Consider the following 72,089-nt stretch of genomic DNA (forward strand, 5'->3'; position numbering starts at 1 on the left):
GCGATCAGCGAAGAAAACATATGTTAATAAAGAATTACCTGTAGATTTCTTACTGCTAGGAGTAAGACTCCCAAAACTTGGTTTAGCCAATTCCTCAAGTTTAGGATAATGAACTAAGGAGACTCGCCATGAAATCTTCCCCACTGTATTCCATTTGTTTGTCAGTGTGAAAAATATTTGCATAAAAAAGAGCATACAACATGAATAACAGGTTAGAAAAGCCAAAATAGTGCCTCTAACACAAGAAGGTGATGGGTATTTTCCTCTAGTATTGCTAAAACCATTATAAGCAGAGTATGTTTATCTTTAGCTCTGTTTTCTTTATGGGCTTCATTAGAAAAAATATTAAACATAATAATTATATTTACTACAGATGTCACACACCAACTTAAGAAAGAGAATATTGATTTAGACTAATTTCCATGTTTTACATGATCAAATGATAGCAGTGGCACATCCAGAATTCAAAAACAGTGGGCCCAAGTTAGTTGATTTTAAGTCAAATAATGCAAGAATTACACAATTAACATATATATAAATTGCAGGTTTTATGAAGGAGGTTAAATGTATTTTGGCAAAACATGTGGGGCCAGGTGGCCCCACAGGTTATACATAGATCTGCCACTGCATAGCTTCCATGCCAGTTGTTTTCATGATCGAAATCATGTCCTGCTTCTCCTCTTCCTATTCCAATATGTTCCTTAAAGATCAAAACCACCCAAACTAGTGCACTACCATGGTAACACAGCGGGAAAAAAAATATTTCCAAAACTCAATATGACTTTACATATAATATTTTTTTATTGTAGCAGAAGGGCCATTATATTAACAATATACAAGAAACAGTAATTGATGCTTCAGCCAATGGCAAGAAACAAACATCGAGAGCAAGCCATCAAATGCAATGCCCATATGGCCTGTAAAACTAACCCAAGAAACAAAAAATGAAGACATGCAGCACTATTTTAATAACATTTTTATCTAATGGAAGAGGCAAAAGCATCTGTGAAAATATCACATAATTAAAGGAATTAGTTGGTATTTCATCATACCAGGTTTTGTTTCTGACCCTGAAGGCAGGAAGACAGTTGCATCTGGTTTCTAAGCTGCAAAGCTCACAAGCTTATAAGATTTCCCTGGCAAAATAAGTGCATTAGCAGCAGCTGATACTTCTCTGTGAAAAAATTCAATAGTTATTTGACACAACAATTGAACAATGATGTTTTCCACATGACAACTGACTGCAGTAACACTACTTACTAATGGGGTGCTATGAGACATAAGTCCATGATAAAGATGACAAGGAAATTTCATTTCACTGATCAAACTTTTAAATTTCGATGATGAGCACTGCTTTATTTACATAAAAGACTGTAAGTCGTACCCTCTTGATTTCAATTTAATAGTTCATCACGTAATGACATAAGGATTATACAAGGAAATTGGTAGAAGAATAGTTTAACTACAAACTAAAACTCCAGCTCCAGCTGTTTAGGACTTTAGGTTTAGGTTATGAAACACTAATGAATATACAAAAAAGAGATCGAGACACAATCTTTGCCATGGAAATGCAATCAGTTGCATTGATGTCTCTAGTATAGGATATAGATGATGTTTGGGGAAACCAATCTTGCCAAAGTTGTAGTGAACCAATCCTGCTGCACATTACTAGATGAGGTCCACTCCAGGCAATAAGTTCATACTAAGCCAATGTGAAGAATGATCATGAGTTCCACCACAATACCATCCTAGATGCCATTTACACTCTTTTAAAAGTCAGATTGATGGATCAGAGTTAATGGTTGAACAGGATCAAAGATAGGAATAACGAGTAGTGGCTTGTTTTATTACCCATGATGCTGCATACCCTCCTAGCTAAGGCTAAGCTGTCAGGACCGTCCCATCAGAGCACACAGATGCATCATAGCAAATGAATATATAAATTGGTAAGCATAGATGGCCCAATATAAAAGATTTCTTTAGGGTGAACACAATTTGATATTTGTGTATGATATCAAATTTCGGCATTCCATTTTCATAGATTCGTTATTGTTAGGCATATCATGCAAATATCATGTTGGTATATACTAAATATTACTTGTCCAGAATATTGTGAAATCCAAAGCTAAGCAAAGTTGTACCTGGAGTACACGGAGTATAGAAGCTGAAGTAAGGAACGACAAAGCAGATACGTCTTCTTGATTGGCATCTGAGCAGTGTTTTCCTAAACGCTAAACGGTAAACAGTCGGTCACCTACCGTTTAGCCATTATTCGGGCAAAACGTCCCATTAAACGGGCTAAACGGTCAATTAAACGGGGTAAACGGGTGATTAAACGGAAACGGTGCACCACCGTGTAGCGTTTACACGGTGTTTAAATGGGCTAAACAACCGTTTAGGCGAACAATGCATCTGAGTGAATGAACAATCACTGCAAAGGATTAAATTGAAACCTTAGATCAACTATAACTAATGTAAACAATCACCTCCCTCCCTCCAGTTTCACATGAATCAAATCAATTTCATTTTCTAAGCCCCATTTCTTCAACAAAATCCCAAAATCCGAACCCTAAATCATAATTCCCCAAATCCCATACCAAATCCCCAACCCCAAGATTAAGAAATGGGCCTAGTGCTCACCTAAGACGGCGTCGATGGGCTCGTCCGAGAGCTCGCCGGCGGCGCATCAGGAACCGCCACCGCCGCCGTGAGGCTTCTCGTGTGCGTGCGCGCATCCAGCAAAGGGCGCCATGGTGGTGCCGCTCGATGATGCTACGTGCAGCTTCGGCTACGCGCGTGTGCCGGCGAGGGGTGCCATGGTGGCGTCACTATCTCCTACTGTCGCTTGCTCGGGCCGTTGTCGCTCCGGTCTTTTAGCTGTGCGGCGGCTGGCGTGAGCATGGAAGGGGAGAGAGAAGGGCACGCTGCGGATCCAGTTGGGGAGAGAGAAGGGCAGCCCCCACTGCGTGGATCCGGCCGAGGAAAATGAAGGGAGGCCGCCCTAGCATAGATCAGGCCACGGGAGTTGAAAGGAGGTCGCCCCGGCATGGATCCGGCCTTAGAAGAGAAGGGCGGCGTGCGTGGGGGAAGAGAGGGAGAGGGCGGCGTGCATGGGGGAAGAGGGAGAGGGCGGCGTGCGTGAGGGCGGCGTGCGTGGGGGAAGAGAGGAAGAGAGGCAGAGGGCGGCTGGCGGTGGATTTGGGAGCTAGGGTTTTCGCTGTACACCGGGGCCGGCTAAAATATGCCCGCGAGGTCGATGTTAGCGGGGCGCGGGAGCTCAATGTAAGTGGCGCGCTCGAGCTAGGTGGGGCCCATTTTTTTTAGCGTCAGACAGATCAACGTTATATCTGGTTTTAGCGACAGACGGGCTAACGCTAAACATGAACATCTATAGCGATAGACAACAAATCGCTAAATGAGGATTTAGCGTCAGATGGTCTCTGAGTTATCTTTAGCGTTAGATCATCCATCGCCAAATATAATTTTTAGCGTCAGATGTCTGACGGTGAAGCGGTGTTGTGGTGTAGTGATAATAGGGATTTTGTTTTTGCCAATTAAGACACCATAGGGGGTGTGATTGGGTTTAGGATAGATAGCCATACTATTAAGAGGGGTGATCTCGAAGTCAATACGGTTATCTAAGTGCCGCTAGGTGAATTAACTCCATGCATTTGCTTTAGGAACTAATGAGTGCTAACATTCCTTGGAAAACATGTTTGTGAAATGCTAACTCACGTACACAAGTGTTGGAAACTTAGTAGAGTTAACACATTTGCACAAGGGATGAAAATGAGAAGAGATGGGGGTCACTATTGTGACCAGACGCTGGCTCTGGAATGATTGGACTCGTCCGGTAGCTAACCCTAGGCACGGCCAGCTCGGCTGGTTGGACCGGACGCTGGCGCTACAAGCGACCGAACGCGCTTGTGGAACTGTTCACCAGCTGGCAATGCGATCAGAGGTGGACCAGACGCTGAGGTGAGCCGGTTAGGGGTGACCAGACGCGTCTAGTAAGGATTTTGCCGCTCTAGAACCTCTCTATGTTGGACCGAACGCTGAGGCGTTGCGAGTCTGGTCAATCGACCGGACGCTGAGTATGAGTGCGCGTTAGGAGCCGTTGGGCACCAACGCCTACATTCAAATGATCAGGCCACGTGGCGTGTAGAGGTGGACCAGACGCATCGACCAGACATGCCTGGTCAGTGCCTACGAGTCCGATCAATGCACAGGCAGTCCGATAAGGGGGCCAACGGGTATCTGAGCTTTGGTAACTCTATAAATAGAACTTGGCTGGCTTGGGCTCACTCTCTTGAACATTTTGATCATTGATATATCCTTATGAGCTAAGCCAAACATCTTCCACTCATTTCCTTCATAGGTTCATCATCCAAGTGAGATTGGGGGTGATTCTAGTGCATTTGCTTAGAGTTTGAGCATCTAGTGGCACTAGTGATCGTGTGAGCTGCGGGATTGCTTATTACTCTTGGTGGTTGCCGCCACCTAGACGGCTTCGAGCAGCTTGAGGAGTCTTGGCATGAGTTGGTGATTGTTCGTGGTCAGTCCCGGTGATTTGTGAGGGGTTCTTGGGCTTATTCCCTGGCGGAGCGCCAAAAGCCACCTAGGTGTGGTGCATATTAGCTCACGAACCACAAAGTCAATTGGCCATCACAACGAGGACGTAACTTGCCGGCAAGCAAGTGAAGCTCAGGATAAATTGTGTGTCAATTGGCTCATTGGTTTTCACTTGGTATTCTTCTATTGTCAATTGTCACATTCGGCATAACATCTCTATCACTCTTTGCATTTACTTTCATCTATATTTGTGTAGTTGTAGTTGTAGTAGCTAGTGTCGTTCTCTTGTGTAGTGTAGAAATTGGTAGCTAGCTAATCAACTTGTTAGAAGTAATTAGTTCTTGCTAGCACACTAGTTTAGAGAGTAGTGACATAGGTTGTGTGTGCCTAGAGATCATACTTGACTAGAATTGTGGGCAAAAAATACCGAGAACCGAGCCGAAAATACCGAGAACCAAACCGAAAATATCGAAACCGAATTTTTTGGTACCCTATTCGGTTCCTAATTCCTAGGAACCGAAATTACCAAGGTAAATTCGGTTCTTTACCTCGGGGAACCGAATTTCCGAATTACCTGAAATGTGCTGAGTTTAAGTGTTGTTATATTATTGATTGTACTATTGTAGACTATTATATTATGTATTCGTGGTACTCACTCTTATAGTCTTGTGGACTTTTATATGTATATTTATTTTGCACTATTATTCTCTATGAAATCATGTCAAAATTAGCTTTTGAACCTACTATTACATGTCTCTGTGATTAGTTCGGTACTGTTCAGTAAATACCGAAACCGAACCGAAAGTACCGAAACCGAATTTGCTCGGTACCGATTTTTGGAAGAAACCGATCGGTACCTATTTTCCAAGGAACCGAATTTCTGTGGGAACCGAAGTACCGAACCGATCGGTTCGGTATTACCGAATGTTCAGGCTGACTTGCAACCCTATTAGAGCTAGAGCAAAAAGCATTTAGTTATCTAACCAAATTGCTCTAGTGTTTTGTAGAAATTTTTATAGGCTATTCACCCCCTTTAGCCATTTAGGACCTTTCAAGGTGGCGGTGACGGCCACGCCACCGAGAAGATTAACGTCAGGTCTGCGCTTGAGGCCGGCTACCGTGCTCGACGCCACCATGCTCGAAGCCGGTGTGCTTGACCCCGCCACGCTGGATGCCGATAGGTGGACCCAGAGGAGGCATGGAGGCGGTGGCCAGTAGGCCAGGGGCCGGAGGGCACGGAGGAGATGGCCAGTGGTGCGAGGCCGTGAGGAGGAGGCGACCGGAGGTGTGGGAATCGCGAGACTCGCGAGCGCGAGAGCCGAGAGGGAGTGCGGCAGGGAGAGGAGAAAATGAATTTAGGGTTAGGGAGTAAGGGGCGCTGTGGGCTCTTAGCAGGTTGTGGAGGTCACCGGGCCGCCATCGGGCCTGTCTTTAAATGTCGTGCCAGGCCGGGCCGCCCGGCATGCCTGAGCGGCAGCCCCAGCACGGCCCTGTGCATCGAGCCGGGCAAAAAAATCGTGCTTCGGGCCGAGCCACCAGGCTACGGTCTGCATGCTCATCTAAACATTTGGCACAGCTTCTCCCACAACTTTAGGAGCCATTTTCTACTAAATGGAATAAAGTGAAACAACTCGTCAAGTGAAGCTCTTAAAAATCCCGTATTAGATAGAGCTAAAAATACTAGCTTCTCTCAACTCCCTCCTCCAAATCTACTATGAGAAGTTGTTTTATTATTTTTAGAAAAAAATAGCTTTAACTCCAATGGAGTTGCTCGTGGAGTTGAAGCTAAAAAAAAAATGCTGCACCAGTGAAACGAAGCTTAACCAAACCGTGGAGTACATGCGTGCAACTTTTTCTTGTCTTGAACATATACCTGGAGTACCTGTACCACATTATTTTGGTGGGTGGACCATCTTTGACCTGAATAAATGTATAAGATAATATCTTTCTCAAAGCAACACCAGAAAGACAACCAACAGCACACTGCTGGCTGCAGAAATCCTAGCAAAGCTTGAACAACATGATTACTATAACCAGTCAACCTCTACCTAAGTAGCCAACGCATATGCGCACACTGAAGAAAAAGGGAACACCAAGTACGTGAATTAGCTAGCTTGGATCATTAGCTCATATAAAAAAATCAAAGTACATTAAGAGATTCTTTTTACTATTATATATACAAGTCGTAGGCGATATTGGAAATGGTATGACATACCTATATATATATTCTTTTAAATGTAGCCAATTCGTACGAAAAGAATCCCCGCATAACAACAAAATGTCCTATATATATTTCCATAGATGGTAAGCTAGAATATTCGTCGCGTTTTGGGGGTGATTAAATTAAACCGTGAGCACCAAATGATTGAGGTTTGCTAGCGCAACAAATTCACCACTTTGTTTATATTATTTGACAGAGTATATTATATATATATATATATATATATATATATATATATATATATATATATATATATATATATATATATATATATATATATATATATATATATCCCTCTTTGTACGGTCAGGAAAGATAATCTATTGAAACCCGTTATAAGGCCTAGATGCACCTGCAAGTTGTACAATGTGCTAATAATCATCACAACAAGTGAAAAGGGAAGGGGCCGGGGATGGTTATCATGATCGGTAATGATCGTCGGCCATGGATCATCACGTTGTTGATAAGAACATTAGGATTTTCAAATGACGCGCTGTGAGGTTTGATAAAGGCTCCGAGCAAGGTGAAACATTTCCTATGGCGTGTGTGTCATAACAGCCATCCTTGGAGAAGCAATCTCGTTCAGCGAGGAATGAAGATAGTTGACAGATGTCCGATCTGTGAAACAGCCGGGGAAGATGGGGGACACCTGTTTTCCAAATGCAGATTGGCAACGGAGGTATGGAGTTACCTGAACTTGGACAGGGAACGGATATCTCTAGCAGCTACTACCCTTGCCCGGGATGCTGTGGAATTGATCCTGAAATCAAAAGAAGATCGCAGGCTGCTAATGATCATCGCTATGTGGTTTATTTGGCATGAACGCAATTTAATCAGGGAGGAAGGACGCAGCAGGGGTGCACAGCTTATAGCTCGGTGCATCAAGTCCCATGCAGATGAGAGCGTCTCAGCCTTGGAGGGGAATTCAGGTGCAGCGAGCAGACTTCCTAATCGCAGGGAGAAATGGAGTAAACCACCGCCGGGTTTTCTGAAACTAAACTGCGATGCATCCTTCATGCCTTCTTCTTTGTCAGGCAGCTGGGGATTTTTATTGGGGACTGCGATGGTGATGTGGTCATGGCAGGGAAAGCCAAGATAGATCATTTGCTCAATGCCTTTCATGCCGAGCTCATTGCCTGTCTTCAAGGCATACAGACGGCAGCAGACTTGGGCATCGGAAGGTTGATCGTCGAGACTGACGCGAAGATGGTTGTCCAGGCAATTACCTCGGAAACTTTTGATGATACGGCAGTGGAAGTGCTGATTGCTGAAATTAAAGCATTAGCTGCTGATTGTTTCATTAATTTTGAGTGCGTGTTTAAAGTTCGAGAATGTAATAGAGCCGCTCACGAGCTGGCCAAGCTGGGTCATTTGTGTATTCAGGGAGAGGAGCAAGTCACCAGTTCCATCCCTGAAGTTATCATGTAATTGTTGCTAACGATTTGTTAGCCGAGTAATGAAGCTACACCCAGTTTCAAAAAAAAAAAGGTTTGGTTGAGGGTTGATTGCACTGTGATTCAATTATATTAAAATTTTACTAACCAGTTCTGTTTCTTCAAGAAAAAAGTTACTACATTCGTCCGAAATAAGTGTGGTTGTGACTAGATAAATTTTACATACAATGCTTGGAAATAATAATAGCCGATTATTGATCTAGATCTAATGGTTAAAAGTAGGAAGGTACTAAGGAGGAATCAAGGTAGTGGACCAGAACTAATTCCCAAATTAAGAGAAAAGTAAGATCGGTACTTTCACCTTCACCTGTTGAACTATTCTAACAGAGTACGAGTAGTTAGCACATAAGGAGTATACGTTGCTCATCATATGAAACCCATCCATCTCATCTTAGGATACGTGATATTTCCTCCGTCCACCAAAGAATATAATTCTCACTTTCTGAAAAATCAATTAATTTAAACTTTGACCAATATTATATAAAAAAATACTAATATTCTTAATGCAAAATTAGTATCATTAGATTAGTCATAGAATATATTTTTATAATAAATTTATTTAAAAACATAAATATTAATACTATTTACCGTAAATTTGGTCTTTCCAAGCGTCACGGTCACGGAAAGGGACGCGACTCTGCTTGCATCGTGTAGCCCCACGCCCACGGCCCCCCACGCCTGCCGAGTCATCATCCACAGCCGTGTGTCGGGCCATCACGACGCATGCCCCGCGCTTGCTCCAGGTGTCCTGGGAGGATGTCCGGCCGCGTCAGGATGTGCACGCACACGGACACGGACACGGACACGGACACGCCCGTCCGGTGGCCGGTGGGTGCCGCGAATGAACGCGCCTGGCGTTGTCCCTGTCCGCACGGGCACGGCCAGGTCCAGCGGCGGCTCTCCGTTCGCGAGGGCGGGCGAGGCCGCGACCGCGAGGGTCTCCGCGCCGCGCCCGAGGAGTTTCTGCAAGGTTTTCATCCTCTCGGAGGGCAAATCTCCTGCAGCTGCAGCGGCGTCTGGCTTGGGTGGCAGGTGTGGCGAAATGGGCAGTGGCGGCGTTCGGCGTACGTCGCCGGTAGCAAGCAGCCAAGCACATGTTGTTTGGACCGTTCCCCCGCGCGTGCGAGCAGGTGGTCTACGCACCTGCGCGGCTGCTCCATCTCGCGCCTGTGCATGCGTAGCCCGCACCCGCACCGCAGCGCGTTCCGGTCTGGTCCTGTCGCGTCGTCGTGTCCGGACCTGACCGGTGGCCGCACCTGCGCCGGGCACAGTATCATGAATGCTCGGCGGTCGGCAGGGGCGATACGCCGATACGAGCCACGGCCAGCTGTGGCGCGACCTGCTAGTGCGAGCATGCCACTGCTCCCCCATTAAAGAGAACACTAGTGATGATTAAAGAGAAATTTATTTAATGTTCTGCAAATACTTAAAGAGAACATTAGTGTTGATTACAGTTCATATTATGCTGATGTGAAAACTAAAATGTACAGATTGTTTAACATATATGAGAGAAAGTTTGGTGCAGCTAGGTCTTAGAGGCCTGCACAGCCTGCAAGCCATCATCTGGTGTTGTTGGTCCTTCCCCTGCCTCTGCCCGTACTTCATCTCAATCTGCTTCTGCTGCTGGTTGTGAGCTCACAGCTTATCCGGACAGTGACAATGTCACTGCATGTGAGGATGACTTCGACTTACTTTTCTGATGGCGTGACCACAAACTAACATCCAATCATATCTATACTGGCTAGAGATATTATGTCTGTTCCTGTTTCTACTGTCTCTTCAGAATTATGTTTCAGCTTGACAGGAAGGATAATTGAAGAGTGGTGACGACGCTTGTTGCCTGAAACTGTGGAGATGATGGCTTGCATAAAGGATTAGGAGTTAAGAGAAAGAAGGTTACAGCATGCTGTTGACAACCAAAAGTTGGAAGACTCCTTCAAGAATCTTTATCTTGATAAAGATGCATCTGGGGCTGCTGCTGCTAGTACATCTGGGGCTGGCACATCTGGATCTGCATCTGTAGCTTCTGCTGGTACTTAGTGTGTGACTTGAGAGTTATGGGACTTGAGAGTGATATGTTATCTTTGTATCTGTGATGTGTGACCGATACTCGCGAACAATGGTTTAAGATTTAATTAAGAGTTGTGCTGCACTTTTTTTTCTTTCTATGTTTTCTCATAAGGCTGAATTGTACCTAAAAAGGTTTCTAACGAGACATCATTGCACAAACAACTCAGTTATCTTAATCCCCTTGTCTCCTTGGTGGTTTTTGTTAGAATTTAGAATATGTGGTCAGTTTTATTACTTGTGAATGTGAAATACTGAAATATGAATGAATTATGAAATGTGATTGTGAAAATGAAAAAGTGTTGGATGAGAAAAGTAGTTTTGAGTTGTTTTAAGGGCACAGGGCTGTGGGCTGGCACGACCCGTGGATTTGGCCGTGCTCAGGGGGCGACACGGCACAGATTTCAGCCCGCAGGACCGTGCTCGGGCCGAAGGCCAGGCACGAGACCCGGAGGACATGGCGTGCCGTGCCGGCCTGACTCCCTGCGGGCCGTGTCTGACCCGGGCCCGGGCCGACTGGTTGACCAACTATACCGCCATATGAAAGCTTGTACATACGACTTGATAGGATAGGACCACTGTTTGGTGGTGGCTTTTGATGATTGTTGGTTAAGGGTGTTTAGTTGGTGAGTTAAAAATTTTTGGGTGTCACATCGGATGTGTCGGAAGAATGTCGGGAGGGTTTTTGGATACTAATAAAAAAACAAATTACAGAACTCATCAGGAAATTTCGAGACGAATCTAATGATACTAATTAATCGGTCATTAGCATATGTGGGTTATTGTAGCACTTAAGGCTTTTCATGGACTAATTAGGCTTAAAAGATTTGTATAGCGATTTTGCCAAGAACTGTGCAATTAGTTTTTTTTCATCTACATTTAGTACTCCATTATGTGTCCAAACATGCTCTTTTACTGTAGAAGGCAAATTTTTTTTTTTTGGAAAACTAAACATGGCCTAAGTTCTTCTGCAATAGGAGTATGTAGCGGCCAGTGGACATGCCGGTGCGGCGAGCCTGCTTCCGGGTGCACGGGAGACCCCGACGGTTGGCGCTCTCCGGTACAGCTATTTAAGCAGGGATCAGACGTTGTTTTCGATCGAGCGGTAATCAGGGGATATACGAGAGGAAAGCATAGTACAACCTCACAACGGATACTCCAGAGGTGGAGCAAGAACCACCAGCGCGGAGAGATCTTCCAGAGGGAAGATACCTCGTTGGACGGCGTTGCCAACTTGCCATCAAGAACTGCAGTTTTTTTTTTAGAACTGCAGGTTTTCCAAGCCAAGAATGTTTTTTGTTTATGGACAAGCCAAGAATGTTCGCAGCCCAGAACGAAAGCCTGGCTCACGATGGATGCCGCCCAAAAGTCCATATTAGGCCCAGCCGACTGGACAGCTTGATTCACGTGCCATGGACCAACCGTTCTCCACGGCCTGTCCCGTGATTGTTTGGGTCGGGCTCTAGCCCCGTTTGGGCCGCGAGTTCTGAACACCCCGACCCCGAACCTTCGGCGATCATTCACCGAGAGAAAACGCCACGAGCGGCGAGACGGTCGGCGGCCGCATATTTTCCTTCCGCATTGACGGTGGGGCCCGCCGCCGGCCAAACGTTTGGACAGGGCAAAGAAGAGAAAGGAAGAGAGAGAGAGAGAGCTCGGACTAGCCAGGCAGCCCCCAACGGCTGCTGGCTCGCGAGAATCGAGTCGAGTCTATTTCTGCACGCGCTTCCAGGATTTTTAGCTGCAGCGGCATCAGGGCAGGGAGAGAGTGATAGTTTTCTGTTCTAGCCCTTGTTTAGATTACCCCAAAATTCTAAGTTTTTTCACTCTCTCTCCATCATATCAATTTTTAGCCACTTGCATGGAACATTAAATGTAGGTAAAAAAAAAACTAATTGCACAGTTTAGTTGGAAATCACGAGATGAATCTTTTGAACTTAGTTGGTCCACGATTGGACAATATTTACCAAATAAGACGAAAGTGCTACTATTCATCGGGTTGAAATTTTTCTCAATCTAAACAAGGCCCTAGTGGAGGAAGAGCAGGGAGCAAGATGGGGTCCGGATCTTTCCTCAAGGTGCTGGCCAACAACTTCGATGTCCTTGCCGGGTATGGTTTTTTTTCTCATCCTGTTGTTTTCGACCCCCAGGCGATTCGTTGATTCTTGCAAGATGCAGCGTTTTCTCGCGGTGGCTTTTCTGTACGAGCGAGCGAGGTTGATCCCGATTGTTGCTATACCGAGCGGCATGGGGGAAAGTGTGCGCGACGGGAATCTTCCGTTGCGGGTGGTTGGGTTGCTGTGGATGAACGCGTTTGGGTTCCCTCTTCCCGGGGATCTCGGTGCTGCGATGAAACTGTGCGATGGGTAGTTGTGGGCTTGTGGCTAAATACTTGATTTTGCGATGGGATTTGAGTGCTTAGGTCAATTGATTGGTAGGATTAAGGTTGGGTTTACTACAAAATCTTACCAACAACTGTGGAAGGAAACTCACTGCTCTCTTGTAATCCGTCTTTTTCAGCTGTTTTTTCCGACCGGAAATGTGTTTTTCTCTCGCAACCAATAAGCCGGAACAGTGTTTAGGTTTGTTTTTTTGCGCGAAACGAACGGGGCCTAAAGGTTTTGTTTTTCATTGGTAGATGATAGTAATCAATCAGGGCATTTTGGAACTGTTTGTATAGTGGTATTGGAATCCAAATCCTTCAAATTTAGTTCAAAAATTCAACCCCAATACACCAGATATTTCAAGGTTTCCATGCTGGGTCTTCAACTTCGACCGTCTGTGTTATTGATCAGTATCCTGATTTCAATGTTTAGTGACTTTGCCTGTGATATAATATCTTGCATTGTTTGTGCGCCATTTTGTTCTGTTCAAAGCCACCATGTTGTACTTCTGTAGCTTGGCCCTAGTTTTGTTGCTGGCTACATTCCCTGGATCCACTACATAAGATTGCGCCGCTACCAAACTTGTTATTTATGGGGAGCATTTGTACACCCAATGTGAAAGTTGTCATGCTGCAGACAGAAAGCTGCAGAAATAAGTGGTTTATTAGCATTAGGTTAGAAAGCATGGGTTCAAAATGTTCTGAAAAGAGCCAATGCATTAAAGAACTGTAGGCCCTGATGTCATGTGAACTAGTACAGCGGCATCATAGTTATCTGCATTTTCATCTTCATGGACTAGAGAGAATGGAGCTGACTTCCACCGAATGAATTTTATTTATTTTAATAGATGACAATGTCACATACCATATTATTTGGGGTACAGAGCTTACTCTAGGAAGTAAATATGGCAGCTGTTAGCTATATGACTGAGATAGATTACCAAATGCTGTCAATGTAAATTCTAAGTTTCTGGTGGCCCTTTGTCTGACGGTGCTTTCTTCTGGTGATACTGAGTTTCTCTTTTCCCTTTTTTTTTCAGGCCACTCATATCACTTGCTTATCCTCTGTAAGTATCACCTTTGTCGTTAATTGACTGTCTCTTGTTTTTTCCTCTTGATACTATGTGAGCATGTTATATTGCTAATCACATTCTGTTTTGGCACCTTTGCAGATATGCTTCTGTTAGAGCAATAGAGACAAAAAATCCTGTAGATGATCAGCAGTGGCTCACTTACTGGGTGTTGTACTCATTTATCACTTTGTTTGAGTTAACTTTTGCTCCAATTATCGAGTGGTAAATAGTCATGTCCCAATGTGTTCATTTTTATGGTTTTTTGGTGGCCTTTGTTATTATTTGCAAACATCAGTGGTGGTACATGGATATAGCTGTGTTTGGTGCATCAAGTTGGTGAATAGAAAACTAGATATGCTCACTTTAGATCTTTATTTGCAGGCTTCCATTTTGGTCATATGCAAAGCTGTTCTTTAACTGCTGGTTGGTCTTACCTTGGTTCAATGGTGCTGCTTATGTTTACGACCATTTTGTGCGGCCAATGTTTGTGAACCGCCAAATAGTGAACATATGGTATGTTCCAAGGAATGAGAAGCTAGGTAAATCTGATGATGTTCTGTCAGCTGCAGAGAGATATATTGAGAAAAATGGACCGGAAGCATTTGAAAAGCTCATCAGCAAGGTACTCATGTTCTGAGCTGTATTTTTTTTTTTTGAACCGAGGAACACCCCATTTCCATTACGACATAACTGAAGTAAAGCAGTTTGAAAGCATCACAAGAAAGAAGAAACAAGAAGAGAACTGTGACTCCATCCAGATTAGTTAAGCATGATTCTCTGATTCAGAGCATCAATGCCGACTAAAGGAAACACCTGAATCTACCAGTTTAAACTACAAAAGTATCAGGCATTACAGCCAATTGGACAACATAATGCAGAGAGCCAAAACACAATTCGGCTGTGCTATTTCTGCAGCAGCTGCAGCTGCTGGCTGCCTACTTCCTTCTTTCCAAATACTGTAGACGTGAAGTCCTTGCTGCAGCAGCAGCTGCAGCGCTTGTTGCAGCAAGCACTTCCGATCAGGCTGAATTCATCCTCAGTGCAACAACACAGTGCTTGACTCGGGCCACCCATCTTCACATCACATCAGCACCATCCTCACTACCCTGGGAGTCTTGCAGCTGGAGTTGCTTGTTCTTCTTGGAGTCAGCCAAAAGACACGTCGCCACCTGTAGCATTATGTTGATGCTTTCCTCAAGCTCCTCCTGAGTCTCTTTTGGATAAAGGCTTGTCTAGTAATTCATTAGACCACATGCATAACATATAATTTCCACAGGACTTCTAATCGTTTTCTTTCCAAAACAAACTTTGTTCCTGGTTTTCCAAATAGCCCAACAGTTCACAGCTATGCCAAAATTATATAACTTCTCACCATTTGGTAGCCACTTTTTGAACAAAACCCAAAATTGACGGTGAAACTGCCATTTTTGTTAGATTTCCTGGAGATAACATCATTGTCCTCCTGAAACACAACCCCTCTCGCTAGAGATTGGATGTACCAAATAGACCGAAGGTCCCAAGGAAGCCAATGCCTAAAGCGTAACTGGAAATCTTCCTCTTTGGCTTTTTAAACAGAGATATCTTGCTGCTCACATAAACAGAACAAAATATATGATATTTGTGAAGCAAGTAATCTCCAAAACAAAGTGTTTTCACCATTTCTCAAAAAAAAAACCCTTCCCTGAAGATAGATTGACTTGATTTTTAGCAGATCTGCCCAAACTGGAGAGTCATCCTGCTTTTTAGTTATCAGACAAATTGATTGCCCTTCATTATATTTAGCATTGACAATTTCTTGCCAGATCCCCTTTTCATGTTTAAGTTTCCACCACAACTTGACTAAGAGGCTGATATTAAGCTTCCTGAGGTCTTCTTTTATGCCTAAAGCCTAAACCACCTTTCTTTTTGCTAGCACAGACCCTTGTCTATTTCACTAACTGGTATTTTGTTTCTTGACACTACCCCCTTGCCAGAAGAAAGCCTTCTTACTTTGTCCATGTCATTAATTACAGTTTTCTGAAGAAGATACATGGACATGTGGTAAATCGGGGTATTAGACAAGCTAGTGTAATCATAGTAGACAAGCTACTGTTCTGAACTGAAATTATTGCAAATAAACTAATGGAGTATTTTCCTTCAGTAACGCCATTCCTCTTATCTAATACAAGGCTGATACATTGCTGCTAATGATGCCACTTACTTTCTTGCAAATCTGCTTTTACGAATATGAAGCATATTTTGTTGGACTCCAGTCATCCACCTGCAAATCGTGTATTAGTATTATCCAAGGTGGTATATTTATGCGGTTTTGCCTGTTACAGTACTGCATGCCATTGCCGGAAAATGTGAATGGAACTTCTCCACATGCATTTGCATGCTATATTATCAATTATTTGTGCTCCATCTCTTGGTTTAATCATCACCACAGCCACTTGATAATTACTTAATTGCAGTCTACAAAGTCTTCGAAATCAAGGAACACAAAGCGGTCGATCCTGGAGGAGGCAGAGCCTGAAAACAGAGCTAAGGCTGAAAGAGAATCGTGGGGTGAAAATCCCTTCTACGACAAAAATTACAGATACTAAACCACGCCAAAATCCATTCGGCAGGTTAGTGGAATCATAATGTGAAGGCAATTTTTCCAGTAATTTGTTTTCTGTCGTGTTTTTTCAGTTTCAAGCTTCTCCTTGACAGCTTGAAGACGACCTTGCTCACGAGCCTCATGCAAAGCTTTGGTTGGCCACGTCACAGACTGAAGACGACTTTCCCATATTTCTGACTCTGAGTACTAGATCAGTTGTGGACTGTAAATGGAGGTTGATGCTAGCGATGATCATTTATGTGAGCTTTTGTATATTATATACAGTGGACTGTGTTATCTCCTGCGTTTCTCCCTTCTGGCCGTGTGCTCTGCTGGAATTTCGAGCGAACAGATTTCAGCACCTCGTTATTTTTTTATAGAAATTTGCTATTTCAGTCACCAGATTTCTTTCAAGAAATATGTCAAGTTTTTTTCCTCACGATTCAGCAAAGAGATTCGTGCTGCACTTCTTCTCTTTCATCTCCGATGATCATCACCTCCGGTGAGGTGAAGGTTTATTATGGGTTCAGGGTTGTCGAGATTTTGTGTGGTTTCTCAGCTGTAGAGGGATGCCCCGGGAAGCCATCGGTCCAGCGGGGGTGGTGGGCGCGCGAGATATCTGTCCATGCAATGCAAGATCCAACGGCGGATGCGGTGTTAATAAGAGGAGTGAGTATTGTTTAATTTGGTTTTACTTTTACCATGCTTGGTAACCATAGTTGGCCATGTAGCTCGAGTCCGTCGGCCCGGCCCAAGCACGGCCCCAGGCTGGCACGGCCTGGAGGAGCAGGCCGTGCCTGGGCCTTACTCCAGGCACGTGGGTCGGCACGGCACGGCCTGCTCTGAAACCGGAGGCCCGCTGGCGGCCTGGCCTGCCGCCTCCCCGCGCCCCGCATATATAAGCGGGGACTCCCTGCTCGCCCAGTCGCCTCGCCTCGCTCTCTCCGCTCCCAACCCTAACCCTAATCCCCACTCGCTCGTCGCGGCGCAGTCGATCCTCGCTCGCTCAGTCGCCTCGCCGGTGGCCGGGCTCCGTAGTCCGCTCCCAACCCTAACCCTAATCCCCACTCGCTCGCCGGCTCGCCGCGGCGCAATCTCTGCTCTCTCTCGCCCGCATCGGCCGCATCCATGATCTGGCGAATCTGAGCTCTCTCTCGTGATCTACTGATCTCGTCCGTCGTCCCCGACTCCGGTGACCTCAATCCGCCTATCTGACCCTGTCTCCACTCTCCTCCCTTCTCCCTCTCTCCTCTCTCGCTCTCGGTGAACTATGTGAGTTCGTGACCGTGTTCCCGTCCGTCTCTCCTCCGCCGTTCGCCGTCGTTTCTAATCGGTGTCTCTCCTCTGGGTGGCCCTCGTCGTCTCCGGCACTAGGCTCCGGTTGCGCAGGTACTCCACTAACCCTAACCCTAACCCTAACCCTAGATCTGTCTTCTTCACTTCTTGTGTCTCTTTCGTTGAACGACTGACTCTGGATCTGTATCTCTATCTCTCTGACTCTCTGTTTTTCTCCTCCGTGCAGGTCGGTTGCCGATGTCTCGTCGTCCTCTTCCTGTGGCATAGACCGGGCACGGCGGACGCGCGCACCGTTGAGGAACGGTGCTGGAGATCAGCCGTCCGCGGTCAAGGTCGCCATGGCGGATGACGACGATGTCGTCTATCCACTCACCGGCAACGATGACCTGATCGCGGCAGGGCTGGTCCTCGAGGACGACGACGACATCCGTGACGACACTGCTGCATTGTTGGGTATCGATGTCGGTAGCGGCTCTGCTCCGATCGATCTGGATGGTGGCGACGGTGGTGGAGGGGCGGAGCCGGCGCCGTCGACGACGGCGATAGGGACGCCGGTCGGCTCCAACAGCACAGATGGTACCTCATGCCTTGGTAAGCGTAAATCTGGTGTCTGGGTTGATTTTGATGAGATCTATGAGACTGTGAATGGTCAAAAGGTTCGAATTGCTGTTATATGTAAAATGTGTAAGAGTAAATTATCTGCTAGATCTTCTGCTGGCACTGGCCATTTGATTAGGCACTAGAAATCTTGTAGGAAAAAGGCTAATCATGCTGCTAGGGTTTAGTCTAGGCTTTCTTTCAATCCTGATGGATCTGTGCATAACTAGGACTACAATCTTGCTGTTGCTCGATCTGAGTTATGTCGGTTGATTTCTAGGCTTGACCTTCCATTAGGTATATGTGAGACACAAGCCTGTGAGTTAGGAGAAAAAAGGGAACAGCATGCTGTTGACAATCAAGAGCTGGAAGACTCATTCCAGAACTTGTACCTTGATGAAGATGAACCTGCTGGCGGTGCTCCTGGTACTTAGTGAAAGGGTGAGTGCTCTTGAGTGTGTGTGTGTGATCTGTGACTGTGACTGTGAAAGACTTGTCTGTCATTTGAACAATGGTTAATTAAGAGCTGGCTGCACTCTTTTTTTCTTTCTAGGGTTTCTCACAATGGTGAGTTTTACTTAGAAAGGTTTTTAATGAGACAGCATTGCACGAAACAACTCATTTTGGTTATTTCTGTTATCTGTTGGCTTTGGAGTTTGGAGTTTGATATCTTTGTTGGACTGTGAATGTATCGGACATTTGGACTTTGATTCTGAGAATGTATGAAATTGTGATATGTGAATATATGAAACTGTAATTCTGTGAATGTATGAAACTATGAATGTATCGGACATTTGGACTTTGATTCTCTGAATGTATGAAACTTTGATTCTGTGAATGTATGAAACTGTGATCTGTTTGATTCTGTGAATGCAAGGGTAACGGGCCGTGGGCTGGCACGACCCGTAATTCTAGTCGTGCTTCGCGGGCTGGCACGGCACGGAAAACGGCCCATAGTGTCGTGCCTGGGCCGAAGGCCAGGTCCGGGAGGCCCGGCGTGCCGTGCCGGCCCGACCCCTATCGGGCCGTGCTTTCACGGGTCCGGGCCAAGCCGCCCCGGCCGTTGGCCATCTATATTGGTAACCAGAAGTCAACAATAACAAGATCCAAGAAGGACGGCAAATGCCCTCCATGTTTGCCGCTTGTCGTACTGACGAAGGTGATGCTGCTGCATGCCCGCCAGTTTTGGCGACGAAAGATGAACTGCCTGCATGCTTAGGCTAGAAACCAGGACTCGTCGTCTTCCGTCTTCGTGGCCGGCCTCCTCCGCTGCCAAGAAATAAACGCACAAAAATTTCGAATCAATAGGAACATCACAGCCGGACCAAGAAATCAATTCCTAGGCCTCTGATCGATGGCATTGGTCCCCATCAAACAACTGGACAGCCCCTGCGGCTACCTGCGGTGGAAGGAATCGGTGCTCCTCCGCGTCCACACCCTCGGCGTCGCCCGCGTGCTCTTCGAGGACCGCCCCACTGGCGACGGCGCCGCCGGCGACGACGCCTCGGCGCAGGCAGCGGCCAAGAAGTGGGCGCGCGACGACGCCGTGTGCCGCGGCCACATCCTCGCCACGCTCTCCGACCGCCTGCTATCGGACTATCAGCGCTTTGCCACCGCGGCGGACCTGTGGCGCGCCCTGGCGCGCACCTACCACGTGGACACGCCGCGCGTCTGGCGGGACAAGTTCGACGCGTTCGAGTTCGAGGAAGGCGCCGGGGGCGTTTTCCTGGAGCAGATCGCGCACGCGGAGGCCCTGGGCGTCGCCGCGAGGCTCCCGGAGGGCTTCGTCGCCTACGAGCTCTGCGGGAGGCTCCCGGAGGTCGTCAGCGACGCCGTCGTCATGCGCTCCGGTCCTGACAACGAGATGACCATGAGCTTGGTCTGGGATGTCGCACGGCGTGTAGTGGCCAGTGGCGCAGGACCGGAACGTCTCTGGAGGACGACGACGGTGATGGCTGACGAGGCGGAGGGCTGCTGTTCCGACGGTCCAAAGCCGGAGCAGAGCACGGGGCGCAGGAACCGTGGCGAGCCTGGACATGTTGCCAAGAACTCCAGGCGTAGGGTTTGATCGGTGACGGGCGGGGGCGCAGAGCTCTTTTGTGTTATCAGATGTCAGATCAACCCATATCTAAAGTTGTTTGGAACTGTGAGAATCTTCATAGACCACCTGATTCCAGTGACCTGCAGGCTCATGAATCATCTTGCGATGGAAATAGCATTCTGACCGATGCAGAATGGATCGAGCAATTGAAACCGGTGTTCACATCACTGCACCTGCAGGCCAGAAGTACCTCAGGTCGGCAGGCGTGTGCGTTTTAGGTATTGGCGCATTCTAGCACCATCTGATTCAGATGTGCCTCTCCGCTCTTGGCTTTTACCATTGGATGGATAATATTTCTTGTATACTTTTTGTTGACTGCATCTCTTGTTTATTCATCGACTGTTGATTTAGTTACAACTTGCAATAGATTTTTGCTTTTACTTATATTGTCGAATATGGCTCTTATCTGAGTTTTAGAGATGCGCTAGTCAAGGCACTTCAGAAAATGATTGTAAATCCCTAACTTTATTGGTGCCTTCTTGGATTTCTCAGTCTCATGATTACTATTTTTAGTTTCTTACTGACCTGCAGCAGGAGACGTTTCACTGAACAACAAGCAGAGCTATGCTGGGCTGAACACCGATCGACACTGCAGGAGCAATATGGTAGAAGACTAGAGACAGTATCTTCCCATCAAGAACAATTCGAGAAAATAAAAGGGGTAGTGTGCCATAATCTTCGACTGACTGGTGCACATATTAGCTTTTTCCTGCCTGCAACTGTATATTTCCTTTTGTTTGTTTGAGGGGTAAAGGTGTATGTGTTAGTCAGTTCGTGGCAGCCACTCTGTTTTTTCTTCTGGGCAGGTGATTTCAAGCAATGGGAGGTGTGTGTGCTGGAGATTGAGCTCATTGAATTCCTTGCCCTCACCCCTGGAGTCGCTTGTTGTTTATATCTTCCATCGTTGCCTTCTTCTTTGTACGAAAGATACAGTGGATGCTGAGGTTTCATGAAAAACAGCACATCATAGATGGTGTCAAAGCTTATAGTAGCAATGGGGTCATTTGGATAGGAAAACTGGCTTGGAGGGCTAGTTCGTGCAAAATGTCTGCAGTGGCTGTTAACCTTTACCTAGGTAATTCTTGTGTTCCAAGTGGTCAGGTTGTCACCTGCATCCTTGGGGTGTGGGCCTTGTTCGCTTGCCTTATAATCCGTACTTTTCAGCTTGTTTTTTCAGTCGGAACAGTGTTTTTCTCTCACAATAAATCAGCCGGAACAGTGTTTCGGCTTGTTTTTTCAGCGAAGCAAACGGGGCCTAATTGGTATTTCAGACTTTCAAAGCTGCCTTTACCTGTACTCCCTCTCCCTGTCTCCCTGCAGGTACTTGATCTGGCAGATTGGCACCCTGCAAGGCTCCAATATATGGTCTGACTCTACCGTAAATATACGAGTTAGAGGTTCACCCTTCGCATCCCCTTGACAACCCGTAACTGGTAGAGGATAGCTGTTTTCATGCAATTTGGCTTGATTCGTATTTGATCTCGCTCCCTGATTTTATGATATTGATTGAATTGAATATTGGTTGCAACAAGGCTCCAAAAGAAGAAGAATAAAAAGGCATGGTTGGAACTTACCATTTTGGCGACCTTCTTTTTTTCTGAACTCGTATATATACTCCTGGACAGTGGAAACTATGTACATTGTGCCACTGAGGTCTCCTAGACCCCGAGGTGATACACTGAAAGTCTGATACCCTTGGATTTCAGTTCGTCCATGCGGCAAGCTGGGTTGAATGTAGAAACATAAAGAGATTTATATGACAATGAAACAGGTTTGGAGTTGGGATTTCAACCCAATCAAAGCAAATTTGATCCATTGATGCGCTGCAAGATGACTAACCTGCAATTTGGCAGTGGATTGACAGCCTAAAAGGGGCTAGGTGGATGTTCCATTTCTACTTGATAAAGAGCAACATAGGGAACCTGCTTGGAATCGTCCGACAGATCAGCTGACTTAAGGAGACAAGTCGATTCCAGGGGAATCCCTGCCTTCAACCTCCACTCCAGCCACGCACACACCAGGAGCAAAAGGACAAAGGAGTGCCATTCCGATTCGTAATCCCTCTATTCCAATTAGACAATTCGAACGACTGATCTGTGAACTGCGATCGGGCATTGACTAGCATCCGACCATCCGTGTATCCCGCCAGGCCACCACGTCGCCGGACACATTCACGTGCCGTCGGTCTACGCGTTCGTCGGCGTTCCTGGGAGGAAGAAGCTAGGCACGAGCCTCCATTTCAACCGACCCTGCCGCCTCAATTCCTCGTGCGACGACACGGCGAAGGTAAAGTCCCCACGTCGAGACGGGCTGGAGCTTGACCGACCGCCGATCGATGCAGAGGGCGGTCGTCACGAGCCTTTCGTCCGGCCAGCTCCTCCCATTCACCGGGAGGGCGACGACAGGCCCGAGTGACCGCCGCGCATGCGCATGTACAGCGCACAGCCAGACCTGTCGGCGCGTCCGTCGCGGCGTACGGCCCGGCAGCCGGCACGACACGCCGGTGGGGCTGGGGCCACGGCATGGCATCCCATGCAATGCAACGCGAAGCGAGGTATGTAGACAAGTAACAGCAGTGCACTCACTGGCTGCCAACTAGTGTCTCCTCCTCTGCTCTCATCAGACACACTGGCTAGCTAGCGTCCGCGAAACAGACCTGACGTTTGGCTGTTATTGTCCTAATAAAGTACCCTGTGGCTTGCTTAATTAGGCGTCGCGGCACGTAACGACGAGCGCGCGATTAGATTGGATTGAACAAGCTAGCTGCGGGAACAGTGCAGTAAACAAAGCGAGATGATAGATGAGACAACAACATATATATATATAATATAATGGATACATATTACTAGTACAGGTTGATCGATCGGTAGCTCGTGGTCGGTCGGTTGTCTGTGAAGGGGAAACAACTCGATCCGGGCCACACATAGGTTTACGTTACACGACGACGACGAGAAAGAAGAAGATGGGGAAGCTTGCCAAGAGTACAAACAAATGAAAAAAGGAGCTACTACTAGAAAGCAAACAAACAACGAAGAGCGGCAAAGTGCGTGGAAAGGCAGAAACCATACTTAGGCGGCGGCCCTGCTAGCTAATGGCTAATAATGCCCTACCAAAGCAAGTACTTCATTGTACTACCAATTAATAAACCAGCCAGCTTTTCGTCGGCGTCCTTAGGTATATTCAGCTGCTATATGGTACACTCAGCATGCATTACGCTGAGAGCTAGCTAAATCGACGAGAGGTCGTTCATGGAGACAGTCGCCATGGCCGGCCGCGGACGGACTTCAGCTAGCGGAGGAGGCTGCGGATGATCTCGGCGCCAGGGCTGTTGTGGTCCATGGTGGCCATGAGGTCCGACAGGCGGTCGCTCAGGTCGTCCACCTCCCGGTGCAGGCTCTTGATGTAGCTGCACGTCTCCTTGAGCAGCTTCGTCGTCGACGCCTGCAGCACGCATCATCTTTTACATCAGACCACGACCTTGTCCTGGAGCTAGACCAGCACGCAAACAGGCTACACATATAGGAGCACGCACGCACGTCGTACGTACTTGTTGCAAGCGGTGGCACTACAGTTTGTATGTCTCTAGCTTTATGGATGTGTGTCGGTGTCAGCAGTGTCAGTACTGGCTACTCAGTGCCGTGAGAGAGCTAGCTAGCTACCTAGCTTGTGTCTGCACATGAACATTCATGCCTGCTGTATGTGCGTCTGATCATGCATCGGTTGCTCTGAATGCGCACACGTACGTACCTGGCTGCCGCCACGGCGGCGCGCGCTGGGGAGCAGCGTCTGCAGCCTGGAGATAAGCTCGTTGATCTCCTCCTCCGAGACCGACGCGCGGGACCTCCGGCTCGACATCGTCGTCGTCGTTAGAGAGAGAATGCGGCGAAGACAGGCCGGCCGGGATCGAGGAGCGATCGGTGACGGAGACGACGATCGATCGAGGAGAGCACCGAAGAGCGAGCGAGCTGAACGCCGGGGTGCAGCTAGCTGTGCTGTGCGCGATCCGATCGAGCTCAGTAGCTATCTGATGAACGCTGGAGGCTGGACGGCTCTGAAGTGTGGCGATGGGAAGCAGAAAGGGAGGGGGGCCTTAATTTATTGGGGAGCCGGCCAGACGGGGACGGGGGAGTTAGTTAGCTGCTGCTACAAAGCAGTAGGTCCGCCTAGCCGAGCAGCAGCGGCCCGAGCTTGAGGTAGTAGAGAAGCCGGCCGGAGTCAGGGGCTCAGGGCAGCGGGCACAGGGAACAGGAAGATGTAACGCGATCCGTCATGGCGCCAAGACAGTGATATGTGGTAGAGAAATCGTCCCGCTGCTGTTGCACGCATCTACAGAGAATTTGGGGGTTTTGGGGCCTGCGTGTCCCTCTCTTGCTGTCAGCAGCGGACGCCCACGGGCCCACGGTCTAGGTATGAGGTACAGCCACAGACCAACCTCCCACTCCACTGCCGCGTGCCAAGGAATTCTTTCAGCTATGAATGTGTATAAAAAGGCTATTTTTTAGTGAAGAGTTTTATAATGTTATTTATTTATAAAAAAAATATAGGATGCAATTAATATGGATGAAGCCATCACTTAAGTCTCGATTCATAGTTTTACTTTTTTTTGTTTCATAAATATTTAATTCTATGACTCATCTTAAGTTGGTAATTGAGCGAAGAGAGTTTCAACCCCATAAAACTCATTTCTTCGCTCTCTTCTTAAAACCATTGTCACGTCATAAAAAACGCATGTGTCAGTATATTAAATCCAAATTAAACTCTAATGAAACTCGCATTGCAACATACCTAACTAATGAAAAGAAAATAAAGGTCTTTTTTGCCTCCTATTGTCCAACACTATCGTCATAATATAAATTTTCTCATGAGGCTCTGAAATCTGGTAAAGTATCATTTAAATTGCCTCTTTACACCAGTTAGGAATGTTTTTTCACGTGATTTTTTATTTTTAAATTATAAGATTCTAGTAAAGACTTAATAAGGTTTTAAAACCATAAAAGATCTCTCTAAGTTTTTAAAATTTTGAAAAAAAAAGAATCTTAGAGATAGATTGGGACACGAGAAATCCAAATAAAATATCTAGAGAACAAAAGCTTCTACAAATTTAGCTCTAAGAAAATGGGAAAAGCATCAAGAAACATCTAAATTTTTTTCTAAAACATTCTAATCAATATGTAAACATGTTTTTTTTAACTTTCCATGACAAAAATATGAGATACAACCAGTATCAATGCAACACACATTAATGTTTAATGCATTCATGTAGGTCGCATCTCATGTTTTTATTGTGAAAAGTTTATAAAACATGCCGTGTTTATTATATATTTTCAGAATTTACAATAGTTTTATGGATATTTTCCTATTTTGCTGTAGACTTGTAGCTAAGTCTATTTTAAGCTTTTATATATACTTTAATGATCACTAAATATTTAATTTGGGTTTATAGTATGCAAATATATCTCTAAAAATTTGACCATAATTTTAAAGCTTATGATAGGTTTTTTTGTGGTTTGAAAACCTTATAGGTGTTTACTGGAATTTTTTAAATTAAATAATGACAAAACCACCATGAAACACACTTTTAACATAGGTATTTTAAACAATTTTAAGAGTTAAGGGAGACGATTTACCTAGTGTTAGAGTTTGAGGAGGAAACCTAGACTATAACAATAATTCAAAAGGTAAAAGGGACCTTTTCTAACTAAAAATTATATATCAGCTCGTCTTCCTATATTTGTACTGCAAAAATATAGAATTAGATCCTAAACATAGTTCCTTCTCACTTTTGTTTTATTGGGTGTCCAAGTACGCCACTAGTCAGCATGGCCTTGCCACCGTGGATCCTAAGTGGAAAGGAAGGATAGTGGGTGCACAAAAGGATTTCATTTCCGATGCCCACTAGAACATCGGTGTGGGCGGTATAACCCCAGGTACCCACGGCAATGAATATGGGCCGCACCGCTAGGGAAGGTCCAGCCCATAAGATCAAGGCCTACGGTGCTCGGCTCTGGTCGGCGTGCACCGCAAGGCAATCAGAAGACATCTTGGTGATGAAGGAAGATCTGTTCGGATATGATAGATATCATATTCCTTGTAAATACTTACCATATAGCCGAATAGATCTAGACTTAAACGACCAATAACCCTACCCTCCAGACTATATAAGGCGGGTAGGGACCCCCCTCGAAGGCATCTCATATTCAATACAATCCACCAAAGACACAAGACGTAGGGTATTACATCGATCAGACGACCCGAACCTATCTAAATCGTTGTCTCTGCGCTTGTGTCACCATCCGGTTTCTATCACGCGCACCTCCACTGATTCATCTACTACCGTGGGTATACCCCTCGATAGACTACCGACCAGATTTTGTTGATAGTGGCGTGTCGGGTAGGGGGTGTCCGTGCTGATTCCATGGCCAACCAGATGGTCACTTTCTCGAGCTCTATGGCCTTTCCCGAGCCGGACCAGATCTTCATGGTCGGATCCATGACTTGGATCATCATCCTCGACGGTAATGAGGAAATCGTGGAGATGGTGCAGAATCGCCCTGCGCTGATCGTGCCAACATCTACAATGACATCTCCGATCTCGGCGCCTCGACGTTGGGTTAAGAGATCCATCAGCAATGACGATCTGATCGCATCCATCGATCGGGTCACAGACCACTTAGCGGAATGCCAGCTCCTCATGGATTCGGTCTTAGATCAATCTAGAGCGAGCGACGAAGTTCCTACACTCCAAGGTCACCATGCCACTAATGCCGAGCACCCTACTCGTGCACGTTGTTCGAGGTGGCTAGATGAAGATTTGGTGATCACGGCAACTCCGGAAGGGCGTACCGTTCAACGCCGACCACTCCCCGCCCCAACAGAGAACATGCCGAGGCCCTATTTCTTTTGGGCTGGTGGGTGCGAATCCAATCTATCGGGACGCCCTGCACCATCTTTTCATCGACCACACCAAGCGCAGCTACGTCAATGACCTCTACCAGATCAACCTCCCAGAGGCCGACCAGCCTACGCCAACGGTAAACATGGTGCAAATCTGGCAGCTTTCAAATGACATGCTCCATACAATCCTGGAGGAAAGCCCCGAGCCATACTCCGAGGGCTCTACCAGCAACTGCCCACCTTTCCCTCCAGGCTTTAGGAGAGAGCTTTTTATGGTTAGCCACGACAGCGTTGCTATCAATGGAGAGACCAGTGTCCAGCGCCGTGAGCGCGAAGCCAGGAACACCGATCGCCAACGACGTCACAATGAAGAAGCAGAAAACACCGCCCAAGCCGCCAGAGGTGGTCCGCCGCCTCTCACCCGTAATCTCCAAGAAGAGTTCCTCATGGTGGACAATCAACGAGTGGAGTAGATGCCGAGCGCTAATCTGGTTATGTCCACCCACGAGTTGGCTAGACTCCCACAAATACCGGAGATACTCAAGATTCAAGCGCTGCTCAAAGCAGCCTAGGACAAGGTCAACGACATCTAGAATTGGATGTGACCACCCGTGAATTGGCTAGACAGTGAGGCCATCTCCGCTTTCACCAGAGGACTCCATCACCGTCAGGGGCTGTGCTCCAAACTTTACCATAAGGGCCCCAGACCATTGGCGAATTCCTCAAGGTTGCAAACTCATACGCAGACTCCAAAGAAGCTGATCGGTAGTTCAAGGACGACGTTGCTCATGCTTCCCGCTTGGATCACCACCCACGTCGTGATGATGATCGCCGCGAAGAACGACATTATGAAGATTGTGCTAGGCGCTACGACAATCACGAACGTCGCATTATGATCGGCCAGAGGGATCAAGGGCTACACAGCGACGTCACCACCGACTGGAAAACTCCATCGACAACATAGAGCAGCCACGCGCTATGCAAAATTTCAATGCTTCCTATGAAGAACTCCTTGCTTAATTCACATAGAGCAGCCACGGTCCATGCTTAATTCACGTAGAGCAGCCACGGTCCATGCTTAATTCACAAGAACAGCAAGAACACCATGCGGCAATTCCATGGCATGGACAAAGCTTTTTGCGATGAGGAGCAGAAATGGCAAACGCACAAGGACGACAAGTCAGACGGCGGCAAAGGGGAGGAGCGTCCTACGGACGCACGACCCACTGCCTAAGATGCCAACAAGACCGTCGCCACAATCTTCAGAGGGTACGCCACTTACGAGAGCAACCGCCAGCAGAAGCTCACCGCTTGACAAGTCATGTCGATCACCCAATATGGCATGGTCACTGATCCCAAATATCTGGACTGGTCGGAGTATCCTATTATATTCAGTAGGGCCGACTAGTGGGCAGATATCCCATACCCAGGGCGTTTCCCACTCGTGTTAAATCCCACCATCCGCAACGTGCAGTTCAAGAAGGTCCTCATCAACGGTGGGAGTGCCCTCAATATCCTCTTCGCCGGAGCCCTAACTGAGTTAGGCCTCACAAAGGATGATCTCATCCCTGTTGATTCTCCATTCTAGGGTATTGTACCTGGTAGAGCGTCCCAACCTTTGGGATAGATCACCTTGCCAGTCCAGTTTGGCACCGCTGACCACTTCCGTACTGAGTACATGAACCTCTTCGTGGCAGACTTCGACACCGCTTACCACGCCATCCTTGGCCGATCAGCTCTCGCCAAGTTCATGGCCATGCCCCATTATGTCTATCGAGTGTTGAACATCCCGACAGAACATGGCGTTCTCACCCTGCGTGCCAACGTCTCCACCGCCTACGACTGCAAAAGAGAAGGACTCGCCATCGCTGATGCGATGGATCTCTCGGCCAGAATGGAGGCTTGCATCGCCGATTCTAAGAAGGTCCCGGTGGAGGAGTAGGCGATCCCGACCCGGATCCTATAGACTCTGCGATCAAGACGGCGTAGACATGCCTGACTCCTGGCACATCGAACACCTCAGGCGTTTCTGTCCTTGAGACGTCCTACTAAGATATGTACCCCTTATGTATTTATGCATTTCAATAATGATTTTCTCCATGATGTTTTCTCCATTTGTTGTTTTCTCTGTAATTTTCCTCCAATTATCTTTTGTTTTTCTCCATGCTAAACATCTTTAAGATGACGCATACTATTGCCATTCAAATTGGACTGCACCCTCACCTCAGTCGGACACGCTCAAGGGCTTCGCCTCCCTACGTGAATCGACTCCGTTAGTCTCCGATTATGCCCGTTTGCCTACGACTCCGCGTAGCCGCTCGAGCCGCTGAGCCGCTCGAGCCATCGAGTCGTCGTGCCGCCAAGCCGCCAAGCGAGCTGCTAAGCGAGCCGCCTGAGTCGTAATCAAGCCGCGCCATGCCGCAATGATGACCGCCGTGGAGAACTACATTATGACAACAGCGACCGCCGCCATGGCGACAGGCCAAAAAAGCTCGAGGGCTGGGCAATTTCATCACCGCCGACCAGTCACGTTCTCATTTGCGTTACCCAAAAGCAGCCCTATCCTCAATTTAACACCCAAATATGCATGAGCGGTAGCGCTCTACGCCATGGATGATCAGTAGTGGCTCCTTGGTGATGCCTATATCCCCAAGTATGCATGAGCAGTAGCGCTCTGCGCTACGGGCGATCTGCAATGGCTCCTCGGTGATGCATATATTCCTAAGCGTGTACAAACATCTCAGGATAGAATGTTCCTCACATCTCGTCGGTATAGTGCTTAGCACTCTCCACGGTCTCCAGTTTTCACCACGGTTCTCCAATTTTGCCACGATATAGTGCTAAGCACTCTCCATGTTCTCCAATTTCGCCATGGTATAGTGCTTAGCGCTCTCCATGTTCTCCAATTTTGCCACGGTATAGTGCTAAGCACTCTCTATGTTCTCCAATTTTGCCATGGTATAGTGCTTAGCACTCTCCATGTTCTCCAATTTCACCATGGTATAGTGCTAAGCGCTCTCCATATTCTCCTATTTCGCCACGGTATAGTGCTAAACACTCTCCATGTTCTCCAATTTTGCCACTGTATAGTGCTAAGCACTCTCCATGTTCTCCAATTTTGCCACTGTATAGTGCTAAGCACTCTCCATGTTCTCCAATTTCGCCATAGTATAGTCCTAAGCACTCTCCATAATTCGCCATGGTCAATTGCTATGTACTCTCTCCATTTTAAGTGCTCAGCACTCTCCAAATTTTACTCCTATGTCCAGTGCTAAGCACGGGGATTTTGTCCTTTATACAAATATGAATAAACTCCAAATAAACATAAACTGCTCTGCTGGATATAAAATTCACCGATACATTGCTCCTGATAAACTCCGCTCTATTATTTTCATCACCGAGTTCATATATTTTATTTTTAAATCATGTACTACCCGTCCTACATATTTATATTGCAGGATCATCGTCTAAGTGGTCGCACCATCTAGCCTTCAGATTTCTCTGCTGATCAACTGGTCGGACCGCTAGGTTCATGACTTCGTCACCGACCAGTTGGTCGGATTGTTTAGCGTTCACTTCTACTCGGCGCTCACTTCGCCACCGACCAGTTGGTTGGGCTGCTCGGTACTTGATTCTTCGCCAACCAACTGGTCGGATTGTCTGTCGCTTCATCGTCAGTTACGCTAGGGGCTCGCCAGCTAAGCTAGTGACTTCGTCTGTCGATTCGCCTGTTGGCTTACTACGTTTTGTCGACGCTGCATGTCATGTGTGATATCAAGGTGTTCCATGCTGTCCAGATCAGGGTGCTGATCCTAGGCGACACGTCAGGGGCTTTGCTACTGTCAGGCTCAGGGACTACAATGTATACATTATACCTTGCGGCGCATGTATCAATACTAACATCCTCTTTGACTAACTCATGGATGATGATCATCTGACTTCGTCAATGAAGCCTAAGTGTGTACACTTCACCTAAGGTCGATGTCTCCGGCAAGCTCCGTCGTTGTTTACTCCATCGATCAACTGGTCAGACTACTAGGTTCATGACCTTCGTCGCCGACCAGTTGGTTGGGCTGCTCGGTGCTCGATTCTTCGCCAACCAACTGGTCGGATTGTCCATCGCTTCATCGTCAGCTACGTTGGGGGCTCGTCAGCTAAGCTGGGGACTCCTCGGCGTTTAGATTGTTCATCGCTTCATCATCAGCTAAGCTGGGGACTCCTCAGCGTTCGGATTCTTCGTGCAAGAGTCGCCAGCTAAGCTGGGACTCCCTTGGCGGTCGGATCTTGCTATCTCTCATTGGTGTGATATCTGCTTGCTGTATGCTGTTCGGATCAGGGTGCTGATCTTTGGCATCACGTCTGGGTCTTGATACGCACATGTCAGATAATGTCGACAAGCTTTCAAATTTATTTTCTTCGACCATGCTACAAGATTCATTCTTCATCTTCCAGCAGGCTTAGGGACTAAGTGGCTACACTTCACCTAGCGGTGAATGTAGTGCTCTTTTCTTGATTTACCCTCCTTATTGACTAAATCATGGATGATTCCTCCCAAACAGAGTCTAAGTGGCTACACTTCGCCTGAGGTGGAGAATTTTCAAATTTTTATCTTGAGCCCCTTACATCCTTCTGGGAAGCCTTACTTGGCTAAGTCCGAGATCTGCGTACTAGTTAAACCGGTCGGCTTCGACTTTCATCGCTTAGTTCACCAGTTAAACCGGTCGACACTTCATTCTATTGATCGGATTACCATTTAAACTGGTTGGCACTTCATTCTGTTGATTGGATTACCAGTTAAACTGATCGGATTGCCAGATTAACTGTCTGACTCCAAGTTAAACTGTTCGGACCTGCTCAAGATGGCGTTGCTCAGCGGATACAAGGCGCTCGGGGACTAGCTGTGGGGGGTATAACCCTAGGTACTCACGGCAATGAACATGGGCCGCACCGCCAGGGGAGGCTCAGCCCATAAGATCAAGGCCTACGATGCTCGGCTCTAGTCGGCGTGCACCGCAAGGCGATCAGAAGACATATTGGCGATGAAGGAAGATCTGTTCGGATACGATAGATATCGTATTCCTTGTAAATACTTACCATATAGCCGAATAGATCTAGACTTAAACCAACCTGTAACCCTACCCTCCAGACTATATAAGGCGGGTAGCGACCCCCTCGAAGGCATCTCATATTCAATACAATCCACCGAAGACACAGGACGTAGGGTATTACGTCGATCAGACAGCCCGAACCTGTCTACATCGTTGTCTCTACGCTTGTGTCACCATTCGGTTCCTATCACGCGCACCTCCACCGATTCATCTACTACCGTGGGTATACCCCTCTGTAGACTGTCGACCAGATTTCGTCGACAATCGGCCTTTTGCTCCATGTCATAGTTATTTAATTCTTCCTCTTTGCATTTGTTCTTATGTTTTGAATTTTGTTTTTACCTCTACATTATCCACATCAAACCCATTCCTTGCACTAGTGTCACTTTGAACCTCTCGCTTGACTCCAGCTCCTCAAAAGTGACTTTGAGCTTGTATAACACTTCCACCTAACCCTCCTACGAATGGCAAGTTGTGCATCCACCTCAATGATGTTATGAACAAAACCAGATCACAAAATGCATCATAAATTATGACCTAATTTGAGTTACACTGACAAAATCTCACCAAATCTATACCTTGCGACTTGGACACGTGTAGGAGATGTGACCCCAATTACCATCACCATCTCTTTCTGCCACCAGATCCATGACCATCCGCCGTCTGCGCTCTATGTTCTGGACTCCCCTTGAGCCTACTAGCCAGATGAGCTCAAGAGGCCTACCTACACTTCACACATAGAAAGAGCAATGATGACGGCGGTGAAAGTGCTAGTGGTAGCGGCTGGTTAGGTGATGCTAGGGAAATGGGGCAAAAAAGGAAACCGGACTTATTAAGTAGTTTTAGAGGGGTAGAGATTTGAATGTGCTATTGCTCAAGGGTTTATGATTTCAAGGGCTCATGTGCAAATTTGTACCAAGTAACATGCAACAAATTTCTAATATGCCATAGCTTCGATCCAAATTAGCGTTGGGGCTGCTGACTAAGACTTATTTCAGTTTGGACCACCCATGAGAACAAACGATATTTAGGCATCTAGTTCTGCATTTGACAAGTTTAAAGACCGGCAATGCTCTTTACTCATACTCTAATTATCATCTGTGTTGCACTACGAAACGATTGAGAAATTCTGATAAAAGTGACGCAACATAAGAGGAATTCTTCAGCCCTGCTCCTTGATTCTCCGATGGAGTGATTCCATTGGATTCCTATGAGAGGGCAGGGTGGGGAGCTGATGAGAATTGATTCTCTGCTGATCTCCACTAAAATATAACAGGGAGGAGTGTGAAACAGGTTTTTTTAGCTCCCAACTCCTAATGCAAATGAAGAAGTGATTCTCTACTAATGCCCACTTGAGTTAGATGGCATTTTGAGCGTTTGGCTGACTGGGACCGGTTCTCTTTGGAGAAGCTGGAGGTGGGGCTCTCGCAAACGGTCCCCGAAGAAGACATCTCTCGGAATTTGTTTCAAGTGTTGACCTGTTTTGTAAGGACTTGAACTAGACGCGCTGAGATTGGTAAACCCCAAAAGAGCCGTCGGTGAGTATATAATGTTTAGTTAGAAAAAAAAACTTGGATAACAATAAATAATAAAGAAACATAATGTTGCAAAAATATTGGCAGAACCTCCCAAAAAGTGCATTCATGAGTTGGTGGATCCACCCGGTCTCGTCCTTGGATAACAATCCAAGGCTTGCGATCTGCGCTGGAGTTGTTAATAATCTACTAGGGTGACCACGCGCTAACCGATCGGCGGAAATTAAACTAGGAGTAGCCTTTAACTACGACACGTCAACGTCAGGAAACAACCAGAGTAGCAGACCCACAAGATGCCCTGTCTCCCGTGCCCAGCGCACCGCGCGCGAGCTAGCTACCGGCCTTACTATACCGTGTGCTTGCTCGGGCCGCGCCCGCCGGATCCCCGTGTCTCATCCGACGTCTCGCGATCTCGCCGGCACAGTACAGTATACAACACCTGCCTAACAGTGGTGGTGGTGGCTGCTCGCGTTACGCGCCTTTGGTCGCGATGCCCTGCCCTGTCACGACTGCGCAGCTGCTGGTCCAAGATGCCCGGCATTTCGCCGCGCGGATCCCCGTCTTTTTGGCCGGGTTCAACCGCGCCACACCACACGCCCACGCGCAACGCAAGTCTGGCGCCGCCGGCCGGGCGGTCACGGTGAGGAGCGAGGGCTGTGGAGCCCCCCGGCCTGCACAGCACCGGGCGCCAGCTAGGTGTCCTTGACGGGCGGGGGGGTAGGGTAGTGCCAGTGGTACGAGAAACGCAATGATGCGGTAGACCGTAGACGACAGCGTACGCATACGTACGTCCACGTGACCCCGCGTGGGCGTGTACCTGCAGTGATGTGCATGTATGCATGCATGGGTCGTTCCGTTTCGCGAGTCCCGCCGCGGGCGGTGGCTGTCGTCCATCGATCTATCCCGCGCGCCGCACTGCACCGCACCGCATGATGGATCCCTCTCTGGCCGGGGTCGCGCGGGGCGTCGCGTCACCCCCGCCTCGGAACAGCTGGTTAGCGGCCGGCGGCCTTGCTGTCGCGCTGCGGGGGACTGTGGGCGCCGACTGGGACGTCCCGGCGCGACGTGTGTGGCGGGAGGGACGGGCGGATGAAGGAACGAACGAGAGGGCCATCCATGTGAGGGCTCTGGCCTCTGGGTCGTCGTGCCGCGCGTGGGCAGGAGGCCTGAGCCCTGAGGGTGGGCTCTCCGCCTCGGCGCGCGTCTCATGGGCGCAGCGAGCGACCCATTGGCCGATCGATCACCCTGCAGCACCCGATCACCCGGCGGTTCGCTCGCTGCTGGCCCGTCGGCCGTCGTCCGAACGCGCGCGCCGGGTGTCACATCGGGCGGGACTACGCAGATATATCTCGGACGACACGCGCATATGCGCCTTAACTCCCTCATGTTTCCGCCCATCGCGTCCCTATCGCGGGAGGCCACAGCCGGCCAGGTCCCTCTCGCCACCCTTAATTCGTCGCGGGCCGGGCCGGGGGTCGCTCGTCCGTCGTCGCTGGCTCGACCGATTGAGAGGCTGATCCGTGCGTTCGCCGGCCGGCCGGCCGGCCGGGCTAACGGCCGAGCGTACATGGATCGGTTGGGGCATAACTGTTCCGGATAAATGCGCCGAGGGACATGTGTCGATCGAGCGGGCAGGCAGCGTATGCAGCAGGCCACAGCGAGCGAGCGGAGTCTGCACGCAACGTGAGGATTAGCAGTGGCAGCAGTGGGTTGGTGGCGACAGCGGCGTGACGACGAGAAAGAGCGTGATCGGCGACGACGTCTCAGAGAACAAATATTAAGGCAGGTTGTTTTCGTTCGGTGAGTTGTTTTACATGGTACAACTGGTGCGTGTGCGTACGCGATCGATCTTTCAGTGTCCGTGTGGTTATTATTATCGGACATAAACTCGGCGCAAATATTCTTCGGTCCAACTAATCGCGCCATCAATGCTACTATAGCAGTATAAGTATGATTAATCGAACGTCCTTTCGTCAAAACCTAGCCTATCTGATAGAAAAAAAAGAAACTGTGATATCAACAGGTCGATCGAGCACAATGTCTCGTCGCTACTCGCTATGGCACCCGGCCTATCGGACTTGCGGGCTAGCTAGTGTGCCGGATCTGTTCATCTCGGAGCCGGGGGCCGTGGAGCCCGCCGCGGCCGACGGAGGCCACGTTGGGATCAGGTCATCAGGGCGAGATACATGCATGCAGCGCACGGCGGCCGGACATGATTCATCGCCGATCCTCCGCCACCACCTCACCACCACCACGCAAGTTGTGCCTGCCTGCGGGTATACGTAGGCCAGTGAGGTCGCCGTCGCGGCGTTTATGGCATGCACGGCGCCCTGCCTGGTGCCTGCCCGCCCGCCCGCCCAGACGGCAGCGGTGGGCTCCCACACGTGCCGGTGTCAACTCGATCCAGGCTCTGGCGGACGATCGATTGCCGTCCAACGAACCGCAGGTGGCCCGTACCGGGAAACAGCACCATGTGGGTGCCATATGCATGCGCTCTGCACCTTCTCTCCCTCTCGGAGCTTTCGCCGACATGATCATTCGCTCCCGGCCGGCGGTTATTAGTTCGTTGGCCACTGCTAAAAAAAGCATTTCTATAAGCGGCTGGTAAGTCTTTGTAGGGACGGTTTGGTTAGCCGTTCCTACCGAACTGTCTCTATAAATCATGTATTTATAAGGACGGTTCCTAGGCCGCCCCTATAAATCGATTTGTAGGGGCGGCTATAGTACCAGCCGCCCCTAGAACCGCCCCTACAATATGTTTTCCCATAAAATTTTTTTCAAATTTACAATTCAAAATCACGTTGCCGAACGTCCCGCGACCAACGTTTCGAACCGCGTTCGCGTTGCCGAACACCCCGCGACTAACGTTCCGAACCGCGTTCGCGTTGTCGAACGCCCCGCAACCAGCATTCGCGTTGCTAAACGCCCCGCTACCACGACTACAAGCACAAGAGTATTATATATACTACAATTACAAGTCCAATTCACAAGAATATATACAATCCATCATTAAATATACAAATTTCATACACATTGTTATCAACGTCCTAGAGCTAGCCTTTCAGTCTCACGAAGGTGTTGGTACTGATGATTTGTACCTAACTCAGACTCTCGGTCATGGTAGGCGCCTCTGACATGTACAATCTGGTCCAATATGAAATTGCAAAGGTCGCCGACGAGCTCTAAGAGTTGGTCATCCTTGTATGAGTCTCTTTTTATTCCTTTCTCTTCTCTCCACTATAAGAGAACAAGTTTTGGTTTAGTATTTCATACCATGTACGAAGTCTTTATACTACGGGTGAAGAGGTTCAAACTTACCCTTAAGGGGTGTCTCCTGTAGACACCGGTGTTACTCATCATAGAACATATATAGTATCCACAATGTACACTCTCAGGCTTCTGCTTGGGGCACTGTGTGTTTTACATATGAAAATGTTAAGTAATGCTTTTGACAGCCATGTAATGGAGTACTGAAGAAGTAAGTTACACTTACCGCACATAGTGTTTTTATAGCCAGCTTTTCCTTCCTTGCTGGATCATGCCTTCCATGATGATTAGTGACATAGAACCTAAATGCCATGTTCGAATTATTTTAGCAAATACAACTTGTTAGTATCTAAAAGTGAACGTTATAAGTATGTATACAAACATATAAGCTAATGAGGATTGTCGATATGTATACGTCTTGAGAATCGATATGAAGTCTTTGTATGTCACCGTATCCCTATCTAATGAATCAAAGACTAATGCCATGCTCCTCCCGACATCGACGGCTATACAAATTCAGTGGTTGCTGCATGGATTTAATCATAGAACTAGATAAGCTCTTTTGCATCGAATAAAATATATCGAACAAAGCTTTAAGTATAGAGTTGAACTTACTCGAAGTTGTATGGTAGCCATATAGTAGAGTGTTGTTGGAGATTTTTGAAAGTCAGGGCAATGTATGCCGCAACCTTAAGGGACTCTTCCCTTAGTTTCGCCGTACGGATGCGCTCTTTCTCCCAAAGAGTCTTTGCAGCAGCTAGCTCTTTGGCATCCAGTGTCCACCGTTTGGGGTAATTAAAATTTGGTTTGGGCTATATCTTGAGGGTCTAGATACCCGGCTTTCACACTTGGCATTTGTTTGACAATGTGCACTTGCATTCTACAAATCACGATGTGGGTTAGTTACAACAAAATTCAAAGATTACATTCATATCATATCGGGAGGACAAGGACTTATAGGCACCACGTGCGAATTAGATTCATCTCCATTTCTCCCTGGTGAAAGCATGTGTGCATGTCATTGAAGTCAAAGACAATTTTCCCGGCTGGGCTTCCAAATGTGCCGGTGGGGAAGCATGCTTGTATGAGATCTATGCTCATTGGGAGAACACGCAAGTACCAATCATGGAACCTTCTCATTCCAAGTGGTAGGCGCTAGATGTCCTGGTTTGGTAGGAAGGGCTTGCCTCTTTCATATGTTTTTGGGCAATTCTTTGACCATTTGATGGTATCAACATTTGGATACTGCTTTGCAATTTGGTGGAGTTTGCTAGTGACGGCCTCCTCAGAACCCCGTGATGGGACTTTTTTAACTTGGTTCTCAGGCTTGAACTGGTAATGGAAAAACCACTTGGACACCGACGAGACGTCTTTGATCAGAACATAAACTGGCCTTATGGTGATTGGATGCTTCTTTCGAAGTTTCCATTCAGGCACGTCCTCATCTTCTTGTGCATCACCTTCTTCAGAAGGCACTCGTTGTTCATGTATCGGCTGTGCTTGTTGAGAAGACTGTGGTATCTCATGATGCACTTGCTCGGTACGAGCTGGAGAAGGTTGTGGCATCTCATCAGGCACATGCTCGCTAGGAGGCGGGGAAGAATGTGGCATCTCAAGAATGTGGTGGTCATGAGACGGTGAAAATATCTCCCCGACCTCAACAACTCGCTTCAAATTTGGGAGAGGGGGAGGCAGCGAAGAAGCAGTCAATATAATGTCCCATTTGTGCCAGAGGATGAACTGCCCCATAACGTCTCCGAGTAACACCAACCCCTCGGGAGTTGCGTAGTCTATCCTCCACTGCATGAACTCGGGCTTCACTGTATGCACCTCGACCCTAGTGTAGTCCGGCAGTATCTTATTATTGTGGTGTAAGCCACCAGGAGGATGTGCCACACCCGTTGCCACCTCCATCACAGTGTTCTGCCGGTCGCTGAGAAACACCAAGGTGCAACTAGTTGGTTCTCGTATGCGATCAACGGGGGTTGTGGCTACAGTGGAACCTTGTCTGCTAGGAACTTTCAGAGGGCTGCCAACTAATGCCAGTTCTCCCGACGGTGTCACTAATATCCGTGGCTCCATAGACAGTCCTTGCTCCTCCAGTGCCTTCGCAACTAGAGCCTTCACTTAGAGCTTAAGACTAGTCTCTCGATCTCTGCCATGTTTCTTGTATATGTGCCTATCCTCTTCGAATCCTTGATTCCATGTCATCCTTTTCCCTAGCCCCCTGGTGCGGCCTGTGTGCTCCTTGTTTCCCAAGCCAAGGCTAAGCTCGTCCCTCTCTCTAGAAGGATTGAATGAGCCCTTCTCCTTGTCTTCAGCATATTTCAGTATCCTTGATACTGCCTCTTGGGTCTTCGGCTTATCAAACTTAAGATTACCGCTGGATGATTCTGTACTCCTCGCATATATCCAATTTCTTGAGCGTACCTTCAAATTCATCAATCGATATTCCCAGCAACTGCGGCCTCTTCGTCCATCTTCCTAAACTGCTCTTTCTTGACATAGTAGCCAACGGGGCCTAGATGATGGTAATGTTTGTTCCTTTTCACCAGCTCGGTGTTACGGGCACTGAGCTCCAATGCCTCCGATGAAGTCTTTTGAGCCACGAGCTCCTCCCATTGACTAGGAGTTATTTTGCCAAACTCGTTGAAGGGAGTTAACCCCTTTTGGATATACTTCATGTTGAGCTGCGACCTTCAACGTCGAAATGACTCTCCCATCATCCTGAAAGTATTTTTTTACCAGTTCATGCTTACCCTCCAGAAATCTAAAATTGAGCTTCAGCTGCCTATCCCATAGTGCATTCTTTGTGTTCTCTAGTACCTCTTTCCAGTTAGGGATTGCTGGGTTCAATTTATCTCTTACTAGGGCCCCGATCGCATTACGGAATCATCCTCTTAATTCCTTCGGCTCAAGGATCTCCTCTGCTGGCCCGACCTCTGTTATCACATAGTATGCCTTATCTGGATATAGATTTCTTTTTCTATCCCCTTGTTTCCTCTTAGGCTTGGTAGTCATGGTTGTGTCTTGAGGTTGTGGAGCAGAGGCATCATGATCCATCTCTATGGCTGTTGCCTCTGCTCTCCTTTCCTCTACTCCGTCTTGTCCAGCGAGATGTCGCGGACGTCGACATCATCTTTTCTGAGTTTTAGAAGAGACCTGTATATACGACAGGTCAAAGTGTTAGCAGAGGTAACACAACCAAAGCTTTAGCAAAATTTACAAGCTAAGGCTTTTTCCCTACCTCCTCGTTCGGGTCAAAATCCTTGTCCAAATCTTCCTCTATTGGCCTCCTTCTAGATTCACGTGGGAAAGGATCCTCAGAACTTTCATATCCCTCTTCTAAGTCATCATCATCATCATCATCATCATCATCATCCTCTTCTTCTTCGCCTTTAGCAACCTCTTCTGCTCTTCCTTCTACTCCCCCTTCCTTCTCGTCACACTGCTCCTGAGTAAGCATCACTTCTAGATCCTTTTCTAACTCGTTATCGAAATACTCCTGAGTTAGATGGTCCTCTAGTGCTTGCTCCTCATAGGTTGGCTGCTCATCATGCTCGAGGCATCGGGCTGCACTGTCTGGTGTCTGCGACATTATTTCATGCTTTGTTCTAATAGATGCAAGAAAGTGTGCTTTAGGTACGCGAGAAGGTATAAGAAATAAAAAAGGTCTATAAACCAAAGTAGTCCTATAAAACAACAATATATCAAAAAATGAGTTGTAGCAGTAGTAGAGGCCTCAGAAACATGTCAATCATCATTTGATCATGAACTTGGAGCATCAAGGCATCATAACAGAGAAGAGAGGAGAAGGTAATGTAGGGGCAGCTGCTAATGATACCAAGTTCCTCACAAGTTCTTAATCATCAGCTCATATTCCATATAATGTATGGACTTGGACAATTTCATCATCAGCAAAACAAAGGAGAGGAGAGGAGAGGGGAGATTTGGCAAAAAAAAGCAACAGCTGCTTAACAAACATAGAGAGGAAAATGTGTAAAAAAAAGCAGCTGCTGCTTCCCAAACATAGATGATAGGAAAGGTGGCAAAAATAGAGGAGAAGGGAGAAGTAGAGTGGAGTAGAGGAGAGTAGTAGTAGAAGTAGCAAAAAAAGCAACAACTGCTTAGGAGAGGAGAGGAGTAGAGTGGAGTAGAGGAGAGTAGTAGTAGAAGAGGAGTGGTAGAGTAGTAGGAGAAGAGCAGGAGGATAGTATAGTAGTAGAGTAGTAGTAGGAGTAGCAAGTAGTAGTAATAGGAGTTGTAGGAGACCAACCAGCAGCCACTAGTAGTAAGAGTTTATAGAAGACAGAAGATAATAAGTAGCAATAGTAGTAAGTAGAGAGAGTAGTAGTAGGAGTAGCAAGTAGTAGTAGGAGCAGCTGGCCAGCAGCCAGCAGCCAACCAGCAGCCAGCAGCCAGCAGCCAACCAGCAGCCAGCAGCTAGCAGCCAGCCACAGCCAGTAACAAAACTAAACATCCCATAGCTTCAAGCATAATCCAGTTTTAGGATAGACAAACCAATTTAAGTGCATAGCTTTTCAGCAGAAACTGAAAACAAAGAATGCACAAGCTTTTACGTAACATCTGAAACATTTCTTTCAACATTGCTGAGCAAAGGGAAACTCAACTATTAGGCCTATTTGACTATAGTGATACCAAGAGGGTTCATGGTAACCTTAGTGAAGGTGCAAAGGCTTTCTGATGATATCTAAAAGCTTTTTGTTCAATTATGTTGAGCACAGGGAAACCCTAACAACAAGGTATTTGCAATAAAAGACTACCCTAACCTTGGGAGAGCATGTAAAATAGCACATATTATTTCTCCATTGGTAAACTAACATTGTCTAGATCAATGTAACAACATAGATTATCCAGGGTATATTAATTAATGATAATAAGAAAGTAAAGTGACATTATATGAATCAACAACACAGACACCTAGGCCTAGTTTTAACTTGTAACTAAAGGTGAATGAGGACCAAATCTTATTATCAGAATGCTGCCTTCTCCATGTACAAATTATGAAGTTAAAACAATACTCCTATATAACAGCATATAGCTTTTACCAAACGGTGTTTCAATGCAAGTATGTAGAATGTGAATTGAGCTTAGATGAAAACTAAAACTGCTCGAAGACATGATTAATATTGAAAATGGAGGAAGATATGGGATACTGTTCATGGTAAGTTGGTAACCTTGACGCACAAAAAACTTTTGAGAAAAACTAAAAGATGTGAGGGCCATTAGCCAATTCAAGTATATGAAAGACTCTGCTTATCAGCAAAATGCTCTAAAAGGAACAAATCACTAGTAATGGTTCTTCTATGAATCAAATTATTAGTAACAGTGTCATGGGACCAAAAGAAGAAATTCAAAAAACAGCCATACAAATTTAGTGTGAAATGTGAATTTAGCTATGATACTGTCGACACAGAATTTTGTCCCGTGCCGAGGATACACGCAGTAAGCCGAAAGGGTCCGCTCGATGGAGCAGATCCGCCTAGCTTTAGCACAGGGGTGGTCGATCCTACGCAATCCTCTCGAGGCGTGCCAGTCAATTTGACCCTGCAATTGACAAGGAGAGAAAGTTCATCAGTAGTTAAGGGCAGAACTTACCGGTGTTGCCAGACAGTCCCGAATGTATGGCTGTGAGAGCCGATATAAAAGGAAATCGGCTAAATAGCCGATTCTAGTATATTCATGAGAATAAGTCAGTTAGAGCTCATGGGGTCATGTGAGGAGAATCGGTTATCATTTAGGATAAACATCATTTAAATGAATATTAATCAATGGCAATAAGATATCAATGATGATCGGTCCATACTGAGCCAATGATTACGAGTAACCAAACTCCTTTTCATATAAAGAAACAATTCAACATCACTTAATCATTTAAAAAAGATAAATCTAATGAACATGTTAGATCTCATCTATCGCCATGACCAGTGGGGCATGAGGCAGAATCATACAGGCCGTAGAAACAACAATAGACTCGACGACCCTAACTCATTACTAATATCAGTGGGGCATGAGGCAGAATCATGCAGGCCGTAATACAATAACAAGATCATGGGGCTAACACATCTTTCAACTTATCTCTACTTCAATGATCTCATGATGTGAACTATTCGTGAAAGCATTCGATATCGGCTAAACAGCCGATTCAGGCATAGCACACAGTTAAGGTCATGTCTTCTCAGGAACGGGTCTATCAACCAACGATCCCCACTCCACGGTGCCAACAGTGGGGTGAGAGGCAGAATCCCACATGCCATGATGATGGGCCATGAAACGGTTCTCGCTAACCGATAGATCTACTCAAGATCGAACATGCCTTAACCGCATGCTATGCACGATTAAGATTGATGCAAAACAGCCGATAAAAACATAACTCATCGCTTAAGATGTAGATTAGATCAGTTGTAGATTAGCAAACAATGAGTTAACTAAGATATAAGGCCAATCCAGATTAATCTCAATCAGGCAGAGTGATATTGCTGTAATTAGATAAGCAATGAAAGCAATAAGCAATATCGGTAACTTAATGAATCTACCAAAGACTGCCATTCTAAGATAGAGCCGATAACTTGACCTTGATCCAATTCAAGCAGTGGGGTGAGAGGCAGAATCACACATGACATACTTGAATTAGGCAAGAGTCGATAACTAGCTTATACCAGAGCCACAGTGGGGGTCGACCGGATCGATGCAGCCATACGAACAAAGGTATAAACCATGACGGTACTTACAACAAGCAGTGGAGGTCGACCGGATCGATGCAGCCGTACTTACCGAAGAACTCGCCGAGATCTACTCTACTCCTACTCCTAAGGGGTGGCCAGAGCCAAAAAAAGTAATTGACTTGTATTTGATTGATTGGTTCTTTACAATAGCCGAGGTTCGGTATTTATACCCGGGGCCTAAAACGAACCCTACTCGAGTACGACTTAATACAATCTTTGGCATAATGAAAACATTCCTAATTTAAGATAACTTGGACTCTAATCTTTCCCTTTTTGTAGAGTCCAACATGTCTCGTCTCAGCGCCAATCATAGCCTTCGTCGTTATCTGCTGGCGCTATCTGAAGAAAGCCGATTCTAGCGTTGCATCCGAATCAGCTGGTTTCGATCTACACGCAACTCATCCCCTGCTGTCATGATCCTAGGAGCTCTCGAGCTTCTAAGATCCATTGACTGGATCAGCTGTTGCGATGCTTATGGACTCATCAGCACGAACCAGTTCGACATCATCTCCATGCCATTGAATCAAACACTGATGCATGGTCGATGGTATGCAGCAATGCACATGAATCCATTCCCGACCGAGGAGTAAACTGTATGATCCTTTCCCATCAATGACACAGAACGTGGTGAGCAGAGTTTTACTTCCGATTGTCAGTTCGATGTTTATTGTCCCCCGGGTCTTGGATGTATTTCCTCCGAAGTCTCTAAGCATTATGTCGGTCTCAAGCAAATCTCCTAGTCCCTTGACAAGCTTACAGAAAGTGGTGTATGGCATAAGATTGACAGAAGCACCTCCATCCACCAACATCTTGTTCATCGGCTTCCCATCAACGTTGAGGTCATCGGTTTTTTGTATTCTTCTTAGTGCTAAGTCTCCGACTTGTAATGATTGAGACTGAGTATTCTTGTTGTAGTGGCGCCTTAGTCCTTGGAGGTATTTCGCTGATTGCAGGGTAGCGTTTACTCTGACTTCTTCTATGCTGTCGAGTTCTAATCTTCGAGTGTGTTCTGCTTCTCCTTCGTCGTATTGTTCTATCCTTGGTGACGTTCAGATCAGGTCTGTGGGTAGTACGGCTTTTGATCCGTATACCAGGAAGAAAGGTGAGTATCCGGTGGCTCTGCTTATTTGAGTCCGTAGCCCCCATACAACTTTGGGTAATTCTTCGATCCATTTTGACCCATAGTCTACTAGTTCTTCATACAATCTTGGTTTTAATCCGGCTAGTATGAGTCCATTGGCCCTTTCTACCTGTCCATTGGCTTCTGGATGTGTGACTGATGCATAATCTATACTGAAGCCACAATCCTGTGCCCAACTTTTGAATTCTGTAGCTATGAAGGGAGAACCCAAATCTGTGATGATTCGATTGGGCATGCCGAAGCAGTGTATAATATCTTGGATGAACTCGACCGCTTTGGCTATGCTATATTTTGCGAGTGGTTTGTATTCGATCCACTTGGTGAACTTGTCGATTGCTACAAAGATATACTCAAAACCGCCCTTTGCTTTCTTGAGAGGTCTCACTTGATCCAGCCCCCAACAGGAGAAAGGCCAAGCGGGTGGAATGCAGATGAGGTTGTGGGCTGGCACATGAGCTTGTCTTGCGAACATCTGACAACTTCTGCATCTTCTGACGAGTTCTTCTATGTCTTTCAAAGCGGTTGGCCAGTAGAAACCAGTGCGGAATACTTTGCCGACTAGTGTTCTTGAAGCGGCGTGATTTCCACAGCAGCCTGAGTGTATTTCGTCTAGGATTTGTTTGCCTTCTTCAAATGAGACGCATTTTAGGAGTACTCCTGATGATGCGGCTCTTCTGTATAGCTTGTCTCCTACTAGGACGTAATTTTTGCTTCTACGGATGACTTGTCTGGCTTGCTGTTTTTCTGCTGGCAACTTATTCTCTTTGATGTAATCAATAAAAACCTATGTCCATGGTGTGTTTATCACCAGAATCTGGTTGCCTTTGGCTATGAGTTCTATGGTCGTCTCATCGGGTTGTTTGATAGAAGGAACTGATAACTCCTCTATGAATACACCGGGTGGGACTTCTGCCCTGTCGGATCCAAGCTTGGCAAGAACATCTGCTGCAATGTTGGAATCCCGCAGGACATGTAGAATTTCTAGTCCTTGGAAGTGTTTTTCGAGTTTTCGGATTTCAGCGCAGTAAGCACCCATGTTTTCTTTGGTGCAATCCCAATCTTTGTTGACTTGGTTGATGACTACTGCCGAATCGCCGTATACGAGTAGTCGCTTGATTCCGAGTGTAATAGCCACTCTTAGCCCGTGTATGAGGGCTTCATATTCTGCTTTGTTGTTGGTGGCTTGCCATAATATCTGAAGGACATACTTTAGTTGTTTTCTGTCTGGTGAAATTAGGAGGACGCCTGCACCCGCTCCGCCTAGCTTAAGTGATCCATCAAAGTGCATCTTCCAATGATCAAGGATGGCGCTTGATATGGGTTGTTGAATTTCTGTCCATTCGGCAACAAAATCAGCAAGGGCTTGAGATTTAATTGCTTTCGACGAGGTGAAATCGATGTTGAGAGCAACGAGTTCAACCGCCCACTTGGATATCCGTCCTGTTGCGTCTTTGTTGCGTAAGATGTCTCCTAGTGGGAAATCTATCACCACGGTAATCTTGTGGCTCTCAAAATAGTGACGAAGCTTGCGTGAAGTGATCAGTAGGGCGTAGAGTAGTTTTTGCACATGCGGATACCGGATTTTTGATTCTGATAGCACTTCGCTGATATAGTATACTGGGTATTGTACTTTATATACGCGCCCTTCTTCTTCTCTTTCCACTACTATTGCCATGCTGACTACAGTAGTAGTGGCTACAATGTATAGCATCATGTCTTTGTCTTTCTTTAGAGGTGTGAGGACTGGTGAGGAGGTGAGGTGTGCCTTAAGTTTCTTGAAAGCTTCATTGGCTTCTTCTATCCACTTGAACTTGTCTGTCTTCTTTAGTAGTTTAAAGAAAGGCAACCTCACCGAGTCTTGATATGAAATGGTTGAGGGCCGCCATGCAGCCTGTTAGTTTTTGCACATCTTTGATACTTTGAGGTGGGCCCATCTCTGTTATGGCTTGAATTTGCTTGGTGTTGGCTTCAATTCCGCGGTGACTGACCAGGAATCCGAGTAGTTGTCCTGAGGGAACTCCAAATACGCACTTGTTTGGGTTCAATTTTCACCTCCACCTCTTCAGGTTCTCGAAGGTTTATTTTAAGTCTTCAATCAGTTATCCGGGTTCTTTGTTTTTACAACCATGTCATCCACGTATGCTTCTATGTTTTCGCCGATATGATCATCGAGGCATGTTTGGATGGCTCTTTGGTAAGTGGCTCCAGCATTCTTAAGTCCAAATGACATGGTCCTATAGCAGTAGGCGCCGAACGGAGTGATAAAAGATGTCTTGCTTTGGTCATGTTCTTTTAATGCGATCTGGTGATACCCGGAATAGCAATCAAGAAAAGATAATAGGGCAGATCCTGCTGTTGAATCAACTATCTGATCAATGCGTGGTAGCCCGAACGGATCTTTTGGGCAGTGTTTGTTGAGATCTGTGTAGTCAACACACATGCGCCACTCGTCTGTGTTCTTTTTCTGTACCAGAACTGGATTTGCTAGCCAATTCAGATGGAGAATTTCCCTGATGAATCCAACTGCCATTAGTTTTATAATTTCCTTTTTAATTGCTGCCTTCTTGTCGGGAGAGAATCGTCGTAGTCGTTGCTTTACAGGCTTGGAGCCTTTATTGATATCAATTCCGTGCTCAGCCAACTCTCTTGGGACCCGGGCATGTCGGCCGGCTTCCAAGCGAAAATGTCCTTATTGTCCCAAAGAAAGTTGGTGAGCGCGAGTTCCTATTTTGCCGATAGGTGGGCACTGATGGTTGCTGTTTTTGTGGGATCACCGGTGCCTAGGTCGATTTGCTTCACGTTGGCTTCTTTTGGTGGTGCTAGAATGCTCGGTCTCTTAGCTGGTATCTCTAGTTCTTCTTGGCTTGTTTTTGCGGCGATAGTGGCTATTTCTTTTCTTCCATTGTTTGTGTGTGCCTTTGCTGCAATTTGGATTGCCTATACGTCGCAGTCAAATGCGCGCTTTAAATCACTCCAAAGAGAAAGAACTCCGTTAGGCCCTGGCATTTTTAGCAACAGGTATGGATAATGCGGTATTGCCATGAATTTTGCTAGTGCTGGTCGCCCAAGAATTGCATGATATGAGGAATCGAAATCTGAGATTTCAAATTTGATGAACTCTGTGCGGTAATTTGAGGGAGTCCCAAAGGTAATTGGTAGAGTGATTTGTCCAAGTGGCATTGCTGCCTTGCTGGGTACTATGCTATAAAAAGGTGTGCTTGTTGGTGTGATCATCCCGGCGAGTTGTAGTCTCATCTTTCTTAGAATTTCTAAAAAGATGATGTTGAGTCCTGCTCCTCGGTCAATTAGTACTTTCATGACAGTCATGTCGGCAATGGTCGGATCTAGAACCAATGTGTAATGGCCTGCGTTTCCTACACTGGTCCACTAGTCTTCTCTTGAGAATTGGATTAGGTACTCTGACCAGTTGAGATATCTTGGTGTAGCGGGTTCTGCGGCCATAATTGTTCGTAGCGCTAACTTTTCTTGATGTTTGCTTCTGGAGTCTGGAATCCCAGCAAAGATTACTGCTACTGTCCCTCTAGATTTTTGGAATCCCTTGTCATCATTGTTGTCTCCTTCTTTTTTCTGATTGTCTTCTTTATTGTTTCCCTTGCTATCTTTTCTAGTGTACCTTTCGTTGAAGGTGTAGCAATTTCCGATGGTGTGCCTCCCGTTGGGGTGCAAAGGGCAACGCACATTCTCAATGTCATCATATCTTCTTGGCTTGGTAAATTTCTTTGATTTGTCAGCCATTGCTACCGTGTTGTCTGGACCTCGCTTTCTCTCCTGATGCCTATTGTTTCGAGGATTTTGCCTATCCGGGTTGTCTCTGTTGTTCCTTTCCGGGAATCTTTCTTTTGTTTTTTCTTCCGCGGTAATCATCTTTTCTACTGTTCTTCTGAATTCTTCGTTATTTCTTGGGTTTTCTTTGCAGAAGTCTTGGAATTGCCACCTAGCCACGATTCCATGAGAGAAAGCTTTGATTACTTCTCGTTGTGTGATGTCATGTACTTGAGCTCGTAGTTCGCCAAATCGTCGATAGTAATTTCTGAGACTTTCACCTCCTTTCTGCTTGAGTCCTTTTAATTCTATGTGGGTGATTGGATGTGTAATAATTCCCGCAAAATTTTCACAGAAAGCTCTTTGTAAGTCTTCCCAACTTCTGATTGATCCAGGATTTAATTTGTCAAACCATTGAAGCGGCATGGTTTCTAGGGCCATGGGGAAGAACATGGTTTTGATGTCATCGTCTCCTCCGGCTAATTCAATCGATTGCGAGTAAATCCTGAGCCATTGCTTTGGTTCGGTCTTGCCGTCATACTTGGAGTGGTTGGACGGCTTGAACTTGTGCGGTAGTCGAATCGATGCGAGTCTATTTGCAAAACAAGGAAATCTATCGTGTGTTCTGGCCTCTGTATATTCTGATTCTGTGCCCCCTTCTTGCCAACTGTCATCTTGGTAAGAGTAGTTTTGTGTGGCCATCCGAGTAGGTGCTCTGCTCCTGTCCTTTCTTGGTTGCTCGACTCGGTTATTTTGACTGTGATTTCTTCGGCTTCCTCCGTTGTGACTTCCACTTGGTCCTAGTCTTTTGAAAGCAGACTTTCTTTGATTTTGGTCTTCCTGTTCATGAGATGTTGCCTTTCCGTCGTTTGTTTTAAAGATTGTTGATCGGAGGAAATCTCGAAGTTGTTCTTGTTTCTCATTGGGGTGTGAGGTCGCCCTGAGTTCTTCTAGTGCTTCCTAGATCTTATCGTAGGGAGTACTCGCTGCTCATCCTTCTTCGATTTCTTGTTCTGATTTTCTTCTATTGTACTCGGCTAGGTCTGATTCATATTTGTTCCAAGTGTCTTTCCGCTATTTTGCACGGCATTGTCGTCCCTGTTTCAATTTGTTCTTTCTTTCTCTTGCTTGCCTCTGGCTCTTAGTCTCACCATCGTATCCCTGGATAAATGGTGATATATTGGACTCGGATTCATCTGAAGACCTTACGTCGGGTGCTTCTAGGGGGATCAATGGTGATCGAGGATGGCGAATCATGAGCACTTCCCTAGTGTGAGTTGTTCTGTCATCATTGTTGATTTCTGTACTGGCAGAGTTGTTGATGACTTCAGTAGAGGTTTCAAAGTCATAGATGGAATCTCCTTCTTGGTAGGGTAGAATTGTTGTTGCCGTGTCATCAACTAGTTGGGTGTCGTCATCCTCAGGAATGGTATCTGGCCAGTGAATGATGCAGTCCTAAGATGTTATGGTTAAAATGAGACCTTCCTGGGCTCCCTTTAGTGGCATTCTAAGCATGGGATAAGTGGATCCTTCGTGCCATGTCTGATAGGATATTGTCATGTTGTGGAGTCCAAACGGAAAAGGACTCGACTTCTTGAAAGAACTCCGAGTGTAATCCAATTTGTTTTCTTGATAGGTTGAGGCTGTGCTCTGGAACCCTGTCGGAAAAGAACTTGGTTTCTCGAAAGAACTCGGATAAGACTTCACCTTGGATACGGAACTCAAATTCAAGTCGGATGCGTACAGCCGCAAAATCTGATTTGAATCGGATATTATGAGCTGCGCAAATCTTCTGGCGAGCTGATCTGTCATAGTCGTTGAAACAGAAAATTCTTCATGATGATCCGAATCTTCAAGGAGACGGCCTTGGAGCTTGCCATCGTGGCCTGCCTTGCAGATCCATGAACTAAAGATGAAGGTCGATCCCTTCGAGATGCTCATGTTGTCAAGGTCCATCAAGCTCTCAGATGCAAAGTCGCCAAATCCCCTACCTGGCGCGCCAGCTGTCGATGTTTGACCACCGATAGCCTGCCACGGGGGTACCTAGGGCAGTATGTTTGGATTTCAGCGTATGCAGAACTCGGTGGTTAACGCAAGAGACAGTCGATTTATCCTGGTTCAGGCCCTCGATCGCAGATCGAGTAATAGCCCTACATCCAGTCGATGTTAGCCTTTGCGTTGGATTGATTGTCAAGTATTGTGTCGTACAATTGCTCTGTTCTGCTGAACCCCCAATCCTAGGAGCTCTGTCCACCTTTATATAGTCAGGAGGCCAGAGTCCTAGTCGGTTTACAATGAGGGTTCCTAGTAGGATTACTGAATAATACTACTACTAAGATTACATTGGAGGAATCCTAGTTAGACTAGATCTTCTCTCTTCCTTGTGGGGTATCCTATGGGTCCCGCATCGACAATTGGCTATTAAGTGCTGCCACTCATTGAGTCAATCGACCCAAGTTGTCAAATTCCTGTCCCAGCAGTTTCTCTTTCCACATTGGCAGCATTCCTTGGATGGCTAAAGCAGCTAGTTGATCATCGGCCAAGCTCAACGAGAAACACATATTTTTAGTCTCTCAGAATCTCTAAAGAAATTCAGTGCCCGATTCATTAGTCCTCTATCTCATGGTTGTCAAATTGGTTATTTTCTTCTCTCTAGTCCCAGTGTAAAAACATGTATGAAACTTCTTCTCCGGGTCAGCCCAATTGGCAATAGAGTTGACTAGTAGTGACGAGAACCAAGTGAAGGCTGGCCCTGACAGGGACAAGGAGAAGAAACAAACTCGATGGGCATCTTCAACTGATGCTTCGCCCAATTGTGTAAGATACCGACTGACATGTTCTATTGTGCTTGTACTGTCTTGACTAGTGAACTTGGCGAACTCTGGGAGCCTATAATTTGCAGGAAGAGCGACCAAATCATACCATTCTGGATATGGGCGTTTGTACGAAAAAGTTATTCCCTTTGGCTTCAGACCGAACTGATTCTTCATCATCTCGGTCACCTTCAGCAGCAACTTGTCAGCCTACGGATTTGGATTTCTCGGTACTTGTCGACCCATCTATGGATTGAAATCACGCGTGCCTTGATATCCTGGATTTGGTATTATGTGGAAGGTGTTATAATCCATGCCATAGTGATAACCTTGTGGAATCTCAATCTGTTGGGTCCTTTGCTGGCTTGCTGCTTGAAGTCTCTGATTATAGACATAAGGATCTATATCTCCATGGATCCTCTGAACGGATGGTGCTATCTTCTGAGCCGACGACGGTATGTGGCCTGATGTGCCAAAATTGATCATCTGGTTTTGACTTTGCCCCGCCAGCTGCTGCACATGCTGTACTTACGGTCTAGGATTGTATTGTATCTGATTTGTAGCAGTACCCGGAGTTTGTTCAGATGAACCTTGAAGTGTCTAGACGCCACCATTACTAGTTGGTGCTGCTTCTTGATGACTGGTACTGACTTGATTAGTCCCTTGGGTCAACGGATCTGGAATATTTTAACAAGTCGATCCAACCTGACCAACTAGAAATCCATGAATCGCCTCTTTCATGGCGTTGTGAAATGCATCAACGAAAGCTTCATTGCGGCTTGATATGGCATCTCGAACAGACTTGTCTATGGCTTCCGTAAAGAAACGCCTGTCTTCAGCTTCGACCATATCTGTCTGCCCATGTAATAGAACTCTTGGTAGTGGAAATTTCTAAATAATTGTGTTGTCACATGTTTTGGTGTAGGACAACAAACACTTAATCTGAAATTCTTCCATAGCTTTGTTGATGGTATCCTTATCTTCATCAGGCAGGTCTTCATAATGTACCATAAGGATGTTGTCGTTGTTGTGAACCGCCATGATGACTGTGGTGTCAACCCGGGCGTGCCAGAAACATGTGTCGACACAGAATTTCATCCCATGCCGAGGACACACGCAGCAAGCCGGAAGGGTTGAAGGGTCGAGATGGCGGACTAGAGGGGGGGTGAATAGTCTTTTCTAAAATTAATCGCGTCGGCTAACCGAAACAAGTGTGGAATTATAACTATCGGTCTAGCCAAGACTACACCCCTCTATCTATGTTCTCTAGCACCTTGCAAAGATACTAATTATGCAACTAAGGTGCCGGGCTAGCTAGAGCTCTCCTAAACAATTCTAGGAGCAAGGTTACACAAACCTATGCCACTAGTACTTTAAGCGACAAGGGAGCTCCTACACATGCTAGTAAGCAAAAGCACAAAGCTAACTAAGCTCACTAGCAATGCTCAATAACAAGGCAACCAATGCCTAATTAGTGAGCGCAAATACTTAGCTACACAAACTAAGCAATGCGACTAACAAGGTTACTAAAACCAAATTAGCCACGCAAGGGAACTACTTCTATGCTACACAAGCAAGAAGGTAATTAGCAAGCTACACAAGCTATCTAATTACAAGAGCAACTACACAAGCTTAATATGTATAAAAGTAATTGCAAGCTTGTGTAATGGGGATGCAAACCAACGGGAAGAACAAAGTTGACACGATGATTTTTCTCCCGAGGTTCACGTGTTTGCCAACACGCTAGTCCCCATTGTGTTGACCGCTCACTTGGTGGTTCGGCGGCTAATTAGCATCACCCGCTAAGCCCGCACGTCGGGCGCCGCAAGAACCTACCCCTTGAGTGAGGGTAGCTCAATGACACGCTTTACTAGAGTTGCTCTTCGCGGCTCCCGCGGGGCGAGCACAATGCCCCTCACAAGCACTTCTCCGGAGCGCCGCACAAGCTTCTTGCGCGCTTCGACAAAGACCACCACCAAGCCATCTAGGAGGTGGCAACCTCCAAGAGTAACAAGCACCACCGGCTTGCAACTCGATCACCTAGTGCCACTCGATGCAACCTCACGATGCAATCGCACTAGAATCACTCACTCACACAATCGAATGATCACTATCAATTATGTGTGAGATGGAGGGCTCCTAAGTACTCTCAAGCATGGACACAAAGTCCCCCAAGGTGCTCCACCTCAGCCATGGCCGAAGGCCACTTCTATTTATAGCCCCAAGGGCTAAACTAGCCGTTACCCCTTCACTGGGCAACGGTCGGGCCGACCGGACGCTCCAGTCGTGTTGACCGGACGCTGGACCTCAGCGTTCGGTCGCCCATAGACAGCCACATGTCTCGGTTCCAATGGTCATTTGACTTGACCGGACGCAGCAGCTTCAACTGACCGGACGCTGAACCCCCAGCGTCTGGTCGTTTCCAGTAAGGTACCGACCTCGACCGGACGCGTCCAGTCACACTTGATCGGACGCAGCCAGCGTCCGATCACACTCCAGCTTCTGCGTCATCGTACGTCAGCCTGACCGGACGCAGCCTTCCAGCGTCCGGTGCATTCAGATCTAGCGTCCGGTCAGTTGACCGACGCCAGCATCTTCACGATCAACTCGTTTTCACTTCCAACTTCTTCGCCCTTGCTCCAATGTTCTAACCACCAAGAATTTGCATCCGGCGTAATAGAAAATAGGCATTCCATTTTCCCGAAAGCGCCGAATCCCGACCAATATGCAAATAAGTTTGCCCCTCTTGATAGTACGGCCATCTATCCTAAACCCGGTCATAAACTTCTCTACACACCTATGACCGGTGAAATGAAATGCCCTAGGTTATACCTTTGCCTTGCGCATTCCATTCCATCTCCTTCAATGTCGATGCAACACATGCACCAACACGATCAACAATGATATGATCCACTTCATATCATCACATGATCATATTGGTTCATCGATCTTGACTCTACTTGCTCTTCACCGTTGCCATCGTCCATCGGCGCCAAGTCTTGCTCAAGCTTCACCGCCACGCGGTCCATCACTCCAAAGCCTTCGACTTGCCCTTCACGCTTGCAACTGGTCCATCAAGCCAAGTCTTGTCTTGATCTTCTCCACCTTGATCACATGACTCAATGTCATGTCTCATGTGCAATAAGCTCCTTCATCATCACATGTGTGAGCTTTGCAACATCTCCAAGCCATTTTCACCTTCATGGCATATGTTGCTCACACACATGTACCTGTGGACTAATCACCTGTGTATCTCACATAAACACAATTAGTCCACCTAGGTTGTCACTCAATTACCAAAACCAAACAAGGACCTTTCAAGGGTCCACTCGATGGAGCAGATCCGCCTAGCTTCAACGCAGGGGTGGTCGATCCTACGTAATCCTCCCGAGGCATGCCAGTCAATTTGACCCTACAATTAACAAGGAGAGACAGTTCACCAGTAGTTAAGGTCGGAACTTGCCGATGTTGCCAGACAGTCCCGAATGTACGGCTGTGAGAGCCGATATGAAAGGAAATCGGCTAAATAGCCGATTCCAGTATATTCATGAGAATAAGTCAGTTAGAGCTCATGAGGTCATGTGAGGAGAATCGGTTATCATTCAGGATAAACATCATTTAAACAAATATTAATCAATGGCAATAAGATATCAATGATGATTGGTCCATACTGAGCCAATGATTACGAGTAACCGAACTCCTTTTTATATAAAGAAACAATTCAACATCACTTAATCATTTAATAAAGATAAATCTAATGAACATGTTAGATCTCATCTATCACTATGACCAATGGGGCATGAGGCAGAATCATGTAGGCCGTAGAAACAACAATAGACTCGATGACCCTAACTCATTACTAATATCAGTGGGGCATGAGGCAGAATTATGTAGGCCGTAATACAATAACAAGATCATGGGGCTAACACATCTTTCAACTTATCTCTACTTCAATGATCTCGTGATGTGAACTGTTTGTGAAAGCATTCGATATCGGCTAAACAGCCGATTTAGACATAGCACACAGTTAAGGTTATGTCTTCTCAGGAACGGGTCTATCAACCAACGATCCCTACTCCACGGTGCCAACAGTGGGGTGAGAGGCAGAATCCCATTGGTCATGATGATGGGCCATGAAACGGTTCTCGCTAACCAATAGATCTACTCAAGATCGAACATGCCTTAACCGCACGCTATGCACGATTAAGATTAATGCAAAACAGCCGATAAAAACATAACTCATCGCTTAAGATGTAGATTAGATCAGTTTTAGATTAGCAAACGATGAGTTAACTAAGATATAAGGCCGATCCAGATCAATCTCAATCGAGTAGAGTGATATTGCTGTAATTAGATAAGCAATGAAAGCAATAAGCAATATCGGTAACTTAATGAATCTACCAAAGACTGCCATTCTAAGATAGAGCCGATAACTTGACCTTGATCCAACTCAAGCAGTGGGGTGAGAGATAGAATCACACAGGCCATACTTGAATTAGGCAAGAGTCAATAACTAGCTTATACCAGAGCCGCAGTGGGGGTCGACTGGATCGATGCAACCATACGAACAAAGGTATAAACCATGACGGTACTTACAACAAGCAGTGGAGGTCGACCAGATCGATGCAGCCGTACTTGCCGAAGAACTCGCTAAGATCTACTCTACTCCTACTCCTAAGGGGTGGCCGGAGCCGAAAAAAGTAATTGACTTATATTTGATTGATTGGTTCTTTACAATAGTCGGGGTTCGGTATTTATACCCGGGGCCTAAAACGAACCCTACTCGAGTACGACTTAATACAATCTTCGGCATAATGAAAACATTCCTAATTTAAGATAACTTGGACTCTAATCTTTTCCCTTTTTGTAGAGTCCAGCATGTCTCGTCTCAGCGCTGATCATAGCCTCCGTCGTTATCTACTAGCGCTATCTGAAGAAAGCTGATTCTAGCGTTGCATCCGAATCAGCTGGTTTTGATCTACACACAACTGATCCCCTGCTGTCATGATCCTGGGAGCTCCCGAGCTTCTGAGATCCTTCTACCAAATTCTGGTGTAAACAGATACTAATTGCTAACTATGATAGGGCTAGCCCCATCCATTTGATAAGTAAATTTAGTGCATAATTCACAACCCAATGGAACTACAAGACAATTGAACAAATCGATTGGCTCACAGGTCCAAAATCGCAATCATCACAAGTGAGTAAGTGACTGCACATGTAAGACAATGTTTTGGACAATCCCATTACGTAAAATCGAAAGAGTGGCAATCAACACAAGTAGGCAACATTAGAAATCCTACAGCAGGCCTATGAAATTTCTAGATTCCAATACAAATTGATGGCCAAAGGATAAGGTATGCTATGACCCAATCAAAAGTAGCACTAAATCTGCTTGAATACATAAACCGGTGCAGATCATAGCAATGATTCGTGATCAGGCAAGCCAAACAATGAAGAAGGAAGGGGAGAGAATAGAGCGGGCATACCTAGTGGGTGATCGTCGCCGGTGAAGAGGTGGCGAAGTGGGGCGGGGTTCGCCCAGCCGTTGGAGGGGGCGTGCGGGTGCGGAGATGGGGCGCACGGGTGCGCCACCGACCGGGTGCGCCGCGGCACCTCAAGCTTGGAGGCCGCCCGTCGATGGAGGTGCGCGGAGGCCGCCCGCCGGTGGAGGTGCGCGGAGGCCGCCCGCCGTTGGAAACCCTAGGGCGGGGAGCAGGAGCGTGGGTGCGGGGAGGGGCGCGTGGGTGCAGAGATGGGGCGCGCGGGTGTGCCGCGGCACCACAAGGTCGGAAACTAGCGCCGCCGGCCGATCGAAAACCCTAGGGCGGGGAGGAGCGGGCACGCGGATGCGGGGAGGGGGCGCGTGGGTGCGGGGAGGGGGCATGGGCTGGCGTCGGGACAGGTCCAGCCGGGATGCGGCGTCGGCGGTGCAGCCTGACGGCGTCGGAGGAAGAAGACAGCGCCCAACAGGTTGACTCCTGCGTGCCCTTGTATTTATACTTGGGACTATTTGTAGGGGCGATTCCTGATCCAGCCGCCCCTACAAATGTATTTGTATAGGAGCGGTTCCTGATCCAGCCGCCCCTACAAATACATTTGTAGGGGCGGTTCCTGATCCAACCGCCCCTACAAATATTTTCTATTTTTTTAAATTATAAATTCTATATTTTTTATATCATAAAAACACAAAGTAATATAAAAAAATTTGTATACACACAAATATAATATTTTGTATTATTCTATATATGAAGAAATATATATATATATATATATATATATATATATATATATATATATATATAAACAATTGTGGTCAAAACAATATAGAAACAAAAAAAACAAAAATTAAAAATTTGAATTTTAAAACTTCGACTACAATTTTATTATATTAAATGAAATAAAATAAAAATGTTGTAAACATAAAAGTTGTATAACTCATCAACATGTACAACTTTTATTTTGGTCATCTTGTCATGTGACTTAGTTTGAACGATTCAAATTTTGAAATTCAAATAATTTCAACTTTAAACAATATTTTGAAAGAGTAAATGATTTCAGATGAAAAACTCATGAATACAAAAGCTGTAGAACTCATCAATATGTACAACTTTTATTTTGATCATATTTTCATTTGACCAAATTTGACCAGTTGAAATTTTGAATTTCAATAAATGGCAACTTCAAACAAGATTTTGAAACCTTAAATGATTTCAACAATAAAAGTCGTGAACATAAAAGTTGTTGAACTCATCACTACCTACAACTTTTATTTTGGTCACTTCTTCATGTGATAAAGTATTAGTAAACATTGTTCATAAATTCACGTATGACTCATAATTTCATGAACTATACGAGAAATATGTTGATTTGTGAACAATGTTAATATCACTTTGTCAGATGAAGAAATGATCAAAATAAAAGTTGTAGAACTTGATGAGTTATACAACTTTGGTATTCATCACTTTTTTAGCTGAAATCATTTAATGGTTAAAAATCTTGTTCGAACTTGTCATTTTTTTAAATTTGAAAATTTAAAGTGCTCAAACTTTGTCAAATGAAAAGAATGCCTAAATCAACACACTAACTTGATAGGGCAAGATTTTAGAAAATTTTAGGTAAAAAAATCATCTTACAAACACGCATGCAAAAATATGTAGTCTTACACACGTACAAAAATATGTAGTCTTACACACGTACATAAATATATAGTCTCACACGCATGCATAAATGAAGTCTTACAAACACACACTTACACAAACACTCCATGTTCAACAACTAGCTAGCCCGTTGTAACAACTTTCCCCTTGACACCTTTCTGTTCTCATGGCATTATGTCTTTGGGGATGTTCTTTTCCACAACACTGATCTTCTTAGGAAAGTCTGTGAATAGCGGCATCTCATCGTAGTTATTGTAAGCTTCAACATCATCCACGCCATCAACTCTAATAATGTGTTGTTTCCCAGAGGCAACTACGTGCTTTGTCTTCTTCTTCGGGGGAGGTTACTTTGTGGGTCAGACATATAGAAAACTTATGCGACACGTGAAGCGAGCACCTAAGGGTCATCTTGGTATCCTAGATTCTCGAGGTCCAGGACTCTCAATCCGATCTCGTTCAGTTGGTGTTGTTTGATCCAGCGGCATCGAAACAGGGCCACCGTTATATCCCTTCCATAGTCAAGTTCCCATATCTCTTCAATGATGCTAAAGTATTAGATCTTTCGCCCCAATCCATCGAGAGCCTCTATTCGAACGCCGATGTTTTGGTTCACATATTTACTATCCTTTGCGTGGGTATAGTACGTATATCCATTGATGTCATAAGCATTCCAAGATGTCACTTGTCTCCATGGCCCCTTTGCCAACCTATTGATGGTAATAGAGTCTATGGTTTCTCCAGGCGGTATGTTTTGGTCCTTCAACCAAGTAGTTAGTCGTTGCTTGTGTTGTTTCATGACCCAATCATCCGAACGGCCATTTCTCTCCGCCATAATGATAGCCAAGTGTTCATCAATGTATGGTTGCATCTGTTGTGTACTCTACAAGATATTGTAATGCGCCTGACTCACCTCTTTGTAATCATGGTCGATGAACACTTTTCTACCACTGGTGCCCTTCCTAGCCAGCCTACCCTTGTGACGAGAATCGAGTTTACCAATCCCTTTCTGTACTTTTAGGTACTCTTGACAGCACTCGACGACTTCTTTAGTACTGTAACCCTCTATCATGGAGCCCTTTGGGTATGCTCGATTACGCACGTATCGACTTAGAACCGACATGAACCGCTCGTAGGACCACATTTCATGCAAGTAGCAAGGGCCCAGCGCCTATATCAGATGAACCATGTGAATCATGAGATGTGGCATTATATAAAAAAAGCAGGAGGTAAACACATCTCCAGTTGGTTTTGTGTCTCCACCACAAATTCATGTAGGTCACTTAGCTCTTGCTTGCCAATCGTCTTCTGTGAGATCTTCGAAAAGAAGTAGCACATGCGGGTGATGGCCATTTTTAAGAACTCTAGCTTTATAGCCCTGATTGCAATAGGTAGAAACACTGTCAGCATCACATGGCAATCGTGAGCCTTGCAGTGTGTTATTGACAAGATCTTCATCGACACTAGCTTCTTCACATTTGTTGAAAACCCAGTCGGGACTTTGATCCCCCTCAGGAAAGTGCATATAGCTCTCTTCTCGTCTGGTGTTAGGTTGAAGCACGCCACGGGCAGAGTGTATTTTCCATTAGCCTCAGGTCCGGGTGAAGCTATGGCATCACGTTTAGCTGCACCATGTCTTTCCATGCTTTCAGACCATCCTTTAACTTGCCTGTGTCCATCAAGGTAGCAATGAGACTCTCAAAGACGTTCTTCTGCACGTGCATAGCATCAATGGCATGGGAGACCTCCAAGTCTGACCAATAAGGCAGATACTGAAAGAAGATCGATTGTTTCTTGAAAGGTACGCCTTCGACAGGAGGTGTGCTTCTATCTCTGTTTGTCCCATCCGGATTCTTCTTTCCATAGACAACGCGTATGTTTTCACCATTCTATACACGTGTTCTCCGTTATGACGTCTCTCCGAAGGGGGTTCAATCTCCGGGGCATTGTCATAAAATCTAAAGAACAATTTGCTGTGGTACTTGTGACTTGTCTTTAAGAAGCGTCGGTTCCTTAGGTAAACTATCTTCTTGAATGCATCTAGGTACACCCATGTAGTACCATCCAAGCAAACCAAGCATCCTGTCTTTCCTTTGATCTATCCAGACAAAGCAAACAACACGGGATAATCATTGGTAGTAACAAATATTATTTCTCTACATATGAAATCCTCCTTTCGAAATGCATCATACATCTGCTCCCCATGCCTTCATAGCCTCTCTATTTCTTGCATCAAAGGCTCGAGGAATACGTCTATATCAATGTCTGGTTGTTTAGGGCCAGAAATAAGAATAGTGAGAAGAAGGTACTTTCTCTTCTCACACAACCATGTTGGGATGTTGTACATGGTCAAGATCACTGGCCATGTGCTGTGGTCGCTCATCCTCTCATTGAAGGGATTCATTCCATCGATGCTCAAGCCAAATCGTACATTCCTTGGATCATCGCTGAATTCTTTGTGCTTCTCATCAAATCTTTGCCACTGACTACAATCAGCCGGGTGTGCAATCTTATCATCATCCATCTTGCGCTCATCATCCCACCATGTCATGAGTGCGGCTTCTTTAGGGTTTAGGAAGACACGTCTTAATCGGTCGGTCACTGGCAGGTACCACATTACCAAGGCAAGAATTCTTCTCTGCTTTGCATCGTTGCCTAATGGAGTGTCCTCTAGGGGCTGAGATTCTTGTACCACATTTTTTGTACCTTTCTTATTCCTCTTTTTTCCGGTGGAGGGTTCATCCCCACCGTAAAGGTCATTGTTCTTGTACCAGTTGGCCCCACACCGGGGCTATTTATCCAGTGACTTGAACGTTTCGCATTGAAAAAGTATACAATGGTTGGGGCATGCATGGATTTTTTTCAACCCCCATTATCAATGGACTTATGACCTTCTTCGCTTGGTATGTGTTGGCGGGAACTGAGTTTCGTTGTGGCAGCACCCATGACAGGAGATGCAATAGATCATTGAAACTATAGTTTGACCAGCCGTACTTAGCCTTCAGGATGAGCAGCTCAAGCATAAAACGTAGCAATGTCCAATGTGTCGTTACCATCAGTATTAGCACCACCTTCGTCGTTACCATCCCAACCACCAGCATCACCACCTTGTTCATTGCCAAACTCAAAATCTATTCGTGCATCAAGCTCTGCTGAATATTGGGACATGGATTCTATGGTTTCGTCGTCGTATTTCTCCTCATCCTCGTCGTTAACAATAACCGTTTTACCATGATGAATCCACACAGTGTAGTCCTCAACAAATCCTCGCATAATCAAATGTGATGTGATGATAGTCACATCTGTCCATGCCATATGGTTCTTGCAATCTTTACAGGAGCAAATAATTATATCCTTATTCTCTTTCAATGTCGTTGCATGCTTCTTTGCGGCTTTAATAAATTTATCCATCTCTTCACGAAAACCTGCCTTGAACCTTAACGAACCATACATCCAAGAGTTCCTGTACTCCATCTTTTACAACAACAACAAAACAAACATTAAAGGACTACTTATTCAGATATATATAAAAATGAATTAAATTAATAATTACTTAAGAATAATTGTATATACTTCTGATATATGAATATAAATCTAATATAATTACATGAAGCATACAAACACACCATGGTAGAGAAAAATTAATTAATGACCCATTTATCCATAAATAATTAAAATACATATTTATTGATTACAATAAACAATTTCAAAGGCAACAATTAGCAACAATTATACTTTACCCAATATCTTTTTATACAAACCCTAGTCCAATTTCATCAAACATAAATTTACAAAAACAAAATTAATAAAAAAACCAAACCCTAGATCTAAATCCACATGTACATGAAACATCCCTAAAACTAACTAATTATTCACTAAAATCAAGAAACATGGACCAAATAAGGGTATGATCTTGTTTCCCTCCCTAATTTACCCTAGTACATTTAAAACTTAGGTCTAATTTGCTTCATAAGTAGCTCAAGCACCATAGAAGAGAGAGAAAAATAAAACTTTAATTACTCACTAACCAACCATTAAAACTTCAAAAAAAATATGGAATAGCATTTTCTTACCTTCTACAACCTCTCCACCAAAGGATTTGAGACCAAAACCTTTCTCCCTTAGTAGAGCAATTTTTTGGAGGTGGCCAAGGCCTCCCCACCTATCTTTCACGGGTTGAAGTAAGTGACCCGAGGAGAAAGAATGTGCTGCAGTTGTATTATATGTGGGTCATTTGTAGGGGCGGCTGGTGATTGAGTCGCCCCTACAAATCGGAGCTATATATACGGGGGCATTTGTAGGGGCGGCTCAATCACCAACCGCCCCTACAAATAGCAACTCCAGGGGCGGCTGGTGATTGAGCCGTCCCTACAAATCAGGCCCTATTTGTAGGGGCGGCTCGTATCACCAGCCGCCCCTGTTGTTCTATTTATAGGGGCGACTGGTGTCTGGGTACCCGAGCACGCCACTGTAGAGGCAGCTCTATCACCCGCCGCCTCTAAAAAAATTCGAACCGTTGCTAAAAAATTATTTTTTACGTAGTGGGTGCGGCTGGCGGGGCGTCTTTGGTGTCATGCATGCGCCATATATGTTTCTGTCAGACAAGAGCATGCATTGTGGAAGACTTGATCGGGTCAAGATGAAAACACATGAACTTGCATGAAGAAATTTGTTGCTTGCGCTGTGCAAGTACTATACATCACTAGCAAACGTAGTGGTTCGCTGCGGCCGAGCCGATACTCTTGGAATCGGCATTGAACAGTAATAGTATAATAGTAAGATAAAGATTATATTATTAACGTCCATTTTGGAACAAATATGTTGGTTACCATTACGTTACGTGAGGTTTCTGAATTTCGAAGGTGACCTTAAATAGAAACATCGCACAAATCTATCATCACAAAACACCTACTTGTAGAGAGTGTCGGTTACCCACATTCAGTGCCGCCAAATAAATGTCTGCCAAATTGCAAACCTTGTCGTGCATCTAGGGCGAAGCAAGACACACTCCGACCACGGCCAGTGCTGCGGCCTGTGTGGGTGGGCCAGATCCCGGTCGTCCCCATCGGCGGCTCGGCTCACATAGCAGCCATGGCCAGCCGGGGGGGCGCATGCACTTGCCGGCTTGCCGCTACTTGCCTGCCGCGCATGATTGCGCTGGCATTGCGTAAACCGGCCGGTGACGCTCGATCTGCGTTTGTTCTGCTGCAGCAATGGTGACTCGACGTGTGTGGATCCGACCAGATCAATGCTGCTCTGCCCCACCCTGTTGTCTCCGAGCAGCTCGTGATCTGGGCGTTACCTGACTTCAAGGTTACTAGCAGTTGTGGCACTGGAGCGCTAGCTAGCTAGTTGCTACTAGCTCTAGCTGTTTCTGTTTGTTTCCCAGTGCATGCATCTGGAGTGGACTCGTCTCACGTCTTGCTGCAGAGCTAGCCGACCGGGCAGCAACGAGTGCTCCTGGAATCTCCTGCATGCGGCATGCGTGCTCCATTATCCTGTGAATTTCCTGTCAGCTTATCGAGCAGAGCTAACCTTCTTTGGCTGTTTGAGAAGATCGGCGGACCTGGATTCAGGTGGTACCGCGCGCGCTGAATCAGGCAGCCGGCATTCCCACGTGATAATTATTGGAGGGGAAATTTTTAAATATTGTTTCGAAATAGAAATTTTGCAGTCAATAGTATGGCTTTCGTCCATGCATTAAGACATGGATCGACATAATCATTAATATGCATTTTGACCACAACCTTTTACCGATGAGATCATAAGAACATCAAACTTCGGTGTCTTGATCTAGAACTCTCAAGCTCACTCTTCATGGGATTCTCCAGGCTTTCATACGTAGTATTGTGCGAATGTCGGGGGGTTTTTTCTCTCGAAAATCTGTCTCAACTCTCAAGCTCATAACATTTGAACTTAAAAAGTGGACTTGTACATAAAGAAATAAAAAGTACTGATTCCATTACACCTTCGAGGAAGTATATCGACCCTAAATTTCTTCAGGAGTTTACACTACTACAGAATTGGGTATCACTGTCGGCCTTATCACTGTCGGATTTTAAAAAACCGACAGTGATAGCCTATTACTATCGGTTTTTTTCTAAAACCAACAGTGATAGAACCAACCGACACTAATATTCGGCTATTCACTGTCGATTCATATCACTGTCGGTTTTAGCCAAGAACCGACAGTGATATTGGGTCATCACTACCGGTTTTAGCCAAGAACCGACATTGATATTATTATTGTCGGTTCGTGGCTTGAACCGACAGTGATATGTCGTAAGAAAACTTCATAAGTTTCTCATATGATGTCCGATGAAGATGAACTTTATATCAAAGTTGTAGTACTCAACGAGATATATAACTTTGTTGTTTAAACTTTTTTACTTTAAGATCGTTTGGATGTTCAAATATTTTTATTTGAAATAATCTATCTAACGAAAATTACGTTTAATTTCTAAAATTTAAAATTTGAATTTTTCAAACGGCCTCGGATGGAGAAACATCCAAAACAAAAGTTATAGATCTCAAAAAGTTATGCAACTTTGTAGTTGAAAACTTTTTCATTTGAGATTATTTACTACTTGAAAATGCTGTTAAAATTAAATTTTGAAATTATTGAAGAGCTCTGATTTCTCTTTTTAATCTCTGGCTAAAACTTGTAACTAGTCTTTCTCCCTCGTACTAACTTCAAATTTGATGTTTTTTTCCTAAAATTTTCTAAAATCACGCCCTATCAATTTATTGTGTTCTTACCGCTATTATTTTATCCATCTTTTTCATGTGACTATGTTTTATTTATTTGAATTTTGAATTTTAAAAAATGGTAACTTCAAACGTTATTTTGGAACACTAAATGATTTCAGCTGAAAAAGTCATGAACATAGAAGTTGTAGAACTTATCAAGATCTACAACTTTTATTTTGGTCATTTCTTCATCCGATAAAGTGATAGTAATAATGTTCATAAAATTTACATGTCTCTCTTATAGTTTCATAAACAATAAGAGGGATGTATAACATTTGTGAATAATGTTACTACCACTATGTCGGATGAATAAATGATCAAATGACCAAAATAAAAAGTTGTAGATCTTGGAAAGTTATGAAACTCTGTAGTTAACAACTTTTTGATTTGCAATCATCTTGTCAAGAAAAATTACTTTTAAATTTCTAAAATTTGAAATTTAAATTTTATAAACGGCCTCGGGTGGAGAAACTACCAAAATGAAAGTTGTATATCCCAATAAAGTTATGAAACTTTGTAGTTGATAACTTTTTGATTTGAAATCATCTTCTAAAGAAAAACTACATTTGAATTTTAAAAAATTTGAAATTTGAAAATTTTAAACGACCTCGGATGGACAAACAACAAAAATGAAAGTTGTAGATCTCAAAAAAGTTATGAAACTTTGTAGTTGATAACTTTTTGATTTGAAATCATCTTGTCATGGAAAACTACGTTTGAATTTCTCAAATTTGAAATTAAACGACTTCGGATGGAGAAACTACCAAAATAAAATTTGTAGATCTCGAAAAGTTATAAAACTTTGTAGTTGACAACTTTTTCATTAGAAATAGTTTAGGGTCCCAAATACTCATTTCAAAATCAGGTGATCATAAAATGGCTAGGACGAAAACCTCATTTGGACACAAACAACTTGCAGGTAGAGTGGTTAGGGGCCGAAGACTCGAAGCAAGAGATCAGGGGTTTGAGCGTTGGTGGCCGTGAAGTGCGCGAAAAATCGCATGACTTGTGACTTGTGACTTGTGACTTGCGACGTGCGACCATGTGGCTGTCTGGGGCCTCTCCCGGTATTAAAAAAATTACCTACTTTTTCAATGATTTTTTTGGCTTTCCTAGAAACTACATCACTATCGGTTCACATCAGTGTCGGTTTATAAGAACCGGCAGTGATGTCAAACCCCTCATCACTGCCGGTATGCTACTGTCGGTTGAAAATCCGACAGTGAAGGGGGTTTTTGAACCGACAAAGATGTCAAGATCTGGGGTAGTGTTAAGTGGAGATGGACTGCTCATATTAGGGCTTGTTTGATAGAGATCTATTTGATTCTGATTTTCTTTGGAAGTTGATTTTATGAGAGAAGTGATTTTGTGGTTGAAAATGATTCTCTTTGATCCTTTAGCATAAACTCTTAAAATTACGATGTAGATTTTTTTTCACAAACGGTATACATCAATCGACTGTTTTAGACGCTTGTATCATCCGAGCTTTTCTGGCCTTCCAATGGTGTCCGCCCGATGGCTGTGGCTCCCGGTTCTCCCTCATCCGACTCCCCCACCGGCCCTCCCTCCGCCACCGCGCGCCCTGGCACCGGCCCTCACTACGCCGCCACATCTTCGGCAACGGCCGTCCACCGCCTCCTTCGCCACGTGCTGTCCGCCGCCTCCCTCTCGGCACCGGCTGTCCACCGCCGCCCCCTAGGCCGCCCCTTCACCGCGCTGAGGAGCACCGGCTGTTGCTCCCTCTACTGCCACCCACAGGCGTAGGCGCGAGCATCCCCGGCGCGGCCATCCTCGACGCTTGCGCGGGCACGGCCCCCTCGTCTGCGATGTGTGAAGATTTGTAATTTTTTCTTAAATTTGGCAATAATTTGTGAACAATTTGACATGTATTTTGTCTGGTATCTACAGTCCACAGAAATAATTTGTAATTTTTTTTGAAAAATTTGGCACATATTTCTCTGAGATCTGCAATTCATAGAAGGAGATGTGATATTCCCAAATTACATCACTCCGCCCAATAAACCATACTGAAGAAATTAGTGTAAATATAGTGACAAGATAGTGTAAATATAACTAGATAACAGTGTAAGTGCATGAGAAAAATTCAGTTGACGGGAGGGGCCAAAACAACTGAATGTCACCTAGTCAGATTCTTTTTTTAAAAGCTACTTTTTTTAGCTCTCAGCCTCGTAGTTAACTTTAGAGAATCACTTTACAGAATCAACAGAGAATCACTCCTGTCAAAAAAAAAAAAAAAAACTGTTTGGCAGAGCGTAGAATCAGCTTTGGCAGCTTGCAACTACATCGATACACCCCTTCAAAGAAAAACAAAAAACTACATCGATACACATCGACCCGAGCATATATATCATCGACCTTCTCTCATCACAATCACAATCACAATTCACAAATAACAAATAGTACGACTTCTGTTGTCTGGACCATAGTCCCATATATCCACCATGCATTATCCTCCGGTTATTTTGGACATCAATATCGTCCAACCATGTAATTGATTAATTGGTACGTATCTGAATGCTATAATCATTCGATTGGCCTGGACCATAATGCATGCATGCTGTCTCTATAGTATTCCAGTGTGGTCAAGGCCCTGCTGCTTGGTGTCCAGGATCGGATCGCGCACGCCGCATCGATCGAGAGCAGTGGTTACGCACCGCCTGTATCGGTCGCGGCGCGAGCGCTACGGTTGCCGGCCGGGCAGCTAAGCACGACATGCCCAGCGCCCCCAGGGACCATGCATGAATCCGGCTGGATCGGACGCGCGGGGACCCGGTCGCCGCCTGTGTGGGCGGCCGCGAGCACGGTGTCCGCCTGCCTCCGGGCAGGCACCTACCGGTGGCGCACGCTGCGCCTCTGCCTGCCTCGCGACGCGACAGCCGCATGTGTGACGTCGCCGATGCGTTCGACCACGTACACGCAACGGATATAGATGCATGCAGGTGTTGATCTATTTGAAATGGGCGGCAGCGTTGCCCACTGGCCAGTGGTCACTGCCGCTGTGCCGGGAGCCATGCATGCATGAATGATGAATGGATTATGCTGAATAATGAAGCCGTAGGGCGCAAGTTTGTGCCGCAGTTGCAGCAAAAAGCTGGTGTCCCATTATTATTATGTCTGTTTTTGATTGAGATGTATGTACCTGCATGCACTGCAGGGATGCGTCGTCGCTAGAACACACATGCATCCTCGCAGCAGACACACACCTATATGACCAGTGTGCGCCGGCGGGGCTTTGGACGTGCGTGGCCAAAACCGAAACGCAGGGATTCAGAAGTCAGAACACATTTGGCAGAGAGAAAGAGTCGTCCACAGCTGCTGATGGCAGCTTCATGCAACAGTGGGTGTCCGGTTGTGCAGAAGCCGACGATGAATTGGCTTGTGCAGTGTGGTAGTAGACTAGACAGTTGTTAAGGGACACAGACGCATCCGCCATTGACAATCCATGAATAGTCCACATCGATGAACTTTTGGGTGTCGATGTCGTCTTCGAATTCTTCTCTTTTTGCGACACTTTCTTGGTCTGTACATGCAAATGCATGTCGCTGTGTCGGGAAAGGACTTGTCGGCGTGTACTTCCAACTGTTATGGACCCTTGTTCGATTTTAAGAGGTCATATAGGGTAGAAGAAAAGAAATGTAAAAAGTTCGAAAACCTGCTGCAGTTGTATTTTGGTACATACTACCTCTGTCCTGGAAAGAATGCAATTATGGGTAACGTGTCAATTAAAATACTTCACATTTAACCGAATTTCTAGTAAATAGTATTCACATTTATGGCTCTAGATTATTTTATTATAAAAATACATTTCATAACTAATCTAATAATATTTATTTGATATTATAAATATCTATATTTTTTATCTATAATTGGTCAAACTTATTGTACTAAAACATGACAATGTTCTAGAATCGAGGACGAAGGGAGTATAAAGAAAGATCCATGACGGCCCACAGTGAAGACCATTGCCATTCACTAGGTTGCAAGAAGAGATGGGGCAGGATTTCATCTGAGCCGTTGGCATGTGGCAAATAAAAAAGACAGGAGTTCCGTTTTCAGAGAGAGAGAGAGAGAGAGAGAGAGAGAGAGAGAGAGAGAGAGAGAGGTGTTTCAAAAACCAGGACCGTCTGGACCTGTTTGGTACAAAAACTTGGGCGGTTTGCCGATCCAAAAACTGGCCTGCATGTGCACAGCCCATTATAATGTCTATTGTAACAGTAGCAGCAGCCCGATAGCAGCTTAGTCTGATTTCGTTGCCGGTGGACAAAGATGGAACGGCTTTCTAGCCCATGGCACTGACAAATTTGGGCCATATTGGGCTCCAGCGCCCCTTGCCACTGACAATCTTCTGAAGACCACGGCAATTCAGCACATGAGGGGAACCGGCGACGGGAACAGAGCACGACCATTGGCTCAGCTCGACGGGCTGCGGCGTTCTTCACGGTTGACTCGTGATCTCTTCATCGCCACTCGCTAGGGATGGATAGAGGAGGTAAGTTACATGGTGACTTGCTGAAGGCAAGTTACTGAATCTCTGTGACATAGCAAGCAGGTCATCGGTTGGATGGGTATGGCGGGAGAGAGAATCTGCCATCCGGTTGTCAGTGACAAGTTGACCCGGCAATGTATGTATTGCTGTTTTTTTTCTTTTCTTTTTGATATATATAAGCATGTACCTGTTGGCTGTTGCTGTTGTGTAAACAACTGAGTTACTACTATCTGTAAACATAATAATTGACATTCTAAGTTATTACTGGCCCCGTTCGCTGGTCTGAAACTTGGCTGAAAAATATTGTTCCGGCTGGTTTGTTGTGAGAGAAAAATACTATTCGGCTGGTTTGGTGAATAGTAACTTATGAGTGGGATCAGCCGGCTAGCTGGACGAGTCCAGACCAGCGAACACCAGCAGCAGATACTTTCTATAAAATAGACGGGTCTTCAGTAGGTCATCTATGAAAAAGCGTGTGACAACTCAGGATGGGAATGGGTCGGCCCGGACCTAGCCTAAACATTTGTGGACTGCCCATTTGGACATGCTAGAAAGTACAAGCTTAGCTTGCAGAGGGTCCAGGACATGGATCAAGTACCGTGTGTTAGTTTTGCTTGTATTGTGGTGTACAGGTTTGCATACAGTTATGCCTTGCTTGTACCGTGTGTTAGTTTTGCTTGTTGGCATCCAGATGGTCCAGGACATGGATCAACATGTTTCTGAACTGTCTCCGAACCATGCTATTGTACTGTGTATAATGATGCTTACAGATGCAGTGCTAGACAAATAGGAAGGTTCTCCTACTGCACTTGTTGCTGCATGCTGTTGTCTTCTACTGAAAATACCTGTTTATTTACATTGCTAGAGTATATTCTCCAGTTAATCCAATGATTGCCAACTGTCTAGATTTCAACTTGAAATTTGGCTTCTAGTGTTTTTTGACCATGCAGATGTGTTGTTATAATTTCATTGTATTGACCATGCAGATGAAGACTCAGAATCTCACTGAAGGGAGACCATGTAGATGAAGACTCAGATGACTGAAGGGAATCTTGCGAAGAGTTGAGACATCTTTGGTGCCTGTGTTCCATCTGCTTCATTAAGGCCCCGTTTAGATGTCCCCAAAACCCAAATTTTTTTGCGCAGTACCCGTCACATCGAATTTTGCGGTGCATGCATGGAGTACTAAATGTAGACGAAAAAAAACTAATTGCACAGTTGGGTGAGAAATCGCGAGACGAAACTTTCGAACCTAATTAGTCCATAATTAGACACTAATTACCAAATAAAAACGAAAGTGCTATAGTAGCCAAAATCCAAAAATTTTTGGATCTAAACGAGGCCTAAGTTATTATAGTCATTAGATTAGATTCTTAGATGATGTTATCATGGCTGTTTACTGTCTTGCTGATGGAACCTTGAAACATGAGTCAGTAACACTGATGAGTAAACAAAGTGGTAGTGTTTTTTATGTACTCCAAAAATATTGTAGAAATGCAAACAAAGTATGTCCTATTACTTGTCTAAATGTATGATTACAAATAAGGTGATAATATTTTTGGGTCGGCCTCATAGTACCCATTGGGCCAGCGAGGCCAAAGGCTTTTTCATATTTGGGTCGGCCCATGGCCTTGCAAATTGACCTTGAGGCCACAAGGCCAGGTCCAAGGCTAGGTCCGGGCCGACCCATTCCCATCCTGAGCTGTCACACGCTTTTTCGTAGATGACCCACTGAAGACCCGTCTATTTTATAGAAGGGGAAATTGGCTGGCGGACACCCACAGTGGTGATCGTTTGCTGGCGGACACTTGAAGTGGAGCTGTATGCTAGAAGACACTCTGGTTTTTTGTAATTATGCCAGAGGACACCGGCCGGTTTCCACCGGTTGAGGAGAGAGAAAATTTCAGTTTGGACATCCGATGCCCCTGAGCCTAGTTTGGGTCTGGTTGGACCAGCTAATATCTGACCCGAGCCTGGTTTGGCTCCACCCGCACGCGCACACCGCCCCACGCCCTGCACCGTCCGCTCCACTCTCTCCCTCTA

General features: G+C 45.7%; 3 protein-coding genes across 3 annotated transcripts; 2 read left to right on the plus strand and 1 right to left on the minus strand.

Moving 5' to 3' along the window:
- Window positions 1-12,339: 12,339 nt before the first annotated feature.
- LOC136520794 (HVA22-like protein a) lies at window positions 12,340-16,750 on the plus strand. The gene is made up of 6 exons (XM_066514443.1): window positions 12,340-12,424; window positions 13,738-13,764; window positions 13,870-13,992; window positions 14,152-14,392; window positions 16,224-16,379; window positions 16,465-16,750. The coding sequence occupies exons 1-5, from the start codon at window positions 12,369-12,371 to the stop codon at window positions 16,353-16,355; spliced, it is 579 nt and encodes a 192-aa protein (XP_066370540.1). The 5' UTR covers window positions 12,340-12,368; the 3' UTR covers window positions 16,356-16,379; window positions 16,465-16,750.
- A 2,756-nt stretch (window positions 16,751-19,506) lies between these two features.
- On the plus strand, window positions 19,507-21,468 carry LOC136522856 (uncharacterized). Its single transcript, XM_066516652.1, has one exon. It carries the CDS (start codon window positions 19,599-19,601, stop codon window positions 20,310-20,312), a length of 714 nt encoding a protein of 237 aa, XP_066372749.1. The 5' UTR covers window positions 19,507-19,598; the 3' UTR covers window positions 20,313-21,468.
- A 1,684-nt stretch (window positions 21,469-23,152) lies between these two features.
- On the minus strand, window positions 23,153-24,522 carry LOC136522438 (transcription factor ILI4). The gene is made up of 2 exons (XM_066516258.1): window positions 24,093-24,522; window positions 23,153-23,786 (listed from the first exon to the last, which is right to left on the minus strand). The coding sequence occupies exons 1-2, from the start codon at window positions 24,198-24,200 to the stop codon at window positions 23,634-23,636; spliced, it is 261 nt and encodes an 86-aa protein (XP_066372355.1). The 5' UTR covers window positions 24,201-24,522; the 3' UTR covers window positions 23,153-23,633.
- Between the last annotated feature and the right edge of the window lie 47,567 nt (window positions 24,523-72,089).

Source organism: Miscanthus floridulus, chromosome 18 (genome assembly GCF_019320115.1).
Source record: "Miscanthus floridulus cultivar M001 chromosome 18, ASM1932011v1, whole genome shotgun sequence".
Taxonomy (NCBI): domain Eukaryota; kingdom Viridiplantae; phylum Streptophyta; class Magnoliopsida; order Poales; family Poaceae; genus Miscanthus; species Miscanthus floridulus.

What these genes read in the sequence shown, in the direction of transcription:
- LOC136520794 (XM_066514443.1), top strand. Translation starts at nt 12,369, where the DNA reads ATGGGGTCCGGATCTTTCCTCAAGGTGCTGGCCAACAACTTCGATGTC. An exon ending in ATATCACTTGCTTATCCTCT is followed by an intron (nt 13,765 to 13,869) that starts GTAAGTATCACC and finishes GCACCTTTGCAG; the next exon opens with ATATGCTTCTGTTAGAGCAA. An exon ending in TTTGCTCCAATTATCGAGTG is followed by an intron (nt 13,993 to 14,151) that starts GTAAATAGTCAT and finishes CTTTATTTGCAG; the next exon opens with GCTTCCATTTTGGTCATATG.
- LOC136522856 (XM_066516652.1), top strand. Translation starts at nt 19,599, where the DNA reads ATGGCATTGGTCCCCATCAAACAACTGGACAGCCCCTGCGGCTACCTG.
- LOC136522438 (XM_066516258.1), bottom strand. Translation starts at nt 24,200, where the DNA reads ATGTCGAGCCGGAGGTCCCGCGCGTCGGTCTCGGAGGAGGAGATCAAC. An exon ending in GCCGCCGTGGCGGCAGCCAG is followed by an intron (nt 23,787 to 24,092) that starts GTACGTACGTGT and finishes TGCGTGCTGCAG; the next exon opens with GCGTCGACGACGAAGCTGCT.